Raw genomic sequence first — 72089 nt, forward strand, 5'->3', positions numbered from 1 at the left:
GATTGTCACCAATCTTTCAGCCAAAGCACTTTGGTATCACTTTTGACTCTGTATTATTTCTTTTTGTTTTCCTAGTTAGAAATTTGATTATCCTTTATAGATACATGTGATAAACTAATAAATAAATATACACAAAGTCCTTTCCCTGCACTACAAGGCTTGATCAATATCAGAGAGGGAAAGAAAGGAAAAACTAAACTAGAAATTTTGAGGAGCTGGCCTGGTGGTGTGGTGGTGAAGTTCGCACACTCCACTTTGGTGGCCTGGGGTTCACAGCTTTGGAACCTGGGCTCAGACCTACACACTGCTCATCAAGCCATGCTGTGGCGGCATCCCACATACAAAATGGAGGAAGATTGGCACAGATGTTAGCTCAGCAACAATTTTCCTCAAGCAAAACAAGGAAGATTGGTGGTAGATGTTAGCTTAGGGCCAATCTTCTTCACCAAAAAACAAAAACAAAAACCTAGAAATTTTTCTTGTTTTTCTTCCACTGGGTTGTGTTAAAGGAGAGAATTAACTACTGTGTTAGTTTCCCAGGGCTACCTTAACAAATTACCACAAAATAGGCTGCCTAAAACAACAGAAATTTATTTTCTTACAGTTCTAGAGGCTAGAAGTCCAAAATCAAGGTGTTGATAGGGTTGGTTGCTCCTGGGTTCTCTGAGGGAGAATCTGTTTCATGTTTCTCTTCTAGCTTCTGGTGATTACTGACAATCCTTATCCCTTGGCTTGCATCTGCATCACTCCAATCTCTGAATCCTCCTTCTTCTTCTTCTTTTTTTTGGTGAGGAAGATTGGCCCTGAGCTAACATCTGTGCCAATTGTCCTCTCTTTTATATGTGGGACGCTGCCGCAGCATGGCTTGATGAGTAGTATGTAGGTCCGTGCCTGGGATCTGAACTTGCAAAACCTGGGCCACAGAAGCAGGAGTGCATGACTTTAACCACTACACCACTGGGCTGGCCGTCCAATCTCGGCCTTCTTCTTTATGTAGCCTTCTTCCCTATGTGTCTCCTCTGTGTCTCTGTGCATCTTCAGATCTTCCTCTCCTTCTAAGGGCTCTAATCGTTGGATTTAGGGCCCACTCGAATCCAGTATGACCTCATCTTAAGTTGGTTACATGTACAAAAAACCTATTTCCAAATAAGGTCACATTCTGAGCTTCCTGGTGGATGCGAATTTTGGGGAGACACTATTCAACCATGTACAACTATAAATGAAGTTGATTTTCAAAAAAAGAAGAAATAAAGTGAGTTTGCACTCTCCTAAAGAATCTGCCACTAAAGCAGTCTTTTGCATTTGCTCTCCTTTTTTTTCACTCTAATTTACTACCCTAGATGAGGTTCTAGTATACAGAGCTAATATTTTTAGATGAGTAATCTGATCTATTTTGCTTTCTCAAGTCCATGAACTTGACTCAGATTGGCTTGAGACATCCATCTCCTGGGTGTGGGAGTTGGGGGAGGAGAGAAGAATTAGGGTTTGTTACAGGTATAGGAATAATGTCAGCTTTTGACATTTAAAATAGGTCTTTGCAGCCAAGATAATTGCCTTTTAAGTGTATCTATTTAGTTGAAAAGGAATTTAATACATTTTTTTGGCACTCGTCTCCCTGCATTTTGACATATTAATTGCTAAACTAGGAATTCAGGTCATAGAGTACCCTCAAAATAGAAAATACCAAAATTTGTGATTAGTGCTTATCTAAGCATTTGGAATTGGAAAGAAGGAGGTGTATAAAACACCTCTGTTTCCTAGATTGTGGGAAGGAAATTAAGAGGTAAAGGGAAAAAGTGTTAAATAAGAAGATATGGGTCAAAAATTTGTCTTCTGGCTATGATGAAAAAATTCATGACTGACCATCACTGTTGCCATAATAAAATGGATAACCATAAAATCTCTATATATTTTAAAGTCAGCAGAGAGCTGTGGACGCAAAGAAATCTAAAGGAACTGCATTCCAGAGGTGGGCAAGCCTTTGCTAAGTGAACAAAGACTGGAAGCCAATTTCATCTTAGGATCTCAGGGGCAAACTGTCATGTCTGCACATGGGCAGGACAATTATTAGGCCTGCCACAGGCAGAGGGACTTTCTGGGACAAGGAGATACCAGCAGAACTTTAAATCATCTGGTGACAGATTAGAACATGGAATAGCCTCAAATTTGGAGCTAATTATCCATAATTCCTGTTTATACTCCCAAATTTCCCTAGAATTTTGCCGAGGACCAGGAGATGTGGGAAGCTGAAGATGGAGTTGGAAAGCAGAGAAAGATCAATACACACAGAGCAGATCTTGCCTTCAAGACATTTGAAACAAGAGTGAACAAAACTAATTCATGGTCAACCCAGTGAAATTCCTGATTGAATCAAAGTAATTAGTTACTCACCCCACTTGCCAGACAGAAGAAAGAATATATTCTTTCTAGAGGAAAATACTATTTACTCCAGTTTCTATAGTTCTTTAATCAGAATATCTGACATACAATAACAAGAATATGAGACGTGCAAACCATTATGAGAAAATAACCAAGAGGAAATATAGTTAAAAGAAGCTGACACGCAGGTGACCCAGATGTTGGAATGAGCAGATTAAAGGCTTCAATAATTAAAATTACTTTAAAGAAAATATAGGAAAAGATGGAAAAAATGAATGAAAAGAGAGAATTTTAAAAGAACAATGAACATGCTATTAAAGAACCAAATTGACATTCTAGGGCTGAAAAAAATACAATATATGAAGTTAGAAATTCATTGGATAGGCTTAACAGCAGAGTGGATGAAGCAAAATAAAGGGCCAGTAAAGTTGTAGGTTAATAGAAATTATCTAAACTGAAACAGAAGTTGAAAAGAGAATGGAGAAAAAATAGCATTTTGAGACATAAGGATAATAACAAATGGAATAATACTTGTAATTGGAAGCCCTGAGGGAGAAGGGAGAGGGAATGAGGCAGAATAAATATTTAAAGAGAAAATGGCTGAAAAATGTCCAAAATTGATGACAAATGTCAAGCCACAGATTTAAGAAGCTCATCAAACTCCAATCTGGACGAATACAAGGAAAGCTACACCCTGGCACATTATAGTCAAATTGCTTAAAAGCAAAGAAAAAGGGAAAATCTTAAAAGCAGCCAGAGGAGAAAAGACATATTATATTCAGGGGAACAACAAATGAATGAGATTGACTTCTCATCAGAAATAATGAAAGTCAGAACACAGTGGCATGACTCCTTTGGAGTAGTGAGTAAGAAATATACCTACATCAAATTCTATACTCAGCAAAAATGAACTCCAAAAAGAAACTAATATGAAGACATTTTCAGAAAAACATAAGCTAAGAGAATTCTTTGCCAGATGATCCAATACTATGAGAAATAGTACATAAAAAATTTCAGGCTAAAAGGGAAACATTCCCAAATTGAAGCACCGATCTCCAGGAATGAATGGAAAGTAACATAAAAGGTAGTTTAAAAATATTCTGAATATTTCCTATTGAATGTTTATGTAATTTATAACATATGTAAAAGTGAAATATATGATAAAAGTAGCACAAAGGGTAGGAGAGGAGAGAAATTATGGTTTGTAAGGTTCTGGTACATGAAGTGATAAAATAATAATTCAGGGCAAACTGAAGATGTTAAGGATGCATGTAGTAAGAGTCACAACTGAACAAAATATGGAAATGTAGAGCTAAAAAGGAAAAGCAAAATGAAAATATAAAATTTTTGCTTAATCTAAAAGAAGGCAGAGAAGTATGAACAAAGGAACAAAGAACAGAAAGGACAACTAGAGAACAGAGATGGTAGACTTAAAACAAACCATATCAGTAATTGCATTAAGTGCAAAAGGAATGAGTACTCCATTGTCAGATTCTGTTAGTCTGAATAAGAAAACAAGGTCCAACTGTGTGCTGTTCATAAGAGTTACCTTTCAAATATAGGGACACTGGTAGGTTGAAAGTAAAATGATTAAAAAAGTTACACTATGCAAACACTATAAAAAAAGCTAATGTGGCTATATTAATAGCAGGCAATATACTTGAAGGCAAAGAGCCTTATCAGAAATAAAGAAGGACAAGGGCTGGCCTGGTTGTGTAGTGACTAAGTTCATGTGCTCCGTCTTGGGGGCCCAGGTTTCTCAGGTTTGGATCCCCAGTACAGACCTACACACTACTCATCAAGCCATGCTGTGGTGGCATCCCACATACAAAGCAGAGTAAGATTGGCACAGATGTTAGCTCAGGGACAATCTTCCTCAAGCCATAAAGAAAAAAAGAGGAAGTTTAGCAACAGATGTTAGCTCAGGGACAATCTTCCTCACCAAAAGTAAAAAAATAAAGAAGGACACTGCACATTTTTCGATTGGTTTGTTTGTTTTTTTTGTTGAGTTGTATGAGTTCTTTGTATATTTTGGAAATTAACCCCTTGTTGGATATATGATTTGCAGTGTTTCCTCCCAGTTGGTGGGTTGTCTTTTCTTTTTTTTTTTTTTGAGGAAGATTAGCCCTGAGCTAACATCTGCCACCAATCCTTCTCTTTTTGCTGAGGAAGACTGGCCCTGAGCTAACATCTGTGCCCATCTTCCTCTACTTTATATGTGGGATGCCTGCCACCGCATGGCTTGACAAGTGGTGCGTAGGTCCACACCCAGGATCCAAACTGGCAAACCCTTTGCCGCTGAAGCGGAAAATGTGAAATTAACTGCTGCGCAACTGGCTGGCCCCTGTCTTTTCATTTTGTTCATGGTTTCCTTTGCCTTGCAGAAGCTCTTTAGTCTGGTGTAGTCCCATTTGTTTATTTTTTCTTTTGTTTCCCATGCCTGAGTAGACATGGTATTTAAAAAGATGCTGCTAAGACTGATATCAAAGAGTGTACTGCCTATATTTTCTTCTAGGAGTTTTATGGTTTCAGGTCTTACATTCAAATCTTTAATCCATTCTGAGTTAATTTTTGTGTATGATGTAAGATACTGGTCTACTTCCATGTTTTGTATGTGGCAGTCCAGTTTCCCCAACACCATTTATTGAAGAGTCTTTCCTTTCTCCATTGTATGTTCTTGGTTCCTTTGTCGAAGATTAGCTATCCATAGATGTATGGTTTTATTTCTGGGCTTTCGATTCTGTTCCCTTGATCTGTGTGTCTGTTTTTGTGCCAGTAGCAGGCATTTTTCCAAAGAAGATATACAGATGGCCAGTAGACACGTGAAAAGATGTTCAACATCACTAATCATTAGGGAAATGCAAATCAAAACCACAATGAGATATCACATTACACCTATTAGAATACCTATAATTACCAAGACAAAAAATAACAAATGTTGGAGAGGATGTGGAGAAAAGGGAACCCTCATACACTACAGGTGGGAATGCAAACTGGTGCAGCCACTATGAAAAATATTATGGAGATTTCTCAAAACATATTAAAAATAGAAATACCATATAATCCAGCTATCTGACTACTGGGTATTTATCCAAAGAACTTGAAATCAATGAAGTTCAAAGAGACTTATGCACCCCTATGTTCACTGCAGCATTATTCACAATATCCAAGACATGGAAACAACCCAAGTGCCCATCAACTGATGAATGGATAAAGAAGGTGTGGTATACTGTGGTACAATGGAATACTACTCAGCCACAAAAAAGACAAAATCATCCCATTTGCAACAACATTGATGGACCTTGAGGGTATTATGTTGAGTGAAATAAGCCAGACAGAGAAAGACAAACACCACATGATTTCACTCATATATGGAAGATAAACAAACACATGGATAAAGAGAACAGATTAGTGGTTATCAGAGCGGAAGGGGGTTGAGGGGTGGGCAAAAGGGGTAAAGGGGCACATATATATGATGATGGATAAAAATTAGACTATTCGTGGTGAACATGATGCAGTCTATATAGAAACTGATAGATAATAATGTACACCTGAAATTACACAGTTATAATCCATTATGACCTCAACAAAATAATTGAGAAAAAAAAGGACATTGCAAAATATCAAAATGGTTATTTTGTATAAAAAAATAATAATAACCTTAAATGTACACAAGCGCATGTAATAACATACCTTAAAAATCTGTTTCCCTATGTAAGATATCAGCAGCATTTGACGCAAATTACCACACATTTCTCCTCGATATCTTTTGTTTGCATAGCTACCAGAACAGACACTTTCATGGTCTTCCACTGGTTAAAAATTCTCCTCACTGGTTAATACTCTTTAGTACCTTTTTGTGAACGTCTCTTCTTCTCTCATACTTCTTTATATGGACGTGTGCCAGAGCTCAGCCGCTATTCCTCTTCCTTTCCGGATCTGCATTTACCTCATTGATGTTCTCATCCTGTCTAACAGTTTTAAATATCACTACACTAACAACTTTCAAATCTGACATCTACAGCCAAAATTTCTCTCTCAAACTCCAGACTTACATATCCAAATGACTATTCAAATCTCTGCTCGGTTATCTTGTTATCATCTTAAACACAACTTGGCCAAAACTAAACTCTTAATTATTCAGCCTCTGCTTCAGCCTTTCCATATTACCTGAAGGCAACTATATTCCTAAAGTTGCAAAGTCCACAATTCTTGGAATTTTTGATTCCTTTCTTTCACACTTCATGTCCAATCCCTAAGGAATTCCTAAGGGCTCTACCATCAAAATATATTCAGAATCCAACTATTTCTTACCAACTCCATTGCTAACACCCTGGTCCAATATACTATGAGCTTGAACTGGCTTTGGGCAGTAAAGTCCTAACTGAAGTATATACTAAACACTCCACTACACAGAATTCTTTCAATATAGCAGCTGGAATGATTTTTTTCAAGAATGAGAAGCATACTTATATATTTATTTTTAATATTTCTTATTGGAATGGAATTAACATAGCATGAAACTAACCATTTTAATGTGTACAATTCAGTGCCATTTAGTGCATTTCCAATGCTCTGTAATTACCACCTCTATTAAGTTCCTAAACATTTTTATCATCCCAAAAGTAAACGCCATACCTATTAAACAATCACCTTTCATTTCCCATTCTCTCTACCCTCTGGCAAGCACGAATTGCTTTCTGTCTCGATGGATTTGCCTATTCTGGATATTTTATATATGTAAGTGGAATCATGCAATAGGTGACATTTTGTGACTATTGCTTTCACTTATAACGTTCATCCATGTTGTAGCATGTTTCAGTACTTCGTTCCATTTTGTGGCTGAATAATATCCCACTGTTTGTATATATCACATTTTGTTCATCCGTTTATCCATTGATGGGCATTTGGTTTGTTTCCAGCTTTTGGCTATTGTGAATATTGCTGCTATGGACATTTGTATACAACTATTTGTTTGAGTCCTTATTTTTAATTATTTTTAAATTTTGAAACAATTACAAACTTACAAGAAAGCTCAAGAACAGTATTAGGAACATTTATTTTCCTGAATCATTTGAGTGTATGTTGCTGTCCTTATGCCCAAATTTTCCCTAATATCTTAGCATGTGTTTCCTATAACCAAGGACATTCTCCTAAGTAACCATAACACAACCACTAGAATTGATGTATTACTACCTTCTAGTCCTCAGACCTCATTCAAGTTTTGCCCAATTGTCCTAATAATGTCCTTTACAGTAAAAGGATTCAGTGCAGGATCACATGTTGCATTTAGTTGTCACGTCTTTTTTAGGTTCCTTCAGGCTAAAACACTTCCTTTGTCTTTGACTCATATAACAATGATACTTTCGAAGATTACAGGCAGGTGATTTTCTACAATGTCCCTCATTTTGGAGTGTCTGATGTTTCCTCATGATTAGATTTCGATTATACATCTTGGTCAAGGATATCACAGAAATGGTGCTGTGTTCTCTCAGATGCTTGAAGATTTCAATCACTGGTAGTGTGTACTCTTTTCCTTTATAATTAGCAAGAGTTTTGCAGGGAGGAGATACTTTGAAACTGTGTAAATATCCAATTTATCATCAAATTTCTGATTTATTCATTTATTTATATCTGAATGGACTTATAATTTCCTATTTTGCTCAGTGAGTTATAATTGGTTCCTATCATTATTTATTATGATGCTCAAATTGCCCCATATTTGGCCAGTGGGAACCCCTTCAAAAAGCTTCTGTGTCTTTTTAACATGTCATTCTTTTAATGCTTCTGTGATTTCCAGTATAAGAAAATGTTCCAGACTCATCTCATTGCTTGCACTAGCTGTGGAAGCAGCTGTTTCTCCAAGGAGCCCTAGTTCCTTATAGTGACATATAATGTTTAGAAGTGATCTCCTCGGAGTGCTCATTGGTATTGGGGCCTTAGCCCTCTTAGTGGACAGATTTAGGGACCTTATGTGTTAGGAAAAGTACGTATACACACACATCTAGATTATTTTCATAAGTACATATATTGAAAACCAAGAGTTTTTGCCAATTACCTTCCAACACCACAGGGTTTATTCTAATTTTCTCCCTTTCATATTTATAACTCCCTTCTGTAACCATGAGAAACTTGGCTCCCATTATCTCTAATATATTTCACTATTTGTAACCACTTTCCATCTGCACCACAACTTGCTCCCTGGCATAGACACCCTCCTCACCCAAATTGGGCTATAATAGCACTTCCCAGGCTGCACCCTGTACCTCCCACACGCAGGTGCCCTCCTCATCCAACTTGGGCTTTGATTCCCCATACCAGGCTACTCCTCTGTAGAGGTGCCTTCTACAGACCCTCAGACTCAGATTCCTCATACTGTGCCACCCACGTGGTGGTCCTCCTCATTCTGCTTGGGATCCAAAACCCATGTCAGGCTAGCCCTCCATGGAGATGCCATCCTCACCCTGCTTGGTCTCTGATACTCTGTGCTGCACAGGCTTCCTATGTGGATGCCCTCTTCACCTCACTTGGGCTCTGACACCCATTCTGGGTTGCCGTGACCCCATCCTTCTATTCTGCTGGCAGGAGTGCCTGTCTTACTTCACGCTACCTGATGACTTTTGGGCTGAATTATTGAGGAAGAGAAAGAAAGAACAAGAAGAAACAGAATGATTCTTTTAAAACCTAAATCAGACCAAAATGGTTGTAGCAGTTTGCATTGCCATCAGTGGTTTATGAGGCATCTCATTCCTCCATATTCTGCTGGAAGGGCTCCCTCATTCAGAGCAAAAGGCAAATTCCTCATAATAGTATTCTAAGCTCTACTTGAATGTTGCCTGTTACCCTGTTTCTTCAACTTTTACTAACCCCTCCCTCCAAACACTAACTCTCCTTCAGACATCTGGCCTCCTTGCTGCTCATAAATGTGTAAGCCAAGCTCCTGGCTCTGGGTACTTTGAAGTAGCTGTTTCTCCTGCTTCAAACATTCTTCCCTCAGATTCTCCAGGTTCTCCTTCAAATACCTTTGCAATTCCCATCTTCTTATGAGGCCTAACTTGATGTGTTAATTTGCTTGGGCTGCCATAACAAAATACTACACACTGGGTGGTTTCAGCAACAGAAATTTATTTTCTTACAGTTCTGGAGGCTGGAAGTCCAAGAACAAGGGGTCAGAAGGTTTGGTTTTTTTTTGGCTTGTAGATGTCCATCTTCTCACTGTGTCCTCACATGGTCTTTCTTCTATGCGTGCACATCCCTGGTGTTTCTCTGTCTGTTATGACCTCCTCCTCTTATAAGAACACCAGTAAGATTGGGTTAGGGCCCACCCTAAGGGTCTTATTTAAGATTTCCTCTTTAAAGGCCATATCTTCAAATACAGTCACTTTGAAAGATATGGGGGGTTAGGGCTTTAAACATATAAATTTTGGTAGGTGGCAGTTTCGTCTACAACACCTGACCACCTGATGTAATGTTCAAATTTGCACCAAACTGGCACTTCCAATCCCTATTACCTTGTCCTACATTTTCATTTCCATAGCTCTGATCAACTTCTATCAGAGTACACAGTTTGATCTATACATGTATATTTTTTATGCTCTGTCTCCTCTAGTTGGAATATAAGTTCTACAAGGGACTAGAACAGTGCTTAGTACATAGTAAGCATTCCATGCGTAGTGTTGAATGAGTGAATAAAATTAATTTATCCATTTACCCATTGATGAACATTTGGGTTATTTCCAGTTTGATGCTATTATGAACAGTGTGCTATAAACATTTTAAATGTATTCTGATATACACATGTATAAAGTTGTACAGTATATCCAAAGAGTGGAATTGTTGGGTTGTAAGGTATGTATATTGTGGCTGTGGCTGCCATAATGTGAAGTCCCACAAACTGGGCAATTTATTTTTATTTTATTTTATTTTTGAGGAAGATTAGCCCTGAGCTAACTACTGCCAATCCTCCTCTTTTTGCTGAGGAAGCCTGGCCCTGAGTAACGTCCATGCCCATCTTCCTCTACTTTATATGTGGGACGCCTACCATAGCATGGCTTGCCAAGCAGTGCCATGTCCGCACCTGGGATCCAAACCAGCGAACCCTGGGCTGATGAGAAGTGGAACATGCGCACTTAACCACTGTGCCACTGGGCTGGCCCCCAAACTGGGCAATTTAAAACAACAGAAGTTTATTCTTTCACAGTCTGCAGGCCAGAAGTCTGAAATCAGGGTGTCAGCAAGGCCATGATCCCTTGGAAGGCTCTAAGGAAGAATCCTTCCTTGCCTCTTCCAGCTTCCGGTGGTTTTCAGAAATCCTTGACTTGCAGCAGCATAAAAATCTGTGCCTCTGTCTTCACATGACCTTTTTTTCTGTACCTGCATGTCTGCTTCTTTTCTCTAAACTCCCTTTCCTTACTCTTACATAGAAATCAGTCATTGGATTAGAGACCATCCCATTACTATATGGCCTAATTCTAACTTGGTGACATCTGCAAAGACCCTATTTCCAAACAAGTTTACATTCACAGATATCCAGGGTTAGGATTTGAACATATCTTTTGGAGGGACACAATTCAACTCACAATGTATATTAATCTACCTTTGGTAGATCATACAAAAATGGTTTCCAAAATGATTGTACCAGTTAACACTGCTACCATAGTTTACAAGAGACTGCATTCCTCCATGTCCTCTCCAACACTTATTATGGTCAGACATTTTAATTTTAGCTAATCTGGTGATTGTGGTAATATCACATTGATGGCTTAATTTTAGAATTAGCTTGCCAAGTTTCACAATGTAATTGCTGCATTTGGATTTTGATTGCATTTTAATGATAAACCAGTTTAGCAATAATTACTGTCTTTGTGATATTGCTTCCCAATCCATGAACACTGTATATTATACCATTTATTTAGTCTTCTTTACTGTCACTCAATAAAATTTTATGTTTCCCCATTAAAAAATAATAGAGGTCCAAATTCTTTCTTCTCTAGTTTAGGTACTGACAATTAAGAATAGGCAGGTCTGCCCTGTGTCAATCTGGAGTGCAGCTACAGGAAATTAAACTAGTTGGCACGACATGTCAGACGGAAGGAGGATCTGGGGTTTAGTGTTCTCATGGCTTTTCATAGTCCTTCTATAGCTATTCTCGACGTCGGCCTGGTTCAAACCCTGATGAGAAAGTCATGGCCTGCCACTGGGCCCACCACTCAAGGAGACGGGCTGGGTAACACAGGTTAGGGACAGACCACTGGGCAAGTAAATTGGAAGGTGGTGTGACTGATACCACATGTGCCTGGAGTAAGTCAGAAATGAGGCCAAGTCAGCTGGGGTGTCTTCCTGGGTTTTGAACAAGCTGAGAAAGATCAGATCACGAGGCACATGAAAGGCAGATTTCAGCTGCAAATTTAGCTGGGCAGGGGACATACAAGTAGACAAAAGACTTTGTCCCTGAGATCAGTGGATGTAGGCCAGTGCCCATTCAAGGACAAATAGAAAGCCCCTTCCCTCCTCCCCAATGCCATGGGGACACATAGGTCACCGTCCTTCCTTCATACTCCTGGATATATCTTAGAAAAGAAGCAGAGAGGGAAACTGCCAGAGATTGTGTGCCACAATCCAAGAGATACTGAGCAACAGAGGTAAGAACTGGTTAGATTAGATAGGACTAAGGTTAAACCAGATTAGGCATTTAGTTGATCTTTTCTCCAATAACTTGTAGGTGTAGAAAGGCCAAATTAATTAAAGACCAAATTTAGGAATGCATTTTCTCTGCATAAATGAGTTATGATATAAGTTAGAAAACTGTAGCCCCACTACTAACTCTTCCTACTTTCCGCCTCTTCTGTCGCTACCCCACTCTGCATGTGAAGAATTCTTAACATGTTTGCTTATGCTCTTGCTCCACTCAAGTGCCTGGAGTGGCTCTCTCTCCTTAATGAATGGTGCATCAATGCTCTCCATGACACTGCCCCAGCCCGCTTGTCTAAGTGTGGTCCCCGTAACCTTGCAGCAGTACCTTCAAACTACATCTAGTGAGGCCCCCAACCCCCTCACCCAATGTGCCCAAATATTTTATGTTGGTATTTCTCTCCAAGTGTGTGGTCATGATGCTCTTTTTGCTAAGGCCACTCTTCCTTCTCTCTTGTTGAAACACTCTGGGCCCATTCATGGCCAAGTTTAAAACCAAAAGACATTTCCAACTAGTATAATTTTTTCTAAAATCTTAGTCGCCTTATAGTAGGTTTTTTTTTTTTTTTTTATCATTTGATTTGTATCAGCTTTATCTTCTCTTTTCGGGAAACTCTGTCTTACACTATCTCTTATTTCCCTATTACAGATAGCATGGCAGTATAGTAAAGACATTCAATATGTAGCTGATAGAGCTCTGGACTATTTGAAAAGCAGGTAAGAAAAAAATAGGACCCTTTCTTCTAGTTATTATTTGCAGTTTTAATTTTTTCATTGATGCTGACTTTAACTTATAATGGTATAGTAAACAGTTATTTCCACTTACCTAGGAACACCTGTATATACGTTTGTCCAGGTAGTAAGAGAAATGTCCTTGACTTAGCCATCATTATTCCAATAGTATTTAGATCATTTATACCTTTGTCACTTAGCTAAGTGATGTTAATATTAAGTTATCATTTTTTGAGTAATCACTCTATTCCTCTGGGGCATTAGCAGCCTCAATTAACAGATGAGGAAACTCAAATTTCATTTGGTTTTTTGAAGTCACACAACAAGCAACCCAATGAAGAATAGGGATCTGAACATGGGTTGGCTAACTCTGAAGCCTGGGCTATGGAAACCCCCATGTAATAAACTGGAATCAAGAGCTTAAAAGTTAAGATCAGACAGAGACAAGAGACCCAGAGATTTCTGAAAGCTGAAAGAGGTGAGAGAGTTGGGAAGATTATTTTAGTTTGCGGTACCCTCCAGTCCTGCACCTTCATTGGCTATGAAGCCATGGTGTGCATTTCAGAGGCAAAAAGCAGTCTGTTGAGGAACTTTTCCTAGAGGTTCTGTTTTAAGTCTTCCCAGACTCCCTCTTATCCTTGTGAAATAAGTGGGGATAATCTTAATTTCATTTGAGAGATAATGAGACTGAGATACAAAGGAATCCAATGATTTTGCGATATGCCATTTCAAGGTGAACAGTAAAATGAGAAAATAAGAGCAAAACCGGATAATACTTTCTATCACCGTGAGTCCAAGAAACCCCTTATGCTGAAGCTGGGGATTCCTAACAGGTTCTTATTTCAAACTAATGTGATACTGCCCTTTCTTTGCCTTCTGATAAAGTTAAAAACATTTTTAAAAAAGCAGTGGATATTTATGAAGTAAGTGTTTTGACCAATGAAGGTACATTCAGAAAGACACCAAAAAAAGAGAGATCCTGAGATGAAATTGGCTTCCAGTCTTTGTTCATTTAGGAAAGGTTTGCCCATGTCTGGAAGGCAGAAATCATTTACGGCAATAAGTGGGTCTCTATGACACAAGAGAATGGGAAAAACAAAATGCCTGGGATTAGATGATGGTTTTTGTTGAGTTAGGATTCACATTAATTCTTCTGCTTGTTCAATATAAGAGGTTAAAGTCTGTGAAGAATGTGAAGCAAATAGGTTGCTGCTAAACTAGTAGTGACTTGAATTTTTTTAAGAGAAACTAGGGTTTCCCTCTTCACTCTGTGCAACTCAAGGGACTGCGTGGAGCCAGTCCATTCAATCTTCCTGACTTAAACATCCATGCAGTTGATGCCTCTCGGGCCTTCAGAGCCACAGATCAGGGAAGAGTGGGTACGGCACCGCCTGCTTACAAAAAAATCACTCACCTGGGGAGGAGGTGGTGCTCAGTAATTTGTAGATCCTTAGGATCCCACAGGAGCTAGTGGTTTCACTTTGGACACCAAAAAGACATAAGATACTAATTCTTTATTTTAATGAATTGTTAGCTTATATGTGTTTGGTTATATGTATATTTACATATAATATTGTGATATTTATTTCAAAGCACTACAAATACAGTGTGCTACATTAATACCTACTATTATTTAAAAAAAACCCAAACTCCACCAACGCTGGTCAGTCATTTTTGATCCTTTCCATGACTTCCATTCAGAGGCAGATTGCAGGCCCATTACAAAATAGGATAGTTCTAGGGCAAAGTCAGGAGGCAATTTCAGAAAATAGGAATTCCAATTTGCAGCCTGTAAGACAGGAAATAGAAGTTATCTTCTCACTGACCTACCCAGGAGAGAGGATGAAGGAAACACACACCCCAACTCATTCATGCATGCATTCATTCATGCAACATATATGTACTGAGCACCTACTTTGCTCCAGATGCTGAAGTTACAGAGGTGACCTGTCCCTGATTCACGGGGGTTACCGTCTAGTGGGGCAATCCCTACAGCACACCAAATAACCAATTAAAAGATGTGAGAGACTTGTTCAAGCAACACACTGAGAAGGCACTGTGGTCATACCCAGAACAGAGAATTGGCAATTGCTAAGCTGAATGGCTAATCTTCAATTCAAGCATCCTACTTGCATTTCGCAAGCAAAAGAAATAATTCCTAGCTAACCCTAGCATTGTATAGACCCCTCTGTTTCATAAAAGGGAATTTACAATTTTGGAATAAAAAGTTCTTTTTAATTTTGGGTGGTTGTTTTAGATGTTTGGGCAAAACTCAGGGCCAATGTTCACTTTGTTATGTTTTGATTTCTGTAGCTTGGCAAGGCAAGGGATTTTTGTGGGTGATTACTCCTATGAATATTTTTTTCTGGATTTGATATTCCACCTACTCTGTCCTTTCATAATCATCACACTCTCCTATTAATTTTTATTCTGAAGTTTTTGACATATATAGACACATTTTCTCTATTGAGTTATGAACTTACTTATCATATACCCATTTATTTATAATAGCATTATGTAATATAGTCATAGCTTAAAAATATCCTTTTCTTTCAAATGTAATTTGAATTTTCTAGTATAAATATTTTGGCATAGGGGAGAGGATTTTTAACAAGGGAGTGGCATTTAAACTATTTCATTGCGATGGCAAGAGCCCAGAAAGCTTGTTGGATTTTACAAATACGATTTGATTTATATTTTACTTTGTAAACTAGGATCAGGAGAACTCCTAATTAGAACCATGACTCAAAGCTATAAGGAGTACTTATTGATTCATATCCTGAAAAGACTGTAATGATCAAAAGTAAACATCTATCTCCCTTTTCATCCAGAGTTCAAGAGGTTAAGTGCTATTTGTCTCAAATCCTTGGCATTAACTCCATCTTTGTAATGAAGAAGACAAACAACATCCCTATCCATTCACCATTAGGATGTAGTCTATCAGTTAGCAAAATCACTCAATTAACAGCACTCTGTGAAATATACCACTTATTGCTCACCATTCCACATCTATTTGAACTTGTAAACAATGGTCACATTGAAGAAAATGTCTCATACTTCTAGAATGCATACTTATTTATGTTTCAATTGCACTAAGAGTAGGTGTCCTGGTATTTAAAACAAGGGCTGGTATAGCATGCATATCATGGCATAATGTATTCACTATTTGTATTTTATTTAATTATATTACACAGTTGTAAATTTATATTCATAAATATGCATACACAGAAATGTCCATTCCATTCATACATTTCTGAAGCTCAGAAAGGGTAATTAACTGCCTAAGGACATATAACTGTAGTTAGTAGTAAAGCTCAAATTTTAGCTTAGGGTAGGGTGTCTTCAGAGTCTGGAGGTTTTTTACTACTGTGCTAGATGGCCTCCCAGGAATGCATGAATGTCACTGAATAATCAGAGTTGTGGTTAAATATTTATGTACAAGTTTAGTCATCTTAGTATTATTTAAAATAGTGAAAAATTGGAAATGTAACACACACAATTATGTAAAGTGTAAATGCCCAACATTTGAAAAATGGTAAATAACTTATGGTACAAGGGAATAATATTCCACCATTAAAAATCATGTTTTCAAAAAACAGACCTATTCGAAGATACTTAGAATATAAGGCAAAGCAGAGAAATAAAATCAGGCTACAAGTCAATAGGAAGAGAATGAGGGTTTTTTTTTAAAAGAAAAAAATATATGCATACATAAAAAATGCATAGAAAAAAAGACTGGAAATAAATAGATCAAAACATTTTCAGTTATCATTTCTATTTCTTGATTTGGAAAAATGAGTGATTTTAATTCTTTTCTGTATACTTATCTGTATTTTTAAAATTATCTACAATGATCACATAGTAGTTTTATGATTAGAAGACGGTAAGCTATGTTTTCTAAAAAGAAATGTACAAATGGAACTCTTTAGCTTATTGAAGTGCTTTCTTCTAACAGTCAGCAAATATTTACTGAATACGTACCATCTTTCATGTGCTAAGAATTGAGATAGGATACAAAGTTGTAATACATGGGCTCTGCTTTCAAGGAGCTTCCAATCTAGTTAAGAAATGGAGAAAGGCACACATGTTCAGTATGTAAATGATACACGCTAAATATATATTCAACATCTCCTGTATTCTAGATTCTGTGTTAACCGTATTCTCTTTCAATCCAGACCACAGTTCTGTGAGGCTGATGCTTTTATCCTTATTTTACTTAAGAGCTGGGGTACAGAGAAAGCTGCCCGAGGTAAACAGTGGGGTTGGCATTCAGAATCCTGGCCAGCTGGCTCCAAATGTCTGCCATTCTGATTGCCCTTGTGGCTTCTCAGGATGAGAAACTGGAAACCAGAGAGATTTATCTACTGGTGAAACTAGAATAGCATTTAAATGGAGAGATGGATCAACCCTGACAGGTTTGATGGACTGATCCCCCCTCCTATCCTGGCCCTCACAGGATTAACCAGAAGGACAGGTTGTTTTATTGTCACCTACAAGCCATAGATTAATAGGAAACGAGTGAGTGTGTGTGTCTCCTCTATAGCATCTGTAGAATGACCATGGGATCATATTTAGTCTTTTGCTTGCCTGTTTATTCATTCAATGTGTACCTACCACCTTGTTGGTAGCAACAACTAGGCTTAACATTGGGGACCCAATACCCTCTACATGCTCACAGTGGGGATGATCTTCTGAAAAATTAGCAATCGAATGTGTGTGAGAAGTGCTGTAAAGAGGGGTGCAAATGGGCTGAGACCCCACCAAGAAGGAGGCAACTAACTCTTCCTGGGGAAACCAAATAGTTTGTAAACTCATTGAGGGCAGCAGCTCAGTGTAGTTATTTTCCCCCTGCTTTTGGAACTATCAGTTCCCATCACAATAGAAACGCAATAACTGTGTGTCAAACTGTTGAAGCTGAGGAAGTCAGGAGTCAAGGAAGGTCATCATTTAAAATTAGGTAACCAAAGCTAAGCATTTTCCAGTTGCTCTTCAACTCGGAACAGTACCCATTTTTTCCCCACTACCATCATAGTCCACATCTTCTGAAGACAACTCTTAAGAAAAGCATCAGGAGACCCAAAAGAACAATTACTCCTTCTTCCCTCTTAGTCTCAGATCAGTCGCAGAAGCAGGGAATGTGAAAACACTGGGGTCATCTACCCTACTCTATCTAAATTGGTTCCATATGTTCTATAAAACAATGTTACAGCTGTTATCCTTTTCCCCACTCACTTAAATAACACACTTTCTTTGCTCCAGCCCACCCAATGTTGGCACTCTGTCCCAAGCATTCCAACGAGATTTCTACTCCCAGCCTTTGTTCACAACATTTTTACCACAAATGCCCTCCTCTTTCTCTTCTCCCACTCCTTTCCATAACATCCACTTTACCATCAAACTTAAAAATGTCCATAATATTTGGCCCCTGCCGGGAATTTACCTTACTGGTTTACTTCCAAAAGTTTGCCAAGATACTTACACGGGGACGTTATAGAAGCTTTGCTGTAAGTTAGAAAATCTGGAAACAACTGAAGTGTACCATCTATTGAAGACTGTTAAAATAAATTAGGGAACATCAACATGATGAAATACCATGCAGCCATCGAGGATTGCATTTTCCACTTTCGTGTATTTTGAATTGAATTATCTCATCTCACCAGGCCTAGTTTGCACTGTATAGCCCATCTCCTCCTCCCCAACTTCATCTCTGAACTCCTCCCACTGTCTACCCTCCTGCTACGTTAGCCTTCTTTTTCTTCTTAGAATATGTCAATTTCATTTCCACCATGAGATCTTGTACTGGCATTTTTTTTCCCCCACATCTCTCATCTCTTCAAGGCTGACTCTTTCTTGCCGTTTGGTCCTCAGTTGGAGCTTCTCCTCCGTAGAAAGTCCTATCCTGGTCACCTCATCCAGGGGTCTGCAAACTTCTCTGGTAAAAGGCCAGATAGCAAAGAATTTAGGCTTTGCAGGTGCAGAGGCAATGTTTTCAATGCTTTGAGCAACTGTTCTCATGGAAAGCTAATGATCCTTTTTACTTAAAAATGGAAAAACCATTTTCAGTTCATGGGACATACAAAACAAGATGGCAGGCAGGATTTGGCTCAGACAACAGTTTGCCTGATCTCTTATCTAATCTAAAGCAACTTCTCCGGTCAGGTCATTCTTGATCACAATACCCTTCTACATTTTTATCACAGCACCTATCACTACTTGCTGTTTACTTGTTTTTCTGTTTATTATTTGCCTTCCTGCAGTAGAGCAGATGCATTGTCTATTTTGTTCACTGCTGTATGCCTAGTACCTATGAGAACGGTTGGCAAATAGCAGTTGTTCAACAAACATTTGTTGAACGAATGGTTAAGTTTTAAGACAAACTATATGCTCTTTGGGGGCAGGGGCCATGGGAGAATCATCTCTCTGTGATTCACGGTAGCCGGGAGCTTATATTGAATTTTTGTTTAATGAATGAAAGAGCTCTTCAAATTTAGCCTGTGCTAATATGATTTTGTGTAAACTCTCTTCAAATAAATTGCTCTGTTTTCAAAGGAAACAAGAGTAGAACCTTTGTCTTCATGAATTTAACATTTGTGGTTGTCTCTTTGCAGGTGACATGGAAGTTCATGACATGAAATAATTTGCAATTTTGCTGAGAGATTAATTTGACTCCTAGAGGCTGGTGAACAGGACTGAGTCTCTTAGAGAATAATGTGGCCAGAAGCCAGTGTGCAGCCCAGGATGTCTGCATTTAGGGGTGAGGTGGGCTTCAACTTAGGACCTTGTGTGTGTATGAAAAATTTTTTCTTCTGCAGAAAATAGATAAATGATGCCTGAAATGAAGACAACTTTCAGAATGATGAGGTAAGTCAAGAAGACTAAAAAAGTATTAATTATCAGCCAGAAAATAGACCTTTAGGATAAAGAGTGAAATGTTAAATTCACTGGTGACTAGAGTCTCTGATATAAACAAGCTAGCCATATGTTCTTTGTGAAAATTAGAAAAAGCAAATTTTGTGAAATGGATTCAGTGTTTCAGCCAGGAACAAAGCTGGTCATCAGGTGAAGTTGGATCATTCACACATAATTTTACAGTTATAAGAAGCTACATTGCATGGGGAAAATGATATGACAGTCTCTATGAATTTGTGGATTTTCAAGGGTTCCAAGCACTCTCCCTCATGAGTTAAAGAATCTATTGTTATTTAATGAGCTCATGGGGAGTTGGCATCTTCACAAACAAGAGACGGAGATTAACCTATAAAAAAGAATTAATTAGAGAGGATATTAACACTGGCAGAATTTAAACGCAGAGGACGCTCTGTCCTATTATTGAAGTATCCATTTCTCTGTTCTCTCCTCAAAACCCCCCTTCGCATTTTGTTCTCATTGCTGTGTACTGTTGATCCTTTCCCCTCAATTCTCCTGCCAGCCATTTTCCCCTGGAAATGTTCTACCATTAACAAATGCCTTACTGTTTAATGTTCTCTCTGAAAGTTCAGAAAATGACACAGACAATGTCTAATTATTAGCTTGCACAGTATGACCAGTGTCAACATTGTTACATTTTGCATAATTTCATGGACAGAATCTGTTTTACTTAAATACCATCAAACTAATTTACTCTGGATCAATGGGCAAGCTGATAACAGTTATAAGATGATTCTGTAGACACAGCCTATTCTAGGGGCAAATGTGTTTTATCTAAATGATCAAAAAGAAGCAGCATAATATTTGATATATTAACTCATGTGTTTCATTCCTGGCATTCCCTTGTACCTCTTGCCTTTCCCTGATTCAGCTGGTGGTACACCATTGGTTAATAAATGAAAATATCCTGCTTCATTTGAATCAACTGGTTTAAACTCAGAGAACAAGAGTACAATTCTTAACTTTGGTGTTTTAAAAGCTAAAACCAAGCATAAAATCTTTTGATGTGGAAGAATGTATAAGCAGGTAGTTTTCCTTATTCTTGGAAATAGGTAAAGGTTGTCTGGACTGGGGGATGGAAAGAATAGTTGGAGGGAAGCAAGTGAACTGAGATACGTGTCTCTGAGAATGGGGCCATGACTCTACCCCTATGCCAGACTGACAGTCCCAGGATAGGAATGGAACAAGATGAAAGAACTTCAGATAGTTTGGGAGAATCGGAAAACAGAGAGGAATTTTGCCTTGTGCTTCCTGGGTAGAACCTGGGAAAGCAGTGAGGCCTCTGGTTGCCTGCCCTGTGGGGATTGTATTTAATCATCCATTCACTCATTTGTCCACTCAGCATGTATCTTCTGCCTACCTAGTGGAAGACACTGCATTTTGCACTGAGAATGCCAATGTGTAGAGCAAAAGTATAGGGCCTGATATTAGTCTACAAAATCTTTGCCCACGGTCTGCCCTTCAAGCTGATGATAACTCCATCCCTCCAGTGTTCGGACAAAATCTTGGCATCATCTTCAATTCATCTTTCTGTCATACCCTGTAACCAATCCCATGAGAAATTCTGTTGGCTCTAACTTCAAAATATATCCAGAATCCGAACACTTCTCTCCACCTCCACGGCTACTGAAATAGCTCATAAGTCACCTTGCTCCAACCTTCCTTCTACAGTATGTTCTCCACATAACAACCAGAGTAATCCCTTTACAATCTAAGTCAGACTATGTCAGTCTTCTGCTCAAAACTCTCCATGAATTCCCCATTTCACTCAGAGTAAAAGCCTGAGCCAATCTGCCCCTCCCCATTGCCTTTCCAAATGCTTCTCTTGCTTTTTTCACCTTTGCTCACTCTACTCTGCCACACTGGCCTTCCTGCTGTTTCTCAAGTGGGCTCACTCCTGCCCTCAGGTCTCTGCACTTACTGTTCCCTCTGCCTGGAATGCCCTTCTCCCAGCTGTCCACTTGATGAGCTTCTTCACCTCTCAAGTCTTTGCTCAAACATCACCTTCTCAATGAGCTCTATTATTATTATTATTTTTTTGCTGAGGAAGATTCACCCTGAGCTAATATCTGCTGCCAATCTTCCTCTTTTTGTGTGTGAGCCACCAGCACAACATGACCACTGACAGACGAATGATGTAGATCTGCTCCCAGATAGTGAACCTGGGTTGCTGAAGTGGAGTGTGCCAAACTTAACCACCAGGCCACCAGGGCTGGCCCACAATGAGCTCTGTTCCAACAAGCCTATTTAAAATTTCAAACCACCATCCCTAGCCTGCATTCCTAAATCCTATTTACCTTGTTCTGCTTTATTCCATGGCACTTATCAACTTCTAACATACTATACAATTAGACATTTATTATACTTATTATTTATTACTCATTTCTTCATCCCATAATGCATAATTCACGAAGCCAGGGATTTTTGTCAGTTTTGTTCACTGAAGTTTTCCAAGAATCTAGAATAGGGCCTGGAATATAATAGTTGCTTAGAATTATTTGCTGATAGAGATTGTTGAATGGATTGCTTTACAGTGTAGAAAATAGCAGAATGATTCCTCAAGCGAGAAAAGTAGCACAATTTTAGTTGAAAATCTTGACCCAGAGAGGCACGGAAGAGGGCTCACAAATGGCTGAGAAAGAGTTCAACCTGAGAGAGCGTGAGGTCAGAGCAAGGGGTGCCACTTGCTCTGAGCACTGTGGACGGATGATTGGGGTGACTGAGTATAAGGCAGGGTGGACAACTGGCCACCAACAATCAGACACCCCACACCATGCCAACACTTTATAAGACTCTTATTATTTAGATGCAACTTTGAGTAAAAGGCAGATTAATTTTTCTTCTCCTGGCAGAATACGGGTTAAAAATAAAAAGTAATATAATATATAGAAAACATTACATGATTTTTGCACTTGAGTGTGGACTGAGATTTGTATCTTCTACCACAACAATATGGTCAACCTTTGTGATTCCTCAGTAAACTTGGATCCAGTCAACTGTGTCACAGCTGACACGTGAAGTGTGGTACTGAGAAATGAGTACGTGAAGCAGAGAGAAAAAATGGCTGCCTTTTACCATTTTTCCATTGTGCAAAAGTCAACTTTTCATGTTATGCACTGTCTTAAAAGTCTTCTTATTCATATTTTTAGATTGTGGTGTAATTTCTCAGAAGCTTGAGAGGGTATTATTAGATGATATTTATTCCAATATCCTCCCATTGCTTATTCCAATAGACACAGTGTACTTACCTCATGGACAATAAAATGGGAACTTTACTTCCATTTATATATTTAAAAAACCATAGTAAATACCTGCCATATGTGAGATAGTCTCTACAAATGAAGTGCATACAAGCTGAAATGCTAGCAGCCTCATAGATTTTTCCATCTATGTTCCAGTGGGACATCAAGAATAACATGTCCAAAATGGAACTCATCTTCAAGCTTTAAATCCACTTGTCCTCTGTTCTTTAACTTGGCTAAAGTCATCTCCTTCCATCTAGTCATCTAAGCCAGAAACCCTGGAGTGCTTCTAGAACAGTGCTACTTAAAGTGTGGTCTGCAGGTGAACATTGGGCCACAGATTACCATTGTGACAAGATAAGTATGGAAATTGAAAGTAAGCATTAGAAACTTTTATAGCAACCTGACATTTCTGCAACATCTAAGCACAAGATCATTTTCTTTTGTTTTGTTTTACAATAATATTGGTCTACGATGGTTGGAAATTCTACAAATCAGACTTCACTGAGTGAGTTTGAGAAGCACTATTCTAGACTATTCTTCCCCTTATCAACTATCTAAGAAGACATGAAAGCTGAAATACTCCCTAAATATATTGCAAATCCATTCTCTTCTCTCCTTTAGGTTTAGGCTCTCATTTCTTACCTGACCTATGACAGTGGCCAGGTAACTGCTTTCTTGTTCCTTAAACCTCTCCACTTTTCCTCCAACCATACACTATATTGCCTCCAGAGCCATTCTATGATGCAAATAAGATCATATGCCAACTTGTTTAAAATCCAACATTGGTTCTCCACTAGCCACAGAATGAAATACATGTTCCTTTGCATTATTTTCAAGGTCTTCCACAATCGGGCACTTTTCTATTTTTTATTTTAATCTTCTGTCACTCTCTGCTCTATAGTCTATATATAATCCATATCAAATTTATTTAGGTTACTAAACACACCTTACTTTTTCAGACCTCTGCAACTTTAAACATTCTGTTCCATGAAACTATAACTGTCTGCATTTGCTCCTTGGAAAAATCCTTCTTTTCTGTAACATACCACTCAACAGAATCAAATTGGGATTTGGACAGCAGAATCAGGGTAAAGTTCACTGTCACATCTGGGTCAGAAGTAAGAGTGTTAGCTCATCAGGGTAGGGTAAGAGAGAGTCCAAAGCTGGGGTGAGGGTTTCTGAGCCAAATTGCAGAGCAAGCATGACTCTGGGCAAGTCCAGATCTGGGAGACAAGAACCAAGCCAGGTGTCATCAAGAACAAGCTGTGGTGTTATTGAGGAGCAAACTCCAAGGACAAGAAAAATGTCACAAGATATTCCCCAGAAGTGAAAGCTGGGGAACCAAAGAGGATGCAGAAAAAAGTACTGTCTGAAATCTCAAACAAGAGCAGGGAAGGTGTACCCTCCAACTACACTGAGGTCTGCTAGATGCCTTGTTGGTGCTCTAGCTAGTTTTTGGTTCCACATGCCCCATGCGCAGAGATTCTCACTCTTGGATGCTCTGCGTCAAGGAATCTGGTATGTTTTGCTCAGATATCTCCTTCTGTCATTTTCTTGCTACTGTTTGCTTATATGTGTATCTTACCAATGTATATAAATCCTATAAATTTATAAATTTATTGGCTGTCAACTCACTGTATTGTAATTATTCATTTATTTACATATTTGCCACTCTGCTAGACTATGAGCTTCTGAAGGGCAAGACTGTACCTTACTCATTTTCATATCCTCAGTGCCTAGCACAGTTTATTGGCATAAAACTGGCATTTAAACAAATGTCTGTTGAATGAATTATTAAATGAATACATAAGTGCTTATGTAGAACATTCAGGGAGTAGATTTTGAGCAACCTTTTGGTTGTCCATTAGTATGCTTGATAATCCACTGTAAAATCTTGGGCATTGTCACACCCAAGCAGTGGTCATTTGACCTCGTTTCCAATTAGGACTTTCCAGGGGGAATATAATCTACAACTACTACACAACACAATATGGACTTGTTCTGGGGAAAGAAGCCCAAGACTAGATTCATGTGAGAAACTGAATTGTCCAGGTTATGAAAGAATCTAGTCCAGAGGTCAGTTCTTTCTGAAAAAATCCAGATAGTAAATATTTTAGGGTTTGTGGGCCATACAGTCTGTTGTAGTTACTCAATTCTGCATTTGTAATGTGAAAGAAACTATAGACAATTCATAAGTGAAAGTGTGGTTGTGTTCCAATAAAACTTTATTTACAAAAATTTGCAGTGGGCCAAATTTGGCCTGTGGACTATGATTTGTCCACCCCTGATCTAGTCAGTTCTTCCAATATTTTGTAATCAGAAGGGATTGGAGTGGGAGAAAAGAATAGACACTGATGGTTACTATATACCTTGAGTAGTTACTTGAGATTAGTTATCTCCTTTATCCCTCACAGGAGTCTGCAAAATATGTAATACTATCCCATTTTATGGATGAGGAAAGTAAATTGTTCAAACAATCTAAGTGGCTTTATAAGGTCAGATAAACCATAAGTGATGAACCTTCGATTTCAAACAGACTGAGATGATCACAAAACTCATAATTCCTTCACTAACATGCACTGTCTACACTTTGCCGTCCATTGATCCTTTGTTGTAAGTGATGTAAATTGTCATAATTTCAAAGTTGTCTTTTATCAGTCAGGAGAGGCATGGCTGTGCAGTGGTAATAACCCCACTAATCTCAAGTATCTCAAGAGCCCATGTGGGCTGTGAAATACAGCACTGCTGTGAAAGGGTGTTTAGACCTTAGGGCTGTGAGGTAGTTTTTTCTGACTGAGGAGTTTAGTTATTTTCCAGAGAGAGCAGAGAGAGTAGGCTGAGTGCAGACAGGGTGTGCTTCACGCTCATTCTATGTGTTCATATCAGGTCAGCAGGGACCTTGCTTCATATTGTCCTCACTCTGAGACCCAGACTGAGACCCAACACTGGAATATCACAGGTACCTATGGCAGGGGAGTGGAGATAAGGCAGATCATGCATACATTTTTACAGGTTTCTTCCCAGAATTAACACACATTAGTTTTGCTCACTCTTCATTGGTTAAAGTAAATCAGACGGTTTTATCTGACTTCAAGGGGACACATAGTTTGCCATGTACCCAGGATGAATAGGACTATAAATAGAAGTGAATAGCGCTAATGACTACCAAAACTTTAGTAGGGAAATTAAGATTTTTGCTAAGTAGATTAAATGTCAAAAGTTTTTATATCTGAAATTATGCCAATATGTGTGGGAGAAATTGGAGGTCCAAACGCCTTCAGAACATATTAATGTTAATATCACCTTATGTATAAATTGCAAAAACATTCTTTTCTGGCTCATTCACTCCACTGTATGTTTGGATAGTGAGTACTTTCTCCAAATATTTTGGCAACGGGAAATGGAGGCATCTACAAAGCATTGGATATTATTTAATATCTTGTGGAATTGTCAAATCAACGTTTAAAGAACATTTAGTAATGTTAGAAGTAGCATTTATATGATGATACATCTTGTTAGTTCTTCTACATGAAAAGGTGGCATGGAAATATAAGCAATTTGGAAGCTAGTGATAATTAGGAAATTGAATACAGGGAAACTTAGCTCTTTGGACGTGTTTGATACAAAGCCAAATTCTGTCCTCAATGACCCCTACATTTTCACCACCAGAACTGCGTCCTTTGTTTCTATGGGTGAATGTACCTTACGCTATATCCCCCCAACCACAAGGACATGAATAACTACTAGAAAACTGGAGAGTAATTTGCAAGCACTCTAAATCTATGACCAATTTTCGCTTGAGTCTTTTTCACTGGTTGCAGCCCACAGGGGGCTGTTTACACATCATGAGGCTTCTCTCATCACCATGGCCACTGAATGACTGAAGGCTTCCAGCACTTCAGGGCTCATGCTGATCTTAATGCTGCTTCTCTCTGGTTTCCCTTAACACTTAGGAGGGGATGAGTTGGGGGGATTGAAGACAGCAGAGCTTGCTGCCTCCATCCAGGAGCTGAAAAATGTCTTCTAGTCAGTTTAAGAATCCTAGTAAGTGAATTAAGCTTACTGCCTTGGATTCACTCCTGGTCCTTAGGCAATTTGATTGTCTTTTATTTTCTGTAAATGTAACAGGAAAAAGTCCATAGAAATCTGTCTTATTGCAACATTAGAAGGCCAAGCAAACAAATTTTAATAAATTTTATGTTGTTTCTTGGCTAAAAAATCATAATCCCATAAACCACAGCACCATAAGAAATGCCATACTGGGCCAGATTAATGGTGCATCCAGCCAGCGTCTTATCCCTGACTGTGATTCTAAACGAGATTTTTTGAGGGGAGTGTAAGCCAATCTCAAATGTGCCCAGATTTTTTAACTTAAGGAGGTTTCATTACTAATTACTTTTTCTGAAATAATTTTATGGATTTATAAAAGTGGAAAAGCTTTATCTAAATTCTCCTGAAATATTTTCCCATTTTATCATCATACATTATCTTTACACTATGTAAGACAAGGAGCAAGCCTATCTGACCTCTAATACTCTGGGAAAATGGGAGAAGGGTCTATTGAGCTGGGAAGTGGATGTTGTATTTTCTCTGGTCCTCTAGATTCATGCCTCTCCCTTCTCCCCCTGGTCTGTGCCCTGGGAGGTTGATCTTTGTGAACTACATCAACCACTCTTTCTTGCCCTCTGACTTCTATTAGGTTTCAGCCAATGGGAGGCACTAGCGGGAAATCAGAGTGTAGGAAGAGGGAAAAGTCAAGATATGTATTCCCTTGGCTCCCTCTCTCCACTGTCTGAGGTTGGCAGGGGCTCTATTTCTCTATAAACACTACAGCTCCTCCTGGACAGCCCTCTCTACAGCATCAGCCTCAGTGAGTTCCAGTAGCTGCTCTCATGCCTTTCCCCTTTACTCCTACGCTCAGTTTCTCTCTGTTGCTTATCCCTAGCTGATTCATCAGCCCTTCTTTGTTACTCTTAACTCTGCCTACTCTTTTGCAAACAATCACTTTAACAAGCTCTCTTCAGCTGCCCTTTTTGAACGAGCCATCTGTTCCCTGCTAGGCCCCTGACTGATACAGGGTGGTTTGCACCTTTTGTCTGGGTGCTATGCTGCTTGGGGTAGATGCAGAGATTCTCTGAGCGAGTGTGATGGAGCTAGATGGCTCTTACAGCCCAAGGACTGATTTTGTTGAGCTCCACAGAGAATTTTCTGCTGGGAATAATTGATGAGGGTTTTTCTTCTCTGTGCCTAGTAAGAGAAAGCATATTTAGTGCCTTCCTATATGCCAAAGAGGAAATTGAACAGAATACACCCTTGACAGTGTATTAGTTTCCTGCTGCTGCTGTAACAAACTACCAAAAACTTAGGTAACTTAAAACAACACAAATTTATTATCTTACAGTTCTGGGACTCAATTATCCAAAATGTGTCTCATTGGGCTAAAATTAACCTGTCAGCATGGCTGCTTTTTTTTGAGGTCTCTAGGGGAAGAAACGTTTCCCTGCCTTTTCCAGCTTCTAGAGGCACCCACATTCTTTGGTTCATGGCCTCCTTTAATCTTCAAAGCCAGCAATAGCAGGTTGAGTCTTTCATACATAGCATCACTCTAACTCTCCCGCCTCCTTCTTTCCTTATAAAGACATGTGATTACATTGGGCTCACCTGGATAATCCAGGGTGCTCTCCCCAGTTCAGGGCCAGCTGATTAGCAACCTTAATTCCATCTGCAATCTTAATTTGTGCTTGTCATGTAACATAACATATTTACAGGTTCTGGGGACTAAGACCTAGATATCTTTGGGGTAGCCATTATTTTGCCTACCAGATGGAGCTTGACACCATAGAAGGGGATGCAAGCCTATAAAACTATTCTGCTTCTGTCACTATACAAACACAGACGCAGGGTGAAGGGTATTACCTAGGAGTTCAGTGACTTAGCATGGATTCTGGGAGCTGCTCTACTACCGTCTAGTCATGAGACCTTGAGAAAGCAAGAGTTACATCAGGCAAACTCTGAATTTTCTTCTAACTCTAAGAGACAGTGAGTGTTTTGTTTAATTGGTAAGGGAGACACATTTTAAATTCTAGTACTTCAAAAGAGGGCTAGAATTTCTATTTACTTATGATTTCAGCAGAAAAGATTAAAAACTTAGGATCGATGTGTACCAATATCTTTCCAACACTACCTGAAACACATTCCCAAGAGTTAAGCCAAGAGTTATGGTGATATATTTATTGGACCAAAAGTAATAGTGACATTCACTCTGACATGTGAGCTTTTCCTGTACAACCTACCTACTAACCTACATTGACTTTGCTAGAAACTTGGTCTACATTTATTCAGTGAGATCACTATCTCTGCTTAAAACCAGAACATGCTATTGAAATAGGAATTGGCTGGTTTGTCCTCTATAATAAGGATTATATAAGGATTTTCCCAAAGCTTAGGAATCAGTTCTCACCTCAAGCCTCCACAATAGTAATTAAAAAACAACGTGACAGTGTGAGAATAATAAAACAAAAACAATCCTAGAACATCCCAAGAAGTGAAAAGTATTTTCCAATTCGCTTAATACATCATATGTGGATTGGATGATGTCACATTAAGGCTGCTGATACACAGAGAGTTGGGGCCCTTGTTCAAAACGCGTTGAAATTTAGAGCCATATTTTCTGTGCTGAGATAGTTGCTGGAAGTTTGGAATACATATATTTTTTTGAAAAAATGATATCAGATCTATTTCCCCAACCATTTATTTTTCTCTTCCAAAAACCATAGTAATAACCTTTTCTAACTACATAAAAACTGCACTCATGCCAAAAAATTGCAACAACATATGCTAATTCAGTGCTGTAGTAACTTCATGACTTGATATTGCCTTAGAAACGAAGTCAGCCTTGAAACAGGGTTTGAATTTGACCCTCTGTGCAAATTCTAACGAAGAAGGTAAGTGGTGCTGCCTGTGTCAAAGCCCAGGACTCCATCTCCTGGCCAGGGATGGACGACATCGCTTCAAAGCATCTTGTTTTACTCAAGAGAAAGAGGAGGTCACAAAGAACATAGGAGATGTGAAGAGGCACACATCACACCTACAATATGAACATATTTTGGTGTTGGTATGCAGACATGTCATGGCTGATGACTAAATCCTTAGGTCTTTGGAGGTAGCTGTAGGACCCCAAGGTAGGGACTCTGACTTTGAAGGTGTTATAGAGTTCCTTTCCCTGGATCTCTGAAAGCAGAATAGATTCTCACCTTCAAGTACTCTTTGAATTAGTCTAGTCCAATCTGGACTTAAAAATCAATCACTCGATAATAAATGTACATAGAACCCTGTGTGTTATATGATGTGGGAGTAATAGAGAAAAGTAATGCACCGTCCCTGTGGCTGTCAAGGAGATGAGATAAGATGAGAATGTGAATAGATAATGAACAATACAAGGCAGCACTTAATAAGTGTCTGTTGAGACCAAAAGATCCTGTGTTTTTCTCTCTTATTTCGTGCTATTTATTAAAATACTATCCATTCTTTAAAGCCCATCCACTGAGAAGCCTTCTTTGATCCTGCTGAGAGGCAGTCTTTCTCCTTTTGTAGCTTCATGGCACTATTTACTGCTTTTATGCAATTACAATATTTGTGTGTATTTCAATTTCTCTACTTAATGGTAACACTTCCGGAGGGCAGGAAGTAATTTTAGGAATCCTGTTTTATCCCAGTGTCTATTTCATGCTTCACCTATATAGGAGTCCAATGAGTATTTATCAAATGAAAAAGTGAATACATTAATTCTTGTTAAAAGAACAAGTGACAAGTGTAATAAGAACTTAGAGTATAAAGTGATCACTTTGGCTCAGGATGTTGAGGGAAAGTTTTGTGGAAAAAATCATATTTGATTCCCTTTTGAGGTTATTGTTAAGAGTGCAGTCCTTGCTAATATGTCAAATTCATGGCATAGAAGAGTACAAGATTTACACATCTCTGAAGATTTACACTATCGATAGATACTATCATGTTTCCCCTGCATTATTTCAAACTTTGTTTCATTTTTACATTAACACATCCTTTGGTATTATATGTATACACCAAGTAGATTCAGAGCTTCTTTTTTTTTTAAGGAAGATTAGCCCTGAGCTAATTACTGTCAGTCCTCCTCTTTCTGCTGAGGAAGGCTAGCCCTGAGCTAACATCTGTGCCCATCTTCCTCTACTTTATATGTGGGACACTTACCACAGCATGGCTTGCCAGGCGGTGCCATGTCCGCACCCGGGATCCCAACTGGCAAACCCCGGCTGCCGAAGCAGACGTGCACACTTAACTGCTGCACCACTGGGCCGGCCCTAGAGCTTCTTATGCATTATAATTGGCCAGACCAGATGGAGTGATTTCTGAACTAGAATTTAAAATCAAACACAATTCCTTTTTAAAGAGGTGGAAGTTTAGAAACAACTGTTCCGGCAGACTTAGCTTTCATTTCTAAGTGGGGTTGTGTTTGTTTTCAAGCCTTGTTTGATGATGAAGTATTGGGATCTCCACCCTTGAGCTACTACAGATGCATGACACATACACATTGCTCTTGACAAAGAGAAGAGCATAATTAGAGCTGCGTGGTAGAGTTTTGCGTGGCCACGTGGCTGTTACTATTGTAGACATGGTTGAAGTGATGGTTGCTTTTGCTTTTGCTTTTGATTTTTAAGAGCCTGTATGCAGAAACCAAATGATGGAAATTCCCTTTGTTGAACAGGTTCTGGGAGGCCCCAAAAGAATAAACACTGAAGAGTAATACGTGCTAATTTTCAATTGCTTACTATGAGCTAGACTCTTTACGCTAACTATCCCATTTAATCCTCAAGATAATCCTATGAAATCAGTATTACAATTCCTGTTTTACAGAGGAAAATGAGAGCATTAGGGTCACAGAACTAGTATAGAGAGGAGCGTTTTCTTTTTTAAGGCTGAATATATTCTCTTGTATGTGTCTACCATAATTTCTTTATCCATTCATCTGTTGATGGACATTTAGGTTGTTTCCATATCTTAGCTATTGTGAATAATGCTGCAATGAACGTGAGAGTGCAGATATCTCGTTGAGATCCTGACTTCAATTCTTTGGGATATATACCCAGAAGTGGAATTACTGGATCATGTAGTAGTTTTATTTTTAATTTTTTGAGGAAACTTCATACTATTTTCTATAATGGCTGTATCAATTTACATTCCTATCAGCATTGTCCAAGTGTTCCCTTTTCTCCACATCCTTGCCAACACATATCTCTTGGGTTTTCTTGTTTTTGTTTTTTATAATGGCCATCTTAACAGGTGTGAAGTGATATCTCATTATGGTTTTGATTTGCATTTCCCTGATGATTACTGATATTGAGCACCTTTTCACGTGCTTATTGGACTTCCCATGTCTTCTTTTGAGAAACGTTTATTCAAGTCCTTTCCCCATTTTTTAATCGGGTTATTTATTTATTTTTTTGCTTTTGAGTTGTAGGAATTCCTTGTATATTTTGGATATTAATTTCTTATTAGATAGAGGGTTTGCAAATATTTTCTCCCACTCCATAGGTTGTCTTTTCATTTCGTTGATGGGTTCCTTTGCTGTGCAGAAGATTTTTAGTTTGATATAGTCCCATTTGTTTATTTTTGCTATTGTTTCCTGTGCCCTCGGTGTCATATCCAAAAAAGTATTGCCAAGACCAATGTCAAGGAATTTGTTTCCTATGTTTTCTTCTAGGAGTTTTAAGGTTTCGGGTCTTAAGTTCACATCTTTGATCCAGTATGAGTTGATTTTTGTGTATGGTGTCAGATAAGGGTCCAAATTCATTATTTGCATGTGGATGTCCACTTTTCTCAGCAGCATTTATTGAGGAGACTGTCCTTTCCCCGTTATGCATTCTTGGTACCCTTGTCAAAAATTACTTGACCATATATGTGTAGGTTTACTTCTGGGCTGTCTATTCTTTTCCATCTGTCTAAATGTCTGTTTCTGTGGTAGTACCACACTGTTTTGATTACTAGAGCTTTGTAATACAATTTGAAACCATGAAGTGTGGCGTCTTCAGTTTTGTCCTTCTTGCTCAAGATTGCCTTAGGATTGTTTTTTCTATTTCTGTGAAAAATACCATCAGAATTTTGATAAGGATTACATTAAATCTGTAGATCACTTTGGGTAGTATGGGTGTTTTAACACTATTAAGTCTCTTAATTCATGAACACTGGAAATCTTTCCATATATTTGTGTCTGCCTTCATTTCTTCTGTTAATGTTTTATAGTTTTCTGTATACAGATCTTTCTCCTTCTTGGTTAAATTTATGCCTAAATATTTTATTATTTTTGATGCATATTACCCCAAAATCAATGCTCGGAGGATTTTGAGGTCATAGAGCTGCAACTAATATGAGCTGCCCAATTGCCCATTCCCTCCCGCCTGGGGTTGAACAAGGCAAATACCCTAGCTTCCTGTTTCAGTTCTCATACTGTAAACAAGTGTCTTTTTCAAGGTCTATTTAGTAGCAACTTTCTCACATTTTTGTGCTTTTTTGGGGTAATTTTGTTGTTTAAAATGACCCCTAAGCATAATGCTGAAGTGCTGTCTAGTGTTCCTAAGTGCAAGAAGGCTGTGATGTACCCTACAAAGAAAATATGTGTGTTAGATAAGCTTTGTTCAAGTGTGCTGGCTGTGACTTTAATGTTAATGAATCAGCAATATGGTACATTAGCCAAAAGGAGAGGAAATTTGCCTCTCTGTATGTAAGGCCAATCTAGAAAGAATGAAGCTAGTATCTATAGTATGCGATGAAGTTATGGGAAAGATGAAAATGTGGATAAATTTGTGAATTCATGAGATGAGTTTAAAAAAGCTTAGCCCCAAATATTTCTATTGATGGTCAAAGGATGCTCCCCCAATCGTTAAAATTACTCTCTCAGATTATAGTATTTTCTCCTAAGGAATTTATTAGCTGCTAGAGCAGGTGAATTTATTGGACTAGTTATTCAACATGTGGCAGAGAAGAGTCTTTGGGGAATAAATTACAGGAGAGGTAGATTTTAGTAAATATTTGGATCACTGTCCCAGAGTAGACTGTATCAGTCATGGGGTGGTGATAGAGTGAAGAGACTGTGAAGTTGCAGGAGTCCTGGCACCCAGAAGGGGCAGGAAAGCTGAAGAGCCTATTATGGGCTGGAGGGCACAGTTCAGGAGGTGAGGACAGAACACATATGTGGATAATAAGAATCTAACAGGACAAATTCACTTGCTTGCTTTATTTCGCAAGTTTTCCCAGAGCCTTGTTGAGGCTTACAAGAAATTATTTTATTGACATGCCTCATATAATGAAAATTCAGTCCATTTGGCTCAAAATAACAGTCATGATTACTGAGAATTTGTGCTAAATGCTATTTGTGTTTCATCAAATTGCTCTTTAGTCATTAATTAAACAATTACTCAAACTGAAAATGTGTCTCTTAGGAGAATGTTAAAAAATAATCATAAAGAACATAATCCTCATTAAGAACTATTAGTCCAAGTGTGACAGGCTTCATTTTGTCTTATAGAAAACAGAGATGTGATTTGGTATTTAGTCAAAATAAATGGGTTATGACACATTCCACCCTTTAAAATGTTCCAAGGCTGGTGGGATAAAAGAAGGAGATTTGCAGATGGTATGCTGAGCAAAGGCATCTAATGAACCTCGTGTTGCCACATAGCAACAGCATTAGCATTTCATTTGTTGGAATGAATTATTTGAGTTTTGCACTTTTTCAAAGGGTTTACGCACTGATTTTTATGCATGGTGTAACTAATCATTAAAAATGAACAAAGCCTTGAAAAATAGAACTTATTAACAAAGGTTACAAGACCTGAAATGATTAAATCTGCGAGAAGACTGATGGAGTTATTTAGGCAGGATTTTTCAGCACCTGAATGAGGACTGTCCAGAAGATAGTAACTACCTATTCTTTTTCTCCATGGAATATATTAATAGGTCTCACAGGATGTCAACCTGAACTAAAATAGGAGTTTTTGAGGTGAGTTATACGAAAGAACTTCCTGCCTCTTTTGGCAGGAAAGACTAAAATAATTTAGCAAAGAAGACGTACAATCTCATTCCCCTAAGAGTTTTTCCTGTCCCTCCTCCAAAATTAGAGTCAATTCTCTTTGGCCTGAGAGATATAGGAACAGTCTTGTCTGAAGATAGGGGACCAAATGATGTTTTGATGTCTCTGTTTTCAACAGGATTGGTTGTGGCAGTCAGAGTAGTGTGCTCAATGCTATATAAGCCTACTACTATTCTAAGATCGTATGGCTTTATTCTTTTTATAAAAGAGATCTCAAATTAGAGGCTGAAAATGTAAAAATAATGACTGCCTTATCCCTGAGGAATTCTTAAAGCATATCCATTTTCCTTGCCTCCTATAACTACTAGTTCATTACTAGCAAAAGCAATTTTATTCATATTTCTTCGCTTGCTACCTCCTCCTTTGTCCCCCTCCTTTTCCCTCTCTCCCTTAATCTGACCCACGCAGAGCAGTTACTTGAGGAAATGGTTTTATGAATAAAGACCGTATCCTTTGCTCAAGAGCCTTGGTGTGCGATCATAGATTAAAGCTTTCATTTTGAAAGTCAGAGCAATATGCAGCCATAAAAATAGCAGTAGCAGAATTATTTTAATTACTGCATGTAGAAGCATAAGAAAGATTCAAGAAAAACACAGCACTGTGCTTGTAGGCTTTCATGGCTACACTCTGACTAATTGTCCTGGTGTTCATGCTGGGGCCAAATGGGCCACCTCTTGGGGAAAGTCACAGAGGTTATTCCTGTGTCAGATATTGGTTGCACTGATTCTGTGCTTCTCATTGTCCCTCTGTTCTGTTTTGATTTTGTTTTAGATCTCATAGTTATTTACTTCCCCGTACATATAGGCACTATGGCCTTCTGATATTTCACTATAAGAATTTACCATGTGCTCCTAAACTGTATTTCCAGGTGATTTAAAATATGGATGCCCCACGCAATATTTGGAACATACTTACGCTAAACAATTATTTGTTGTTTATCTGAAGTTCAAAAATAACTGAGTGTCTCTTCTGTATTTGTATTTGTGAAATCTGGCAACCCTACATCTGGATGGTATTTTCATTAATTTGATGATGTTAGATGTGATTATCTCAAATGAGTGGTGTCTATTGCAATCCCAGAGTAGTGAATACTGAAAATTTCTCAAACAGAGCAATATGGTGCAAACTCACTTGGGGTTAGAGGGAGTTAATGATTTAAGGATGAACATTACCCCTTAAAGTGAAGAAACAAAGTGAGTTTGGATTCGTTGACTAACCAAACAAGTGGACCAGAGAATAAGATGAGTGGACTGAGCTAGTTTTTGGCAGAGTAGGAACTTTGTGATTGTATTTGTTTTATCTATGAAACTACAAAGCAAAGAAGACATCAGAAGACAAGAGGCTCCCTGTGAGCCAGAGTGGAGAGGGTACCAAGTTGATCATTGAATGCTTTTGCCTGGAGTGATGCATATATCTAATTTTGGTAAATGTTCTATGTGTACTCAAGAAGAATGTGTATTCTGCTGTTTTTGCATAGAGCATTCTCTAAATGTCAGTTAGGTCATATCAGTTGATAGTGTTCAAGTCTACTGTATTCTTGCTCAATATAGTATTTGCTCCAACAACTGTTGTGAAAGAGGTTTTGAAATATCTGATTATACTGTTGATTTCTCTATTCCTTCCTGCAGTTTTAACAGTTTTTGCTTCATGGATTTTGAAGTGCCGCTATTAGAGGCCTAAACATTTAGATTGCTATGTCTTCTTGATGAACTAATCCATTACTCTTTATTCTTTAAAAAGTGACCTTCCTTATCCTGCAAAATAATCTTTGTTCTGGAATCTACTCTGTCTGATATTAATGTAGCAACTCCAACTTTCTTTTTGTTAGTTTTCAGACTATGTCTTTTCCCATTCTTTCACTTTTAATCTATTTGTGTCTTTATATTTAACATGTTTCCTATAGGCAGCCCATTGTTGGGTCTTGTCCAATATGATGATCTCTGCCTTTTAATTGGATGTTTAGACCATTTATATTTAATGTGATTATTGATATGATTGTGTTTGAATTTATCATCTTGCTATTTGTTTTCTGCTTGTGTCATTTATTTTTTGTTTCCCTTTTACTCTTATTCTGCTTTCTTTTAGATTGAGTATTTTTATGGTTCCATTTAATCTCCTCTGTTGGTTTATTAACTATAATTCTTTGGGGTTTTTTTTGGTGATTGCTTTAGGTATACATTCAATTTAAAGAAGTCTCCTTGATATTGCCCAGACGCACTAAATATGCTCCCAGTTCAGTGACTTTGCTCTTTGTTCCTTCTGCTGGAAATGCTCTCCTCATGCAGATATCTACATGTCTCTCTCCCCTATTTCATTTGGTCTCTGCACAAATACCACTTTATCCGAGAAGCCTTCCCTGACCTCCTAATCTAAGGTAGCTCTCTAAACCTGGTCTTTACTTTTTAATCCAGCTCAATTGTTCTTCACAGTCCTTATCATCTCACAATGCATATTTATTTGTTTATTTTCTCTTTCTCCCCATTAGGTATGTAAGTTTCATTAAAACAAGGGAATTCACTTTGTTCACTGTTGAATTTCCAGCATGTAGAAAAGTGCCTGACATATTAAGCTCTTAATAACCATTTGTTGAGTCAATAAATGAACACAAGATTCAGAATTGGAGAGAGGATATCTTAGGTTAATGTCTAGTTTGATCTACTGCAGTATCCAATCACCACAATGCATTTGGCTGAACTAGCTGGAGAGATATGTGCCCCTCCATCTTGGTTATTGCTCTGTCTGTGGTCCTTTCAGAGTTGTACACTTGGTAGAAAAGGGTAAATTTCTAGTCAGAAGAGGAACACTTGTGAGTTAAACATGAGGAAAGGGTTTTCAGGGTATTTTTGGGCTCTTTCCTAGCCTCTTTGTTCTTTGTATCTCCCAACCCACCCTGCCTATCTTCTTTCATACTCACACTCTAGATTAATTTGGCACAAATTTCTCAATACCTCTAAGCTCAGAACTTCAGTCGTCTTCAGTATTTAGAGGTCAAGCACATTTTTTTTTTTTCAGAAAAAAAAATACAATGATGTTATGAGGGAAAGGGAGAGAGAGAAAGAAGGAGAGAGAGAGAATGATAAAATGTAACATTTGGGAAATCTGGATGAGAAACCACAGGAGAAAGAAGGAATGATAGAGGGGATGATAAAATGTAATGTTTGAGAAATCTGGGTGAGAAGCCATAGGAATTCTTTATAGTAATTTTTACAACTTTTCTATAAGTCTGAAATTACTTTCAAATAGGAAGTAAAGAGAATAACTTCAGGCATCTTCACTTCCACTCCTTCCTCTGATCCCCATAAACCAAGAGAGTCTCATGTCCCGTTGTTTCTTGTTTGTCATCTGACTTTGGAGCTCTTGCCTCATTTCATTTCCCTCTGGCCATACCCCACTTACTGTTCCCACAGCTCTCATATTCCTCTCACCTAGAATCTTGCAACAATCTCTGAAACTGGCCTCCTGGGGCCATCGCTCCTGGCTGCCATCCACCCCACACATGGCTGCCTAAATGCTTGGCCTGCAATAGCGGTCCAACGGTATCGTTCTTCTGCTCAAAAGCCTGTGCTATCTCCTTGTTGCCTGCAGAACGAAGTGCCATCCCTCAGCTTAGGATTGATAGTTCTACCAATTAGCCCCAAACACTATTGTTAGACTTAGATCCCACCCTGCCTGTGTGTGTCCCTCCCATTTGATTCTCTGCCATTCCAAGAACACACCTACACTTTTCTGATCTCTTTGCTGTTCTCCCATCTCCTTCCGTTGAAAGGTTTCTTCAGGGGCTGGTGGGTGGTGCAGCAGTTAAGTGCGCACGTTCCGCTTCGGCGGCCGGGGTTTGCCAGTTGGGATCCCTGGTGCGGACATGGCACTGCCTGGCAAGCCATGCTGTGGTAGGCATCCCACATATAAAGTAGAGGAAGATGGGCATGGACGTTAGCTCAGGGCCAGTCTTCCTCTGCAAAAAGAGGAGGATTGGCAACAGTTAGTTCAGAAGTAATCTTCCTCAAAAGAAAAAAAAAAAAAAAAAAGGAAAAGAAAAAAGAAAGACTTCTTCAAATTCTACCTTTTCTGAAGGTCTTCTCCCTAGAGGTCCCCCCATCGCTAGGAATTTTCTTCTGAGGATTATTAGTCTATAGCGCTGTGGTTTAAACCTTTATTACAGCTGGCTTCATCTCTAAGCTGTGAAGACTTTGACGGAAAGAAACTCATCTTACTCACCTCTGTATCTCCTAAAATTTAGAACACCTCTACAGTCTTAAATATAAAGCTAATCGATGTTTGCTGAATTGAACTGATTTAATTTCGAATCTCATTATCACCACCCTCATGGCTATTTCCACAAAGCCCTTGTCTATCAAACTGTTTCATTTGAATCATATTCATTTTTTACTATAACTTTAAGAAGACCAAATTGGTTAAGTTCTTCTATATGGTATTCTGATTAGCAAAGGCACAGAAATGACCCAGTGTGTTGACCTCTCCAAGAAAACCATGTGGTGGTACAAATTATATCCGGAATAGTTTAGAGAGGTTCTGCCACTGTTTGAAATAATGCTTCTTCTTATATCCTTAAGTAGAGGTACTTATGCAGGTTTCTATCTTTAACAAGCCTACTATAAAATATTGTCTCAAGCACCCTTTCTGTGGGACCCACGATTTACACCCTGCGCAGTTGAGGACTGGCTAATTTCAAAGTCAAAGAAAAACTTTTTATGAAATTTTTGTTTGTTGACATTTTGAGTTTAATTTAATTTTTTTTCACAGAGTCAAATCACTAGAATCAGATGCTGGAATGTGTCTTTTTTGAAGGGTGAAAAAGAAAGATATAGAGTGATTTCCAAAATATTTTTTATCAGTTTTCTTGGCTGAGAAAATTGTTTGTTCTCTGAAATATGTCTGAATTATATTAATTTAAAAATACTCAAAGCAATGCAACATAGAATAATTGCTGACATTTGTGCTGTCTGGTTCAGAGCTACAGTATTTAAAGGATGAAATATTCTAGGATATCCTTCTATAAGCAAGAGTATGTGGCTTGATTTTGTGAATTCTTTCCCTATGCAAATACAAGTTGGGGTTTCCCTCGACTGTTCCTTTAATCTGTTTTATGATCTGCTACAATAGCTTTTGTGAATTGAAAAATTATAGTATTTTAAAATCCACTGAAACAATCAGTAAAGGTCCATTTGTTTTTATTCTTCTTTCTTGAATTTATTACTTTCTCTTGAAATTAGTGGTATTTTTCCTACACGTTTATGAGATGGCCATTAAATTCCAGGGAAAATCTATTTTTACTGTATTTATTTTACTTCAAGAGACCTAAGGTTTCATTTTCCCCACTTTTGGGGGATCTAATTTAATTTTCAAACTACTAAGGATCATTTAGTTTAATTTTGCCTTTGGATTTGTCATGGATAACTAGATTCATGGGTAATTTTAATTACTCAAAAGCCTAGCCCTCTTCGGTCCTCCTGAATTTTTAAAGATTCCAGGTCTTCCTAATTGATTTCCATGTATATTCCTGATTATCTTCCTCAGTGATTGCACAGTTCTGTTTACCACTGCCATGTTTCTCCTTACAGAAGGTATCAGCGTAACTCCACAGATAGGGCTGAACACTGACCAAGGGTGGTAGAGGCATTTCGTTTGTCTCTGGGTGCTGAGACAGCGCAGCATGGACCAGCCGTAGACACTTGACACGTGTAACTGCTGCTGACAGTTTCACTGGATGCCTACAGCCTAGAGGGCTTCTCTACTTTCGGAGCCCTTGAATTGCACAAGGATATCTCAAGGACCCTTTCTGGGTTTTAAACATGTCTAATATAGATACCTAATTATACTTCAAATAACTACCTCCCCAAACTTCCATCTATTTACTCCCTTATAATTACCTTGTTCCTCCCCCCCACCAGTCCCATCCACTCCGCTTTTCTTGTACATTATGGTTGAAACCATTTTTGCCCCAGGAGTTTGAGAAATTTGGCAGCTACATCACAGTAATGATAGGAAAGGATCTCGTATGTGTTCAAGCCACTTCAGTTCTTGTCTGTTTGCCCTTACGGGATTACATTCTGCCTGTGATTTGTAACTCATTCTCACGCTGCTACATGTGCTGTGGTAATCATTGATTTCTGCTAATGACCCAACAGTATAATTTAAAAGCGATAGGGGCCTACCGGGTCGCCCAGTGGTTAATTTCACACGCTCTGCTTCGCTGGCCCAGGGTTTTGCTGGTTGGGATCCTTGGCCTGGACATGGCACTGCCCATTGGACCAGGCTGAGGCGGTGTCCTACATACCACAGCTAGAAGGACCCACAACTAGAAATACACAACTATGTACTGGGGGGATTGGGCGAGAAAAACCAGAAAAAAAAAAAAGATTGGCAACAGTTGTTAGCTCAGGTGCCAATCTTTAAAAAATAAATAAATAAATAAAAAGCAATACATTTATTTGCTGTTACAAACATTTCCAAATTATTGCTTTATGTCCCAGAAGTTCCACAGAATCATTCTTATTAAATATTGTACATATGCCGTAATGTTCTCAACAGCACTTTTCACTCTGGTTCTTTCTCAGACTGCTGGTTACAGAGCAGTCTAATCATTCCTGTGTGTTCTTTCTACTGTGGGCTTACGGCTATATGCACAGCCTTGCTCACCAACATTCCAACAATCCCTTGACTCTGATATGTAAACTTTTAAGCCAGCTGGGCTTTCTAAGAATACCTTGCGCCAGGCACAGACAAATCCCTTCTCTAAGAGCTGAGCCTGCTTACTCCCTAGGGAAGGCTAAACCTTCCCACCAAGGAGGTGTAGCAAGGACTACCCCCTGACGTTCATAATTATGACAATAGTACCATGGTTCTTCCAGTCTCAAATCTCAGAATCATCCTTGATTCTTTTTTTCCCCAGACTCCATATCCAGCAATTCACTAAGCCTGACTTCAAGCATATAGCCAGAAAGCACCGTGATGGAAATTGAGAAACTAGGTTCTGATCTGGGCTCTGCTTCTAATTAACTGGGGATCCCTGCTGTGCCCAAGTTTATCTTCATACTGCCTTTCTAACGTGGTTACTCATCCCGACCATAGGTCCCCACACTCTTACATTAACGTGCCTAGTCCTAGGTTTCACTTTAAGAAAGAGTCAATTCAGGGTCCTAAATAAAAGCTAAACCATTACAGTACATAGGAATAAATTTAATAAAAATGTGTCATACCTACATGAAAAAAGTTTACAATTTAGTCACTGAACAAAAACTTAAAATATGAAGTTGATTCTATGTAAGCAAAAATATAAGTTCTAGTTAAATTAATACGTATTTTGTTTGCATAAAATTATAGCAATGTTTTTACTCATTAGATCTTAAAAAGTTTTTTCAAAAGGAAGAAAGTATAAAAGTATTTTTAAGCGTTTAAAAAAGAATACTGAAAGATGAATAACTCAACCAGATCTGAAAGCTAGTTCTAAAGTTACAATAATTAACAGTGTGATATTGACTCAATCAGAGTTCAATTTTTTTTTTTTTGCTACTTTTTGGCCTACTTTCTGACTCAAGCTTGTCCTTCACATCACATTCTTTCCTTGTTTCATTCTGCTTCCTTTTTATCTCTACCTGCTTTATAACCATTTCTTCTCCCACCCCCGTTACTGTTATTTTATCATTGCATATTTTATTTCTTATTTGATAGTCATTGCTTTTTTTTCTTGAAGGGACATATCAAATGCTGTTTGCTTCCATTTCCTATCGTAAATCTTTTAAATGTGTTTTTTTCTTTTCATCTCAGTGCAATGTTCTAATTTTTTGATTGCAGATTATTTTCAAAGATTCTGGGTTTTTCCGTTTTCTCAACTGCAGTGTAAGAATGTAAACAGAGCGGTGTTCTGCTTATAGATTCCTTTTTATTGTGAGGGCTTCCTATAAGATCTTATGCTTGATGGTTTGTTGAGGCAAATTTTCCGTAACAGCAACAAAAAAATGAGGCAGAGAAATACAGAGCCGTGGGAATTCTGAGAAACAAAACTTAGTCTTTATGGGGTTTGCTCTGTGTTTGACTAGAAATCCTCTTTTTATAGCCAATTTTCAGTTTTCCCTGGTTTCTGTGCCGGGTAGGAAGTGTAAGTATGCCCTACCAAATGAGTCCTATTGAGGATCCTTTTGAAGCACCGAGAAGTTTTACCCCATGAATAATCTGTCTTTTACTTCACATATGTTAAAATTAGCACTATACAAACATCAGAGTCAAGGAAATGTCCACTAACAATTATTGACTGTGACTGACTCTGTAGTAAGCACTTCCTCATTAACCCATATAATGAGATATAATCCATACACAACCTGCAAGGTAAGCATTATGCTCCCATTTCACAGATAAGCAAAATGAGTTTTCAAAAAGATAAGAGAATAAGTAATATACTAACTTACCTAGATTCATTCTGTAAAAGGAGAAAAACTGAATTTTCAATGAAAAGAATATAATTCTCTAGAAAGTCCCAGAGAAGTTACTTAATTTAACTTCTTATCAAAGGCCTGAATCCCTTCTATAGCATCCCTGCCAAGCAATCATCTTACATGTGCTTGAAACTTTCCATTGACAGGGAGAATTTTATCTTCCAAGACACCCTATTAATCTACCAACAGTTCAGATGGAGAGTTCTTGTTCATATGTTATGGGGTTCTACCTTCACAGGCTTTGGAAATCAAGTCTAGACTCTCTCAAGTAACTACTCTGAAGTTAGTAACTTGAATAATGAAGTCACCTCCTTCTCCAGAAACTAGTCCCCTAATAACTTCAGTTTGTGTGTGGGTTGTGACCATGTAGGAAAGAAGGGAGGGAGTGATGGTAAGTTATTGGCAGTTCTGATAGGGCACGGGGCCCCCCAGAAACTAATCACTTTCTCCTTGGTAGAGCCTCTGAAGACTTGGGAGGAGGAACCATGAAGAGGTATGACCAGCTGCTCTGGTTTCAGCAAATAAGGTTGCTCAAAGCCTCTTCACCTGTAATTGCTGAGCCTCCTACTTTGTCCCAAGTCAATACATTCTGGGTGTGTTGCTGTATCTTCTACCACATTCAGGTATAGTTTCGGTTTTAGTGTTATTTCTAAAACCTACATTATCTCTCCTTAGCATCCTACGCAGATACGTTTCGTTCATTCCTTTTCAATCTGCAGTAACTTCACTCAGGGATCAATAACATATTTGCATTTTTAATGAAAACTCCCATTTGCCAAGGGAAATCCCCTCTGCCTTAAATATGTTAACATTCATAAGACATATTAGACAGAAATCTCAGACCTCTTGGCTGGTAAGCTCCCCAATTTCAGACATTTTAGAGCAATAACATTTAGTTTGTGATTTTATGATTTCTAAAGAAGCAGAGAGTTCCCTGAGGGTAGATGTCAAGTCTCATAATTCCCTTTCCCAAGGCTGGAGCTAGTTCAGTGCCATACTCAGCACATATCTCGTAAATGAAGAAGTAGGTTCTAGTCAATTCTGTGTCTTAATATTTGAATTGTAGTTTGCAGGTGGGGTTATTATCGTGGAAGTGGTAAATCAATAGTCTATTCTTATAAATACTACTGAAATGATCTCCTGACAGGAGAAAGGGATGAGAATGGATAGGTATATGATGGTATGAGGTTGGATAACAGGACAGGAGGTGAAATGAGAGTTAAACTGCAGAATTGGAGTAAGAATGAAGGTCTTACATATTCCATGCTAAGATAGCAAATAGAACTGAGTGACAAAGGGAATGGCAAAGAGGAACATGGAGGTGGTGGCAGCTGCGTGTGCATGTGTGTGTGTGTGTGACAGAGAGAGAGGGAGAATGAGTCTCCATGAGCATGGAAGGACAATAGCAGCAAGGGGGTATTGAAAAGGAAACAATAGAATAAACCCAAATGAGATGGAAACTCCATGAGGAAAGCAGTGTGGCTCAGAAGGTCAGAGAAGAGATATGGCTGATCCTGAAAGAGCCAATGTACAAACTTCCCCAAACTGAATGTGCGTGAAAATAATAAAGAAATGGGAAAAGAGATTGTTTTAGGTGAATGACAAAGTAATAAACAGAATAAGCCAAAGTTCATTTAAGGAAATCTCAGAGAGAAAGATATAGGACAGAAAATGAACATAGGAGAAAGGAAATTGGAAATGCAGCTAGAAATAAAGAAGATATAGAAAGCCAATGATGATCGGTAAAGTAGACTAGAGAGTAATATGCGAATTAGAAGAATAGATGTGAATTTTCTTTATTCATTTGCTTTGGAATGAAAGATCCAGTGAAAATGAAGGTCTCAGAAATGAGGGTAGATAGCTTTGTGAACCCCCTATATATGTATATATATATAGTTAAGACAAGAAAGGTGAAAATAGTTCTCTCTACTTTCCAGTAACAAGAATAAAAATCAAAGTAACCTGGGTCAGCATATATATTTCAAGAAAATTGAAAATGGCAAAAAGTGAAACAATGATGCCTTTCTCCAAACATGAGCATCCTCTTTTATAGCACAGCCAAATCCTTCACAGATGATGGACTTAGATGGTTCTATTGACAGCAAATCCACTTTCAGGACCTTGGAAACAATCTGAAGTGTTTATTTCTGTTTTTCCATGTAAAATCACCTGGACTGAAAAAAACTTACTTGTGGAGTTTAATTGCCAATGTCTGCTACGTAAATGTATAACTTCGCCTCTCAAACATCTTTGTTTTGTGTTCTTTTTTCCCCTTTTGGATCATTCCGCTTTTCCAATAGAACTTCCTTAAGCCTCTTTAAGCCAATACATGGTATTCTTCTCTGCTCCAAACATTTAAAAGGTAATCCTACTTTGTGAAATCTTTCTAAGCACCACCCAGGTGTAATGACTTTAAGCACATGAGTAGTTCTTTTGTCCCTGAACACCCTTCCCAGTGTGCCTTGTATTCAAATTGTGAAAGTATGTAACAGTTCACCAAAAACCACTGTATATTCCCAATATCTGCCTGTGGCATTTGGGTTCTGTAGAAATTACGGGAATTCATGTACCGCTTATAAAATCATAGAATGTTAGAACTGGGAGGGAATTTTAGAGATCATCTAGTCCAACTGATTATGAGTCATTTGTTAACAGTTCCAAGGGACACATTCACAACAAGGAATATAAACAATTAGGGCCTCTTAAAAAACTCTAGAGTGAGAAAAATTACAGGATTCCCCCAAGGAAGGAAATGAAACTAAGTGTGCTAATTTGGACAGATGCTTGAACAGCATCTCCAACACATGCGGGCACAAATGCAAGGCTATGTTGATTCAATACAGTAGATGAGACTGCAAATCAAACAGAGACATTTATTAAGCATAGCTTCATGATTAAGATATGCCCTAGGTATCAGTGAACTGGAACTGTGTTCCAGAAATATGAGAGAAACAGCATCCAGCTCACAAAGAAAAACTACAGTCCACACGAATGGTCGGTCAAGTTTCTTCTCCTAAATCTGCAGCCTAATGTGCTTGGTGCTCAAAATGTTACTGATAAATTATATCGCTGAGTAGGTTTATAAGGAGATTTTTTTAAAAAAATCCACCCAGTTTCTATTGAATACGCTTGCTAATATCCCTGTAGAGCTCGGGGGTAAGAACCTGACTTCACTAGTTCCTGCTGAGGTCATTAGAATTTATTCAAGTCAACAATTACATTTTCCGCACATGGACTTGACAATAGCCTGGAGCTTTGCATTGTAGCCCAGCTCGGATCAACAAGGTTGGCTGTGGAGGAGGTCTGTCTGAGTCTTTCCCACAGGCTTTCTTTGGGAAAGTGCTCCCCGAGTCTTAGTCTGGAGAAGTCCTCAGGTGACAAGCCTCAGCTCACATTTTGCCTTCCCTGCTGTGCAGCCTTTGCTGAATCTCTGAAGCCCAGACTAAGCAGGCCCAATTAAAGTTTCTTTCCTTGGGCTCTCATAGCTCTTTACCGAGGACCAGTAAGGCGGTGGTTCCCTGGGAGATGGCGCTGCCCTCTTTGTAGCATTTTGTAAATTTCTGAGGAGTTTTTGTTTGTTGAATGATACCAGGCACTTCTAGCATTTAGTGGGTGGAATCACGGCAATCCTTTCATAGCCACTGTGAATTCTGTAAGTTCCTGCTACATAGCAGGTGCCCAGTATTTGCTATTTTCCCTTCCTTCCTTCATTCCACAAATATTGATGGACGGCCTACTTTGGGCCGGCATTAGTTTAGGTGCTGGTAGATCAAGGAGAGAACAAAAGAAACAAAATCTCTGGCTCAGTAGAAGTGACGTTCAAGTGGTGGCACATCATGTAATATCACTATTCATATGACTTTTGTTGCTCTCATCACATTTTATTGTAGTTAACTGAAGGTAGGTGACAGTCTGTGGGCCAGATTATATGCTCCTTGAAGTGGAAGTCATGTTCATTTACTTCCATACCCTCAGCAATTAGCATAGTCTTCTGCCTATTGTAATCTTTAATATATATTTTCAATTGGATTGGATTATCAGATATTTTGCATATTAAAATTTTAAACACCAGAAATTTTAAGACTTAAAATTGTTTAAATAGTAAAAAAACACCCCCAATGGATCTAGTGAGGATCTAGAACATTCTGTGCATATGCCATAATGTTTATTGATGGCCCAGCATTTCTGTTGCTTAGTTCCACCTTGGACTGGGTAAGATGGTGCCCCTCTCTGGCCCTGCTTTGGTCATGTCCTTCCAAAGATGTGAGCAGTCCATGAAGCCAGAGTAAGGGTGAGGGGACAGGTGTTCACTCTGAGCCTGCACAGCCTCCCTTCTGGATTTTGTTCAGTTCTCCGCTTGATCTGCCCCAAGCTTGATTCCAGGAACTAAGCAGCCTTCTTTCCCAGGTCTGTCTTGTTAATGTGCATACCCCTAGACCCAAATGGTGGCCTAAGGAGAATACTTTGAGAAGATGTGAATGGAACTGTGACATTGAGCTAGGGCACTTGCATACATGTCTATGAGGTCCCTGTGGTGCCAGAGGAAGCTGGCAGTAGCAAGTCAAGGGTGCAGGTCAGGTAGGTCGTGTTCTAATGAGGAGTACCGAGAAATCTCAGAATCAAAATGGAAATTTTGTGAAGGTAAACGGGTAGAAATATTTTATTTAATGGTTTGTCATCATGATTTATAACCTTTAAGTATTTCCATGAATGGTATGTGGGTGTCCATGTTTAATTTTGCCCTGGGTCCCACAAATGTTAAAGACAATTTCGCTTCTGGTTCTTCTCTTTAATTAAGCTGGAGTACATACAGGGGTGTATGTGTTTATTTTAAAGATGCTGCTTACAGAACTTCTCTGATCTTATTTTTTCCAGCAGGAAAAAATTCAAAAAAGTCTTTTTTACATATCTGTAAGAGTATATTTCTTTTATGTCATTTATCTAAACTTTTATTTTCCATTAGGTTGTACATGAGATTCCAAATTTCAATAAAATTGTTACATGTATTTTTGTTTTGTGTAATAGATTTCCCCCTGAGGATGAAAAAAAATCTTCATATATATATATATATATATATATATATATATATATATATATATATATATATATCGGTAGCTCTATTCTTGGGTCCCAGCATGACAATGTATTTTGTGGCTAAAGATATCTTTATTATTAAAGTTCTCTTTTTGAATTTCTTTGGATAATATCCTCACAAGAGCTTCTTTAAGAGAAATAGATATGCTCATTTGTTTTTTCCATATGCCCTATCCTAGAATATTTTCTCTGTTTTACAGGCAAATTAATTATTTAACAAAGTTTTTGCCTGGCTAGTTCCCTGCATTTATGATTTTTATGTAGCTGTTACAAATATATTGATGTATAATGGTATAATTTGTGCTAGTCTTTATTTCCTAAAGATATTTTATAACACTTATTTTAATAGGATAATTTTATTCCTTCTTATTTGTATGGTAGATTCTCTTTTTGATATATGCCCAGAGTTTAAAAATGTATATTTCAATTTATTCATTTTATATGTAATATATATTATATTATAGCTTATTATTGTTAATGTCTTTTCCTATGTATGCAATTATCATTAACGCTCCATAATTTTCTATTTTTAGGGAAATGTTTAGTTTTGTCAATTTTAACAACTTTCTGTTAGTTCTAGCATATTATATTAATGTATTCAAACAATTGTATCTGATTATCATTTTTTAAAAATGATCATTTTTAATGGCCTTTGTCTTGGAATTCATGTTGAAATTTAGCCATTTAGTTAAGCATGTTGATTCTTTCATATGAATCAATATACTCGTCTGACTCCTCTCTGCCTGATGAAATAAGACATAGCCTTCAAAATACAGCTCACCTATTACCTTTGTCTTTGACATTCATTCATTCATTCATTTATTCAATAATTCAACAAAATTTGTCGACTGGCTATTATGTCACACGCACAGTTCTAAGTGCTGGTGATACAACAGTGAGTGAAAACAAGAGGGGAGATATCTAGTTACTACACTTTCCAATCTATAACTTCAAACTGAGAAAGCAGCTCAGAAGAAAAGGAACAGGGTTCTATGAGAAAGATAATACAGAAAACAGCCCTAGATCTCAGAGGGTAGTAACAGCAAATCAAGCCCAACAGTCTGACAATGAAGTCCAACACACGCCTGATAGACTGCTTGCAAAGATGGGTGCAGTAACTCCTCCCGTTTCTCTTGGCAAGTCTGTTTGCACTGTGACTCTGCTGCTCTTCCCATGAAGGATGCAGTCCATTTTCTGTTTCCTTGCATCTGGGTTGGCTTCTTGATTTGCTTTGGCCAACAGCTTATGGCAAGAGTGATATTATGCAAGTTCCAGAACCCAGGCTTCAGAAGTTTTGCAGCTGCCATTCTTATCCTCGTAGAACGCTGCCTGATCACTACCATGTAAGGAAGTCTGGTCTGGCCCATTGGAAGAAGGAAGCCCACATGGAAGAGAACGGAGGCTCCCTACCAACAGTCAGAACCAATTAGCAGACACATAAATGAGGTTCTGAGACCACTGAGCCCTAATTAGTCATATGCTGCTAGGTGATTGCAGCCCTGTGAGTGACATCAGGTGACACTAGCAAAAAAACCATCCAGATGATTGTAATCCAAATGGCTGAGCTGCAGAGCTGTGAGAAAATAAATGATCGTCATTTTCAGTGACAAATCTCTGAGTGGTTTGTCACCCAGCCATAGATAACGGACATAACAGCATTGTACATTCTGCAGTCCTGTTAAGTTGAGGCCTGCTAACTCTGGGTATGCATGGAATGCATACCTGAGGAGTTGTTAAGATCTATAAAATTTTTATGCATTTTGTTTTTATTTTGGTGATAAGGTGACAATATTTTATGAATTAATCTTTGATATGGAAAAGATGTGAATAATAAATATATGCCTATTTTCAGTGATGATTAATTCACATCAGAGAGATTTTTGTTGAATAAGAGTTTAGTTTTTTATTTCTTTTTAATTTTTGAAAATTGTTGATATTTTTATTAACTGAATTAATGTATGTCACATTCTTAAACTATATTTGACGTATCAATGTCCAATGAATAGAGCCATAATTATCAGTAGTAGTATTATTCATTTAACAAATATATTGAGTGCCTACTATGTGGAAGGCACTGCTCTGGAAAGGTAGAAACAATTATATTCTTTTCTTTCCGGCTTTATTGAGGTATAATCAACAAATAAAAATTGTATTTATTTAAGATGTAGAGCATGATGTTTTGGTGTATATATACATTGGGAAATGATTACCACAGTCAAGCTGATTAACATATGCATTACCTCACAGAGATGCTATTTTGTTTTGTTTTTCTGGTGAGAAGACTTAAGATCAATTCTATCAGCCAATGTCAAGTATATAACACATTATTATTGAGTATAGTCACCATACTGTGCATTAAATCTCCAGAATGTATTCATCCTGCATAACTAAAACTTTGTACCCTTTGACCAACATCCCATTTCCCCCACCCTCTTGCCCTTGGCAATCACCATTGCACTGTCTGCCTTTATGAGTTCAACTGTTTTAGATGCCATACATAAATGAGATCGTGCAGTATTTTTCTCTCTGTGTCGGCTTATTACAGTTACCAGAATGTCTTCCAGGTTCTTCCACATTGTTGCAAATGGCAGAATTTCCCTGTTTTTTAAGGCTGAATAATATTCCACTATATATACATCTCACATTTTCTTTATCCATTCAACTGTTGATGGATACTCAGGTTGTTTCCATCTCTTGGCTGTTGTAAATAATGCTGCAATGAACATGGGAATGTGTATATCTCTTCGAGATACTGATTTCATTTCCTTTGGATGTATACTTGGAAGTAGGATTGCTGATTACTTCTATTTTTAGTATTTTGGGGTATCTCCATACTCTTTTCCAAATAGTGTACCAATTTACACTCCCATGAACAGTGTGCAAGGGTTCCCTTTTTCCCCTGTTATTGCTTACACTTACTTTTTGTCTTTTTGATAATAGCCATTCTGAAAGGGGTGAGGTGATATCTGTTTGTGGTTTTGATTTACATTTCCTTGTTGACTACTGATATTGAGTACCTTTTCCTATATATCGGCCATTTGTATGTCTTCTTTGGAGAAACATCTATTCAGGTTCTTTGCCTATTTTTTAATCAGCTTAAAAAATTTTGGAGTTGTGGTTTGAGTTCCTTATATATTTTGGATATTAATCTTCTATCAGAATTTGCAAATATTTTCTCTCATTGTGTAGGTTATCTCTTCCCTCTGTTGATTGTTTGTTGTGCAGAAACTTTTTAGTTTGGTGCAGTCTCACTTATCTATTTTTGCTTCTGTTGTCTGTGCTTTTGAGGTCGTATCCAAAATATCATTGCCCAGACCAATGTCAAGAAGCTGTTTATCTTTGTTTTCTTCCAGTAGTTTCACAATTTAAGATCTTATGTTTAAGGCTTTAATCCATTTTGAATTGATTTTTTAATATGGTGTGAGATAAAGGTCCAATTTCATTCTTCATCTTGTGGATGTTTTCATAGCACCGTTCACCGAGGAGGCTATCATTTCCACATTGCATGTTTTTGAAACCTTTGCCAAAGATTTGTTGACTGTAGATGCATGGATTTATTTCTGGGCTGTCTACTCTGTTCTATCTGTCTATTTGTCTATTTTTATGCCAGGATCATTCTGTTTTGATTACTATAGTTTGTAATATATTTTGAAATGAGGAAGTGCGATGCCTCTAGCTTTGTTCTTCTTGCTTAAGACTGCTTTGGCTATTTGGGGTCTTTTGTGGTTCTGATAGAATTTTTGGATTGTTTGTTCCATTTCTGTGAAAAATGCCATTGGAATTTTGATAGAGATTGCATTGAATCTATGGTTAAGTTTGTGTAGCATGGACATTTTAACAATACTAATTCTTTCAATCCATGAACATGGAATTCTTACCATTTATTTGTGTCTTCTTCAATTTCTTTCATCAATGTTTTTATAGTTTTCAGTGTATAGATGTTTCATCTCCCTGGTTAAGTTCATTCCTAAGTATTTTATTCTTTTGATGCTATTGTAAATGGGATTATTTTCTTAATTTATTTTTTGGATAGTGTGTTGTCAGTATACAGAAACACAACTGATTTTTGTTTGTTGATTTTGTATCCTGCAACTTTACTGAAATCATTTATTACTTCCAAAAGGTGGAACCTTTTGGATTTGCTATATATGAGATCATGTCATCTGCAAACAGAAGCAATTTTACTTCTTCCTTTCTGGTTTGGATGGCTTTTCCTTCTTCCTCTCCCCCTCCCCTTCCTCCTCCCCCTCCTCCTTCTTTTTCTTCTTCTTCTTCCTCTTCCTCTTCTTCTTTTCTTTTTTTGCCTAATTGTTCTATGACTTCCAGTACTATGTTGAATAGGAGTACCAAGAGTGGGCATCTTTATCTTGTCCCTGATCTTAAAGGAAAAGCTTTTTCAGCTTTTTACTGTGCGGTATAATATTAGCTGTGGGCTTGCCATATATGGCCTTTATTATGTGAAGTATGTTCCTTGTATACCTAATTTGTTGACAGTTTTTATTGTGAATGGATGTTGAATTTTGTTAAATGGTTTTTCTGCATTTATTTAGTTGCTTATATAATTTTTATCCTTCATTCTGTTAATGTGGTGTATTACATTTATTGATTTACATATGTTGAACCATCCTTGCATTACAAGGATAAATCCTATTCGATCATGGTGTGTGATTCTCTTAACGTCTTATTGAATTCAGTTTGCAGGATTCTGTTGAGAATTTTTGTATCTATATTCACTAGGTATATTGACCTGTAACTTCTTTTCTTATAGTGTCCACTTCTGACTTTGGTATCAGGGTAATGCTAACTTCATAAAATAAATAAGTTTGGAAGTGCTCCCTCTCCTTTAATTTTTTGGAAATGCTTGAAAAGGATTGATATTAATTCTTTTTTAAATGTTGGGTAGAATTCACGAGTGATGCATCTAGTCCGGGGATTTTCTTTGTTGACAGGTCTTTGATACCGATTCAATCTCCTTATCCATTATTGGTCTGTTCAGACTTTCCATTTCTTCATGATTCAGTCTTTGTGGGTTGTATGTTTCTAGGAATTTATCTATTTCTTCTAGGTTATCAAATATGGTGTTGTATAATTGTTCATAGTAGTCTCTTATGATCCTTTGTAGTTCTATGTTATCAATGGTAATGCCTCCTCTTTCATTTATAATTTTATTTAAATCTCCTTTCCTTTTTTCTTGGTTAGTCTAGCTAAATATTTGTCAGTTTTGCTTATCTTTTCAAAAAACCAATTCCTAGTTTTATTCATCTTTTCTATTCTCTTTTTCATCTATTTCTGCTCTAAACTTTATTACTTCCTTCCTTCTGCTAAATTGGGACTTCGTTTGCCCTTCTTCTAATTCCTTGAGGTGTAGAATTATGTTGTTTATTTGAAATCTTTCTTTTTTCTGAAGGTAGGCATTTATTGCTGTAAACGTCCTGCTTAGAACTGCTTTGCCTGCATCCCGTAAGTTTTGGTATGTTATGTTTCCATTTTCATTTGTCTCAGGGTATTTTTTTGATTTCGCTTTTGATTTCTTCTTTGATCCATTGGTTGTTCAGAAGCATGTTGTTTCACTTCCACATATTTGTGAATTTCCTAATTTTCCTCCTGTTATTGATTTCTATTTTCATACCATTGTAGTTAAGAAAGATACTTGCTATGATTTCAATCTTCCTAAATTTATTAAGATTTATTTTCTGTTTTAACATATGATCTGTAATGGAGAATGCTTTGTGTTCACTTCAGAAGAATGTGTATTCTGCTGCTGTTGAATAAAATATTCTGTATATGTATGTTAGGTCCATTTGATCTAAAGTGTAATTGATTTTCTGTTTGGATGATCTGTCCATTGTTGAAAGTCCAGTATTGAAGTCCCTTACTATTATTGTATTGCGTTGTATTACTCCCTTTAGTTCTGTTAATATTTGCTTTATATATTGGGTTACTCTGATGTTGAGTGCATGTGTATATTCTCCTGTACTTTTAAATGTTGTGTTTTTTTCATCAAGTTTATATCCTAGTTTATCTCCTGGGGAATCTCAACAACAACAGAGTATTTGCTCATGGCTCCCAAATTTATATCTCAAGCCCAGAGTTCTCTGAACTCTAGACTCTTTTATCCAATTGCCAATTCTATATCTACTCATGGTCCTCTCAAAAACACAAAAATTCAAAATAAAAACATACGACATTGCCATTTCCCTAATCTGGCACCACTGTTTAATTGTGAATGTTAAAGACTTAAGTGCCATCCTTGACACTTCCTTCTCTCTTACTCTCAAATACAATCCATTACCAATCTCTCAGTTTTACCTCCTACATATTTCTAAAAGTAATCTATTTTTTTGTATCTCAAATGCAACCATCCCAATTATGTTACTTTCCTTACTTTCCTAGATTCCTAATAGATTTCTAACAGATCCAAACTCATCCATTCTAGACTACCTTGACTTTTTTTCTCTACACTGCAGCCAGAGTGTTTTCAAGATACCAATAAAAAACCTGCCACCATCAATAAAAACACCTGAACCTCGATCCTCGACAACTAAAAAAAATATTCTCCAGTGCCTCTGTGGATTGGCCCCTCAGTCTTGATCCTCTTACTCTTCATGTCTAGACATAAAGGCCTTTTTCTTATGTTCAAACGTGTCAGAGTCCTACCCTTAACACCATGGACTTCGATGCAAGTCATCCTATTAGTCTGGATCTCCCTCCTCTGTGTTCTCCTATTTAACTTCTTCACATTCTACAGATTTCAGGTCAAGTGTTATTCTTTGTTTTTGTTTTTTATTGAGATATAATCTACATATAACATTGCGTAAATTGAAGGTATACAAAGTGTTCATTTGATATATTTAGATCTTGCAGTATGATTACCACTGTAGCTTTAGCTAACGCCTCTATCATGTCATGTAATTATCATTTCTTTTTTGTAGTAGGAACATTTAAGATCTAGTATCTTAGAAATTTTGAAAAGACATTTTTCCATAGAAGACATCCAAATGGACAACAGGAACATGAAAAGGTGCTCAACATCACTAATCATCAGGGAAATGCAAATCAAAACCACAATGAGATATCACCTCACACCTGTTAAAATGTCTGTCATCAAGAATACAAGATGGGGCCAGCCCAGTGGCCAAGTGGTTAAGTTCGCACACTCTGTTTCGGCAGCCCAGGGTTCACTGGTTCATATCCTGGGAGCAGACCTAGCACTGCTCATCAGGCCATGCTGAGACAGCATCCCACATGCCACAACTAGGAGGACCCACAACTAAAATATATGCAGCTATTTACTGGGGGGCTTTGGGGAGAAGAAGGAAAAATAAAATCTCAAAAAAAAAGAACACAAGAGATAAGTATTGGAAGGGATATGGAGAAAAGGGAACCCTTGTGCACTATTGGTGGGAATGTAAATTGGTTCAGCCACTATAGAGAAAAGTATGGAAATTCATCAAAAAATAAATCCATAATTACTGTATGAATCAGCAATCTCATTCCTGGGTATAAATCCAAAGGATATGAAAAAGCTATCTGCACTCCCAAGTTCATTGCAGCATTATTCACAATAGCCAAAATATGGAAACAACCTAAGTGCTTGTCAATGAATGAATGGATAAAGATGTGGTACATGTATACAATGGAATTCTACTTTTTTTAAAGATTGGCACCTGAGCTAACATCTGTTGCCAATCTTTTTTTTTTCTTCTCCCCAAAGCCCCCCAGTACATACTTGTATATTCTAGTTGTAGGTCCTTCTAGTTCTGCTATGTGGGATGCTGCCTTAGCTTGGCTTGATGCTTGGTGCTAGGTCTGTGCCCAGGATCTGAATCAGTGAAACCCTGGGCCACTGAAGTGGAGCGCACAAACCTAACCACTCAGCTGCAGGGGCAGCCCCTATACAATGAAATATTGTTCAGCCATGAAAAAGGAGGAAATCCTGTCATTTGCAACAAAATGGATGAACCCTGAGGGCATTATGAGGTAAGCTGGAAAGAGAAAGACAAATATTGTATGATATCAATTATGTGGAACTTAAACAAGAGATAGAAAAGTGATTGCCAGGGGCTGGGGGTGGGGGAATTGTGGAGATGTTGTTAAAGGGCACAAACTTGCAACTAGAAGTCAAGTTCGAGAGACCTAATGCAGAGCATAGTGAGTATAGGCAAGTGTTATTCTATTGTGACTCTTTCTCTGGTTCCCACCTGCTCCCATTTAAGGTCTTGCCCCCTTGTTCCATGATCTTGTAGAGGGAGCCCTGTCTCTTGCCTTTTGAGCGCTTTTTTCAGTTTATAGTTTTAGATTTAAAAGTGTAACTAGTAGCTTAGTCCCCCAAAAGGAAACAGAAAGACTGAATAGCTTTGATTGCCACCACATTACCCGTCTTTAGCATTGTCCTTGAACACAATAGGTGCTAGTGAATGCTTTTTGTTGAATGAGCACAAAAAAATGGCCGCAAGTAAATTTATTAAGAAAAGAGTGATAGGGCTTCCATAGAAGTTGGATGTAGATGGCAAACTCTTTGTAGCAAAGAAAGCCCCCAAACCCAAGTTACTAACTAGGTTATTAACCACACAGATCATGGATTCTCACTAAGTATTTGGAAATGAGCATGAAAAAGAAAGAAAAAATCTTTTCTTATGTGCCACATAAATCCATGTAGCAGAACATTCAACTCATCAAATAGTTTTAAGTCTAATTTAAAAAATTATGGTAAGCAACTATGTGTCATCCCTGCTGAAATTATAATGTTTGCTTTTCTGAAATAAGGTAATACGTTTAAAATGTTGAACCTGCTGACACTCAGTGCCTAGCTGTGAAAATTTGTCCAGAATTTCACTTTGGAATTATATTTTCACATTTTGGTTTTCAGAAAGTGAAGGAGAAAAAAAAAGAACAATGGAAAGAGTATTCAATGAAATCTTCTGCACCTGATATTGTTCAGGCAAAGGAAAAGAATGGGAGCATGGCAAGGTGGTGACAGTGAGATCCAGGGAACCAAAAAGAGACAGTCCTAAGAGAAAATAAGCTTAGAACAGTGGGTGCATATAGAAGACTGGAGAGAAAAATCACAAACATGAAGGGTCTGAAGAATATGTGTAAATGGGAAGAGAATTTCATTGAAATAGGAAAGGCTTCATAGAGCTCTCAAAGGGAAGAACGAATTTCTTATTTTATGCCTGCCTCTAAGAATCTTTTCAATGAAAGTCCTAAAAGAAAAAAGAAATGACATTTGTGAAAAGCATCCTGAGGTTTTTCTGAAGAATATTGCCAGATAAATCCAAGATGCTATTAGAGATCATACTGACACAGTTTACAAAATAGAGCAAATGCCAAAAGATATAGCCACGTGCAAAAAAATATATCCTTATTTGTAACCTGTGGATAACCATGGAATTCAGCCACATTTCCAAACTGTCACCATCAGGTTTGCAAAAGTGGTTACAAATCACTTTGCAAGTAGAAATTGTAGCTTAAAGCTTAGATTAGCAGGATCATTCTGTCATTTGGCAAGTATAAGCTAAGTCAGGGGAAACGTTCCTTTTGCTCACCCTTATATTTTACAGACTTTGTGTCAGATTTTAATTTTTTTAAACATAAAGAAAGTTCAGTACTTCTCCTTGCAGAGTTTTTCCAGCTTCAGGTTAAGCAGCAACTGTTAGACTAGAAGCAGCAGTGGGTGTGAAGCCTTTAAACGTTTGGAGTTAAAAATTAAATAGTGAGAACAGATGCTTGAGTTATACTTCTAATGAAGTGACGTGAAAGGCCCCTGAGAGGACCAGCTTCTGACTGGGACTAAGGTGGGAATATCCACATGTCCCTAAGGCACTAGGGCCAGGGTCTAAGAGGCCAGGATCTCTCCACCAGAGACTGGCTGGAGACCCCAGGGCCTCATGATTGACCATGCTGCTGAGCAGTCAAGGGCTTGAAGATCAAGGACACCCTAGCTTCGCACTGCTGCTAGGATTCCACAGCTCCCCCTCTGTGATCTCTTTACAGGCCTCCCACATGCCCAGCTGCCGCTGTAACAACACAGCACAGTACTGCCTCTCTGTGTATGTTCTTTCTCAAAGCCCAGAACCTTCCTCCACTGTCCTTCCTGCCAACCCGCCAACATCACACCCTGTGTGCACTCCCTCTTTGCCAGGCCCCCAACACTGACACGAAATTCCCCCATCTCTCGCCTTTGTTCGGCTCAGGGATCAACTCCACAAGTTTTGCCTCTTCTCATCCTTTAAGTTAAGTCTTTGGACCAGGAGGCCACTGTATCTAACCAAGGGAGGCAGAAGGCAGCTGGCGGGTCAATTGACAGTAGCCTCAGCATATCCTGACATTCACATCTCCTGTTGGCAGCCACTGCTTCAAAGAATATGGCACTTCAAACCAGGAGTTAGAAGTCAGGATTCTCCCCAAAGTTGGCTACTACCTGATCTTGTAAGCACAGAAAAGTCACTAAGCTTATCTCCTATCCCTCCCAACTAGAAAATTCTCCAATTACCAGTTGTTCCTCAGGTCCAAGTTCTCGCTCCTCCAGTCCCCCGGCATTACCTTGTTACTCAGGTGGACTTGTCACAGAATGGGGACCTGCACCTTTGCTGATGGATTCCACCAGCTTTTCTGCCTCTCCCTGTTACTCGCCAGGTGCACTCATTTTTCTCTGCATTCACTTTTCCCCGCATCCTTCAGTCAGTCATTTCGGTAATATTTTTTTAAGTGCCCACTCTGTGCTAGACTTAATTTCTGCATATAAATTACTAAGAAAAATAGTTGTATTTTCTGTCACCAGTAGAGCTCATAGTCCAACGTGAGTGTGACAGACAATAAGCAAGAAAAATGTGAAAAATTATAAAGTGAAAAGTGCTTCAAATGAATCCAACATGTTAACAATCTCTCCTTATTCCCATCACGTTTGCTGAAGCTTGAGTTGCAGGTTCTGCCACTTAATGTAAATTTGCCTTGAATTTGAGACCCAAATAATCCTGGCATCTTCCGATTGCAGAATCTACACTTACACAGCTAGGATCTTTGAAAGACGCTTCAAGATGAGAAATTTATGAGAAGACTGAGCAGGACTGTGGACATCTCTTAGGTCTCCTGATGTTCAAAGCATATTATGTGTAGGATATGTTTGGAAATAGGTACGGCCCTGTAATTCTCTCTTTCTCTAACAAACTTCAAGATGCATTTTTGAACACTGTGTTCCATTTATTTTGTTTTCATGGTGCGTACATTCAAGGTTTCCAGTTTCTGGAACCTCTGAGGAATGTCGTACTTTGGCACTTTAAGTGGCCCTCGTGAACTCCCAGTTAAGAAGAAAGGAAAAAGCTAACAGAAAAGCAGAAAAACAGCTCAAACCAATGAGCGAGAGCCAAACAGCACCCAAGGCCAGTTTAGATTTGCAGGCTCTTGAGTAGCTGGTTCTCAACGGCGTTTTTAAGTTATTCCCTGTTATAAAGTCTTGGTGAAAGCCCTTGCTTGGTCTCAGTTCTGCTGCTGGGTTATTAGTGGCCAGACCCCTTGGGGCGTGGGGGCGATATCTTGCAAGCCAACAGCAAGAGGCAGCAGAACTGATGAGTTCTGAGGGGCTGGGTCCTGGGCACACAAGAGAAAGATCCCGGGGAAATGCTCCAGAGAGCTGTGGGACCTCTTTGAGGTGGGCAAATTTCTGGAAATTGGGAAGTATAACCTTGTTTTGTTGTCATGGGCTATTGAGGCTAGAGATTCTTAGTATAGATATAATTTCCTTCTTCTTTCCAAAATTCCTCCTCTACAGTATGTTTGGGAAAGGCATCATTATCAACTCCCCCTCGCATTTCGCTGAGTTTGGTTTCATAATTTCCCCAAGGTCACAACGCAGACGTGGAATGCCAGCCTTCCTGCTTGAGGTGCCATGTGCGACGTGAACCGTCCTACAACTTTGGTAAGTCCTTCCTAATAATCAAATGAGTGTTGGGAAGGCAGACAGGCCCCATGGAATTAGAGCTACACTATGCTTTTCTAAACTCTCCCACCGTGCTTTGCAATCAAATCAAACTGCTGTTCATTTCAGGGCTAAGGATGCAGTGTTCTGGGATACAATGTTCTCAGTCCTGTTCCCAGTGGATCGGTCTCCACGGACCACAAATAGCACAGCTGATGTTAATGGTTGATTATCACCCGGCAGCTTCTCAAATAGCCTGCAAAGTCAGCAGGAGGGCTCTTGGGATTGAAAACATAGGTTCTCTGTTAGATGGTACTGACGCTCTAAGAGCGTATTCTGTGGTGGTTTCAGACCCGCGCAGATGTCTGAGCTCCTGAAAGTTATGGGGTGGGGGACTCTGTGAAATACTGACATGTGCAGTTCTGCCAAGTGGACTGGGAACAAAAGCAGAACAATATAACACGTGTGCTCTATAAAATCATAGCCCAAGTGTCTGTGAAAATACACCAGCTGAGCCTGGTCAGTTTCCCGGTTTTTCATTAACTGTCATTCACTACTTTCTGATTTAATTCTGTTACCGCTTGTTTTCAGTAATGGTAATAGGCCCCAATCACCAAAGAAAATTTATGGAAGAAAAACTTAAATGAGAGATTCCTGTACAAGAGTATGGTATGTTTTTTTCTTTCAGTGAATCAGGAGGAGACCACCATTACTTGATTTTTGGGAAAAAACAGAATACAAATACAAAAGATGGATTTTGGGGCCAATGCTTTTGGATCAATCATAAGTAAATTTGACCTCAGGAATCTTTAACAATATACAGAAGAGTCAGTTTGAACTTTTAATTTTTTTTCAGGATTTAAATGGCTTGTTAATTAACTGTAATAATAACAAGAGTGAGAGGAGAATTCTTAACCTGCTTAAGAGACTCGATTTTCCAAGCACTTTAGACACTTATAGGTGTCATTGGCAAGCTCAAACATCTTGTTTGTTGATTGCTAATTTTTGAAAAGACATTGATCTTTAAAAAAGAAATACTGAGTTCCATCGTCTCCTCCCTTATCCTCTTACTCTACCCACTTCCTCCTCTTCCTTTAGAAGAATCACGACTCAAACCACAGGGCTTCTCAGACAGCTTGAAAAACACCTAGTAGTTTTCACTTTTCTCAACACATGTTGCAGTGTACATTTAAAATACAATTCAGGGTCCAGCCCCATGGCCGAGTGGTTGAGTTCGCACGCTCCGCTTTGGCTGCCCGGGGTTTCGCCGGTTCGGATCCTGGGTGCGGACATGGCACAGCTCGACAGGCCATGCTGAGGCAGGGTCCCATGTGCCACAACTAGTGGGACCCACAACTCAAAATATACAACTATGTACCAGGGGCCTTTTGGGAGGAAAAGGGAAAAATAAAATCGTTTAAAAAAATGCAATTCGTTTTGATGTTACAGCCTATTGCTCTGTTAGTGGAAAAACTTCAAAGGTTGTTCAGCCTATACTGTACCAGTAGCTAGATAGCAAACTCTGTGAGGATAGGGGTCATGGTAATTCTGCTCCCCGTGGTGTCACCTGTGCCTCACACACACTAGTGGTAGTGTCCTAGTAATAATAATATTAGTAACAGCAAAGACTTACATAGTGTTCTCTACATCTTAGACACTCTTCTAAGCACTTGAAATACAGTAACACTTAATTCTCAACAACTAGTGAAGCCAGTATTATTATTATCCTATTATTATCATCCTTATTTACAAATGAGAAAACCCAGGCACCGTGAGGTTGAGTGACTTCTTTTTTCTTTTCTTTGTTTTTTTTTTTTTTGAGGAAGATTAGTCCTGAGCTTACATCTACCACCAATCCTCCTCTTTTTGCTGAAGAAGACTGGCCCTGAGCTAACATCCGTGCCCATCTTCCTCTACTTTATATGTGGGACGCCTCCCACAGCATGGCTTGACACCCGGGATCCAAACCAGTGAACCCCAGGCTGCCAAAGCAGAATGTGCGAACTTAATCCCTGCGTCACCAGGCTGGCCCCTTGAGTGATTTTTTGAAGGTCAGTAAGGGGCAGAGCAGGACTCAAGAACAGGCAGCCTGGCTTCCGGCCCTGTGCCCCGTCACAATATACTGCTCTCAGTGCAGGAAAGTAAAGCGGCACACCTTATAAGAGAATTTTATTTGATCTCAGCTCTTCCCCGACTGCTCCCCTATTTGCATGACATTTTTATACCTTTCCTAGAGCTTCTGCATATTTTACCTTATAATCAAGTTTTCAAATGACCAGGTTCTAAATCACTGCAAACCTTTCCGTTTTTCCAAGAGCTGTGCTTTGCATTACCCATAAGTCAGACCCAGGTTTTACTTATCTGATTTGAATGAGGTTGATGCCAGTAGCTGACAGGCTGACAGCTTTATTTACCAGTCAATTCAGGCTGTGGACAACATCCCTTGTAGATTTTTGGCTGGGTTGGTCTCTCCTCTCCAATGCTTAACTGGCATAAAAAAAAAGTGATCAACTTTAATGAGCAATTTGTACAGCTACTCTTAGCACTTTTTATTTAATTTTATAACTTTGCACCCTAAGGCTGTTATGGCTGATGTTTTATGAAAAAATAGCACAATGCTGGAGTTTGAAATCCTAAAAAAAGCAAAACTCAAGATTGCTCCTCTGTCACTGCGAGCCTTTTCTCACCCAGTAATAATGGAAAATGTTTGAACGGCTCAAAAAATAAGTAGTGGGGTCACAAATTTTCTTGTCTCATGGGGTTCATCTTTCTTATCAAGAGTTTACCTGTTGGGTAGGGGAAAAAATAAAACAGGTTAGCCTAGTATAATATAAAACAAAGTGAGACAAAATAGTTTTATCTGTTTCTTTGGGTATAACTTGATTCTTTGGACAACTGTTCTGTGTTTCAGATTCCTTTATGTTGTCCTTGCTCTTTTCCAAGATGGCAGCCAAGAGTATGAGGTAAGGACCACAAGACTTTGAGGAATTGGGAGGGATGGGTGAGTGTGATACCTGATGTGAACTTAGGTCCACTACCATTTGGCTCAGCCAGTTCTGATCCTAGGCTATATCTGTTATGGAGATCTTGGTGAATAAACTCACAGTACATGGATTTTCAGGGTCTTGGGACTTTTGAAAACCCTGTCTGATGACTTAGCCTTCCCTTGGCCTTCATAGGTTTTGAAGATGCCCCTGAGTCACTGCCATATCTGTCATCTGGCCCCTGGCTCATGCTGACCACCTCAAAGCCTCTGCTATCGAATTACCTTGCCCTGACCCATAGTGGGCTTCATAACAGGCTCTGTGGCTTTCATCTTATTGTCCATACCACACAGGAAACAAAGAATAATTAGCAAACTCGATGTTCAATTTTTCTGGCCATGCCCACTTGGGTATGTCGGGGCCGTCTGAAATGAGCTCAGGGCCCTCTGTATGAAAGCTTCCACCAAACAGGGAGCTGGAAAAGAGCCCCTGTGCTCTCCATGTCCTCCTCAATCAGAGTACTGCCCTCCTCCTCACACTGGGGTTTCAAGCCCTGCACTGCAGATACGCACGTGTGTATCCGACTGCCTCCCACTCTTACCTATGTCACTCTTTTTCCCCCCACAAACAACTGGGGGGAAGGGACAGACATTTTTACCTTCTTCTTTTGGCCTGGGTGGGATAATCTCGTAAGGTGTATCTTCCCTCTTCCAAGGTTACATGTTCCTTCCCTCCACCCCTGAAACTAAAGTGATGGACTGACTTGTGGGAGAGAGAAACCAGCTTACTGAAAAGGAAACATGAAGAAGGAGTTAATTAAAAGAATGCTGCAGATGCAAATAATAGCAATGGGGACACTTATATATCATTTTTTGTGAGTAGTTGCAGTGAGAATTACATTGATTCTGAAAATATATGGCAAACTGTGAAAATGGTCATTGTTTTAAAACTATTAGGAAACAACGTGGCTTTATGATTTTAATTACAAATGGTGAAGTTGGCATGATATATTCTCAGTACCCTCAAATCAAAGAAGGATAGAACTATAATAGGAAAGGACTAATATTTATTAAACACCTAGTATGTTCTGGGTACCTTCAGACAGTTTATATTATCTCATTTAATCCCCACAAGAAACTTAAAATCAAACTTTTTAAACAAATTTATTTGTTAACATTGGTAAAATTTTAAAATAATTCCTTAAGAGGCAACCAGCAAGAAGACCAAAGCACAAGCTCAAAGAATGGTTTAGGAGCAGGGATTTGTAAAGACAGAAATGTATGAGTACAGTTGCTAAATTAGATTTACAATTAATCAACTTTCTACACCATCAATTTCAGAAGTTAATCTTACTGGATTGGAATCACCTGTGTTTTAATTAGTTGTGGCTTATTAGTGGCTTATTAATATATGGTGACAACAAAATTACGTTTTCAGCAAGGTTATCAGAAAATGCTCTGGCATAATATAAAAAGTGAAGTACTTATCAATTTATTTTTTTTTTAGTTTGGAATAATATTTTACTTTAGATTATCCTATGAGTTGAGTAATAATCTCCCCAATTTATTGATGAGGAAACAAGTGCAATAAAGACAGATAGTCTGACCAGGAACATATGGCTAGCCACTATTGAGAGACCATTCTTCATGGATCTCTAGCATTTCTGCATGTCTTGTAGGCTGAGTCTTTTGTTCTGGACCAACTTTTCAAAGATATCTGTATAGTGAATCATCTTGGGAGACAGAGATAACGTCTCCTTCCAGAGAAAAGGTTGGACAATGTGTTTGCTGCTCGTTATAGAAGACTGGGGTTTCCTAACCTCGGGGTTGCTCTCCTGGAACTCAACCAACCACTTATGCAGGTATCACCTGGTCCTTGTTGCATTGCCTACAGGAAGTGGAAGTCAGGGAACTTGGGCAAGGCAATGATGATACTGTAGCTATTGCTATTGCTGTTAGTAAAACATTGTTCTTTGTCTCTGACCCAAGAGTCCCGTGTCTTCTGCAGCATACTCGAAACTTGTTAGCTTGCATGTAGGGTAAAATCTCAGAGCCTTCATAGTTCCTGACATCCACTGGTAGTCAGAACTAGAATTCAGGGTTCTAAATTCCCATGCCTACATTCTTTCCATTTTACCATGACCAGTCTCAATTTCCTGCCTTCCTCAATTTCCCACCTTTTTATCTTCTTTCCCCATCTAACATCTCCAGAAATTCTGGACCACCTGTTTCCTCCTGATTACAAAAGACTGATTGTTCCCCTAGGATAGGCTACTAACCACCAAGCCTCTGAAACTGTCCTTCCCATCTACCTCGCTGGCTTCTCTTTACTGTAGGAGAAAAATAATATATAAAAATACCAAAGACCGATAATTCTTATTGCTCCATTTTGATGAGTTTAGTGATTTTTAACCAAGAATGCATGAAGACAACGCTTTCATCTAACTGGAATATACAAGAAGGTAGAAGAAGAGGAGGAAGACATTACTTTAGCAAACTTCTTTAGACCTCCTTAAATTTTGAAATTCGCATTGCATAGGTGTCGGAATAAAAACAAGATATTATGTGTGTCTAGTCCTTATCCTCCTTCAACCTCAACAGTCCTCCTAACACACCAATTAGAATACTTTATCTCCATTATAAATAGATTGGTGGCTCCTTACCATCTCAGGATAAAGTCCAAACTTAGTTGCATGACATACAAGGCCCTTCATGATCTGCTGTCTTCTTTCTTCAACGTCTGCTGCTTCGTCTGATTCACATCTGGACCCGTCATACTGAATCACAGCCTGTTCCCTAAGTCCCCTGAGCCTCTTTATGTCTCTGTGCTTTTGTGTGGAAGCTCTTCCTCCTTCCACCTGCCTATTTCTTACTTACCTTTCAGATGAACTCTTCATGGAAGGCTCGACTGAGTATGGGTCCTTCTTCTCTGCCCCCATTGGACTTAATACTCTCTTCTACTATAGCTCTTGCTTTGCAATCAAGTTGCTGAATTGCAGTATTTCCCAACTTGAGTTTTCCCAAAGCACTACAGATGGCTCACAGTGTTCAAGAGAGTAATGGCGTCCATTCAGCAATAAAATAATCTAAGCTATCAAGCAGTAAAATAATTATCTAAGCCTTTTCTTCCCTTTAAAACCAACTCAGAGAGTTTCCAAGTATGGATTGATGATCACGAGAGGCAGTTATAGAAGATCAGTTAGCATGACCCAGAGTTGATAATTCAGGTATTTTATTATTCAGCCAAACTTTACTACTCATCTTATGGTAGTGACCGTTATACAGCTCTAAATTGTGCATTTTTTATGTTATAGGCCACATGTTATTTAATTTGTATCCATAACAGTCAGTTCTATGCAATACAAAGAAATCTGGTTTTGAAATTCAACTATTTAATAGGGAGATACAAATGACGCTGAATCTACAAATCCACCTCTCCATGGACTTCATAAAAGCCATTAATCACACTCATGTGGTCGAGTGTCTCACAGTGAACTTCAAGACCGATACTTCAAAATCTAATGTTAAAAAGGAGAAGCCATACTGATGATTATTTCCAATTTGATTTTTTACTTATCAGGAATTAAGACTATCCCCACTCACAATATGTTATTTACAAAAATGTTCTTGCAAATACGGCTGTAAAACCTGTTGATTTGTTTTTTTAAGCACAAAATGCAAAACTACCAAATATCAGATGCTGAAAACAGTTTATGCCTTTTTAAATAGTGTGTAACATGTAGTTAAATTTTATATTACATTTTAATATATATTTAATTCTCAAACCAAATAAGTCATAATTAAATTTATGTGTTGACAGGTTATGCTTTTTCTTATGAAATTTAAAACAAAATGAAACACTTGTGGTACGTGTTAAATGGAAAACAAGTCAAAATTTATCTGTACTTAGTTTGAATGTTATTAATGCCCTCCCTCCAGATATCAATGTGATTCATGGAGTCACTCACTTCAGGTCTTTATTCAAAAGTCACATTGGCAGTGAGGCCATTTCTGGCCACTCAATTTTAAGTTGCAAGACATCCCCTATCATCCCTCCTGCAATCATCCTTCTGTGGCTTAGTTTCTCCTTAGCACTTTTCACTGTCTTACAGAATATAAATTTTACTTTTCAAAAAAATCATAATTATTATCTGTCTCCCTCACCAGAATGTAAGCTTCAGGAGGGCAGGAATCCTGTCTGTCATATGCACTGATGTATCCATGGTGCCTAGAACAGTGCCTGGCCCTTAGCAGGTGCTCAGTAAATATTTTGGAAAAAGAATTATAGGAGAGGATAACTTTGTAATAAAAATATACCAGTCTAGAAGGAAACATTTTCTGCTGAAACATTTATATATCATTTGTCATTTTTAATATTTTTACATATTTTTGTATTTTATCATTTTTATGGGAGTTTGCAATGTCTATGTTACTTTCCAAGTTATCAAATGGGGAAAATGTTGTGAAAAGTGCACTGTGGTAATGTTTGATTCTCTTTAGCTAGACTAGGAGTTTTCGTAGTCAATGATATTCATTAAAATTGTTTTCTTTGTTACCCTACTGTCGCTAGAACTTAGCTCATAGTTGGCGCTCCAAAATAGTTATTGAATGAATAAGTGGTAAAGTTTCAGAGGGAGGCCAACACAAGCTGGTGTGAGAATGAATTTCCAGGACACAATTGTAAGGTGGTGCTATAATACCTTTGCTGTAAGCCTAACGTCCTGTGCATATCTGTCACTGTCTAAAGACCACTCATTGCTCACTTCCTCAGTCTCCTGTTTCCTCTTCCTTGTTCAGTTCCACACCAAAGTCCCAATGTCAGTTAGAGATGTGGTCTTGAGAAGATTCGCCCATTGCTGAGTGAAGAAATTACTGAACTAGTGGAGGGTGCAGGAGTGGTGGTTAGTGGAGCTACAAAGACAACTAGGGTAAAGATGAATAGAAATAAAATGAAAAATGAATGGAAAGTGAGCAGAAATGAATGGTTCTTTTTTGGTTAGGGAAGGTAGATAATTTGTACCAATCTGAGTGAAGGGAGGAAAGTGATTACAATTGTCTTGAGTCACAGAAGTTACACTGATGAGGGTCAAGTCATGAGTCATTGCGTCTTGCCATCTGTTTTTAGCTATCCAGGATACAACTTGTGTTATTCTTGAAGAAAGAAAAAGGTTTCCGTGCTCTCATATCTTTCTGAGAACACTTAGGGAGATTCAGAACAGAGTTACAACATGTGTCACTGGTCTAGACTTGAAAGAAGAGAGGACCAATGATTGTTTCACCTTTAAATGCTGGGCAGGTCAAGCTTTTGTGTGTTAGAGTTGTTTTTATATACACCCAACCTCCTCTTATACTTCCACTGCAGAACTGTAGTACAGGTTATATTCTAATTTAAAGAATGTAATTTTGAGATTCTAGCATGTAAGTAGTAGACTACAAGCAATAATCATACTATTTATTTTCTTAGCAAGTCTGTTTTTTTTAACAAGATTTTCCCCTCAACCTTTACCATACATCTGTTTCCACTCTCAACTGGACATCCTAGAATTATAAGGGCATTCATCCTGATCTTAAAAAATCTTCAACACTGGCTACTTTCTTTGAATAAATAATTTGTATGTACAGTACTTTTCTTCCAAATTCTCAAGGAGCATTGTGAGGGGGTAATTAAAGCAGTCTGTTTCTCCAGCACGTTCTGTCTGTTTTTTCTTTTCGTTATTAGATGTGATGACACGTTTGCCTGTGTGGCTTCCCACAGATGGCATAGAAATTTTGTGATCAAATGGTAAGAGTAAACCAACTGTCATCTCAGATCACAGCTTTCCATGTTGCTCCCCATGTGTAGGAATCTCACTTTAATAAAATGCTTGCTTCTTTTAAAGTGGTATTACCTGATATGCAGAAGATTTTAGAATAAAGGGAAACCTTGAAAAGGCAACTGGAAATGTAGATTACTAGCCAGTTTTGTGCCCTGTATTTTAACTTTGGTACAAAAGTGACTGAATTAAGATAATCTCTGCACAGAAATTTTAATGATTAAAAAATAATTTAACTCTTGTTTACAAGAGAGGTAGAATAATGAAAAGAGTTTGGATTTTTCTTGAATCTCTTTTAACTGATAAAGAAATACGGTGAGCTATCTTTTTTGGCCTTTATGTTTGGTTCTAAATTTGTTTATATCATTCATAGACACAAGTACCTAAACTCTTAAGCAAGACATCATTTTTGTCTACTAAAAACTGAATTGGAAAAGAGACTCCAGAAGACAAAGAAATTTGCTAATGTGGAAATTTTACCATTTATTAAATAAAGTTAAAATAATAATATGTATATATATAATATACAGTCAAAATAATAATAATAAACTTAAAAGTTTGCTTTGTCCTCCAGAGCTAAAGGCAGGAAGAAACTACATACACACCATTTGGAATGTACGAAGTATGATGGCAACTCATTGAGCCACCCTTAGTGGTGTTTTTCTTTTGTGTTTTGGCCAAAGGGGTAAGTAAGTGAAACCAAAGAGGTTAAAGACCTATTTAGTATGCAAGCCACAGGAAATAGGTTGGGTTGGAATGGTAATTTGGAAAAAGAGCAGAAGACAAGAGCTGCCTCTCTGAGTGGTGAAAAGAAGAGCTTCAGAGAAGGTTGGAAAAGGTCATGCAAAGCAGCAGTGGGGTCAACGAGTGCTCGCATCAATGTCTATGGTAGCTGCTCTGAAGTAAGATAAGTTCAAGAGAAAGTATAGCCTGGAAGCTTTTAGATTCTAAAACATGTGACTCATAGTTGGATCAGACAGTAATTGATAACAGGTGCTTAGTATAGTGGAACGAGTGGTTGAAAAAAAATGTGATATTTGAAATCTATGCTGAGATTCACCACTAAGTAGCATATTGAGCTTTTGAACAACTCAATCTCTCTGAGTCTCAGTTCCTATCTGTAAAACCAGGGGCTGGATTAGGTGAGCTGTCAGATAACTACCGATCCAGAAGCTCTATAAATCCTTATTGAACCTAGATTTTATATTTGTTTTAATCTTGCTTACTAATTTGCCATAAGGAACAATTATAATGACAAAGAACAACTTGATATGATGACTGGGTTAAAATAACAATAGGAATTCATTTTTAAATTTTGTGTGAGGTTTCAACCCTTAGGTTGAACAGTGTTAGAGCGGTTGGACAGCTAGGCTTGAAATAGAAGTGTAGTTATTAACAACTCTCTTGAGGTTAGACTAATCCAGGCTGAAATCCAACTTGTCCGCTAACTACCTCTGTGATGTTGAGAAACGATTTAACTTCTCTTATTTTCACTTTTATCTCCTGTAAATTGAGGAAATCCCTTCACCTGGGTTGTGAGGTTATTACAAGGCTTAAATGCACCAATGCAAGTGAAGCGTGTAGGTCATAATAAATGTTAGTTATTTTGACTGATTCTTTGAGTACAACATACTATTGTACTATTTCCTATATATTTGAGTTTAGATTTGTTTTAATATTTCTACTTAATTTACCATAAGCACTGATTTTAATGACTAAGTACAATTTGCTATGATGATTAGGTAAAAATACCTTACAATATAGGCAATAGTTCATAATCTTTAGATCATGTAACCTAGATGTAGCTTACTGTTTGAGTCTGTTTCTTGTCTTAGTTTGACTGTTTTCAATATATAAGCAGTCATTTAACATTTCCAAGCCTTTCTTGCTCTGTATCATACAGATTGTGACAAAAATTCTGGCTGGGTTATTTTTGGTGGTGGTCTTAGTTTAGAATACTTAATTGTTTCCATGAACTATAATTTCTGTGAAAGAGGTACTTTTTAAATAAACATTAACTATGGCGTAAGGATAGACTTATAGATCGATGAATGGAATTGAGTTAAAAAATAAAACTCAAATTTACAATCAATTGATTCCTAAGAAATGTGCCAAGGCAAATTCAATGGGGGAGAATAATAATATTTTCAACAAATAATGCTGGGTTGACAGGATATTTACCTGTGAAAGAATGACATTAGACCTCTACCTCATACCATTTACAAAAATTAATTGAATCAAATACCAAAAAATAATGTAATAGCTAAAACTATAAACTTCTTGGAAGAAAACAGGCATATATCTTCCTGATCTTGGATTAGCCAATGTTTTCCTAGATGTGGTGCCAAAAGCACAAGAGCAAAAGAAAAATAGATAAGTTTGACATCATCAAAAATTTGCACTTCAAAGGATGCTCAAAAGTGAAAGAACACGGAATGGGAGAAAATATTTGCAAAATACATATCTAATAAGGACCTTGTATATAGAATATGTGAAAATCTCTTATGACAATAATGAGACAAATAACCTAATTGAAAACAGAGCAAAGGATCTGAATAGATACAGTCAATAAGCACTTGGGGAAAGCGCACATCGTCAGCCATTAGGGAAATGTAAATGAGAACCACAATGAGATGCCACTTCACACCCAGTAGGATGGCTATAATCAAAAAGGCAGATAATAATGTGTGTTGGTGAGAAAGAGGAACCTCTATACATCACTGACGGGAATATGAAAT

The 72089-nt window shown here is 38.2% G+C and overlaps 1 long non-coding RNA gene across 1 annotated transcript; it reads right to left on the reverse strand.

The window, feature by feature from the left end:
• Nucleotides 1-14336: 14336 nt before the first annotated feature.
• On the reverse strand, nt 14337-38885 carry LOC111771260 (uncharacterized). The gene is made up of 4 exons (XR_002805004.2): nt 38811-38885; nt 18281-18353; nt 16783-16858; nt 14337-14590 (listed from the first exon to the last, which is right to left on the reverse strand). It is a non-coding gene; the product is annotated as an uncharacterized lncRNA (long non-coding RNA).
• Between the last annotated feature and the right edge of the window lie 33204 nt (nt 38886-72089).

This window comes from Equus caballus, chromosome 29 (genome assembly GCF_041296265.1).
Source record: "Equus caballus isolate H_3958 breed thoroughbred chromosome 29, TB-T2T, whole genome shotgun sequence".
In the NCBI taxonomy this organism is placed as follows: domain Eukaryota; kingdom Metazoa; phylum Chordata; class Mammalia; order Perissodactyla; family Equidae; genus Equus; species Equus caballus.